Genomic DNA, 72,089 nt, shown 5'->3' on the forward strand with positions numbered 1-72,089 from the left:
TATCTGGTGTTTTCTTTGTGTGCAGTTCCTTTCCAAGAGGTGGAGGAAACTGATTTGCTTTTGATGAACCTGTGTTGCCTCCAAACTGATGTCCACAGATTTCCTACTTCATTAATTGTCCCAGCAATTTAGCAAGCAATGATTTATATGAAATATTCCCTCTTGTTGCAGGCTCTACAGTCAGCTAATTGATTGCTGTATGAATTATGCATCCTAAACCAAATGCAAGGGTGCATGAAAGATGCAGCCAAGGTCATTTCCACCAAAGGGAACTACAGTGACTAAATGCCTTTTTAAGACAGGCTTTATTACTTTAATTTTGCTGCTTTCTTCATGTATACATCAAGTCCAGAGTAGTGAGCAAACTCTAAAATCGTACCTTTAATTTATAAAAAGATGCATGCACCCACAGTTCAGTGCTCTGCCTGACAAAGGCGATCACTGAATTAATTTGGTAGCACTAAGGAAAGAACCAGAAATGGCACACAGGTGCTTTTTATCTAATTCCAAAATATGCCAAATCCCATCAAATTTGCCTATAGTTTATTAACATTCAAAAGTGCCTGCTCCCAAAATAAGCACTTTGATTAGATGAAGGCCACGTTGGGACTAAATACAGATGATTTGGCATTTCAGCAGACGATGGACAGTTTTGAAAAGATATTCATACTAAGAGAAGTGAATGATTTATACATTCTAGACGCTGTATAAAGGAGAAGAATGATGCTTTACTAAAGCTTTCAGGATTAAAGAAATCAAATTGGAATAATGAAAAGATCTTCATGTTTGCTGTCTCCGTGGCTTGGTTTGAATTATCACTTAGCCGTTTATTAGTTGAGTGACTTTAGGCGATTTAACCCTTCTGGACTTCAGTTGCCTTCTGCAAAAATGGTCATAATAATACTTTACTTACATAGTTATTATAAAGATAAACATGACTGTAAGAGTCATTAAAATCAATAACTTAACCTTAGACAGTACCTTGTTGCTTATACAACAGAGCATACTACCAGGTATAGTGTTCCTCGAATTACAAGTTGCGTGTGAGGTTTGTAAAGAAAACTTCCAATTTGCTCTTAAAATCACCCCCAGAATGGCCATGAGACCATATCAGTGTATGCCCCCTAAACCAAACAAGCATCTTCTGATGTGAATGTTTCCGTATGCTCAAAGAACTCTTCTCGGGCATTAATCCACATAAAAGTACATGTTTCGGGACAAACTACAGATACCTGAGGCATACCAAATGACACTCAGGCTGTGCTGGATAATGTATGTGCTATGATTTCACATTAGGGGAACAGACACCTCACAAGAGAGGAATCAATCACAAACCCTTCAGACCAGCACTTCACGCTTTAATGCACTTAGCAATCAGCTGCGGGTCTTGTTAAAATGCTGATTGTGGTTCAGCAAGCTTGGGTTGGGGCCTGAGATTCTGTAGTTCTAACAAACTTTCTGATGACGTGATGCATCTGGTCCATGAACCACAATTTGAGTTGCAAGGCTGAGTGCTTTTCAAACCCAGCTGCATGTGAGATTTGCCTGAAGATCTCCTTAAAAATAATGATGCCTGGGCTCTTCCTCAGATTAGCTGAATCTCTGGAATTCAATCCCTGGCTTAGGTACGTTTTTAAAGCTCCCTGAGTGATCTTTATTTGTAGAGCCATGGCTGAGAACCAGTGTTTTAGACGTAAAGGCAAGTACTTCCATCACCTCATATCATGTGATCTTTCTAAAATCATTTATTAGCAAAGCCCAGACTGTGTAACGTAGAGAGCCCAGGACTTGGGCTTCAGAACGCGACAGTAAGTGTAGCAGGGCTTCTGCTTCTCACAAGGGCCTCTAGGAGGGCTCCACCCGTGTTCCACTTCCCTAATCTGGAATAGAGCTGTCAGGATAGCTTTTCACCAGGCCCTGGGACAGGATCAACACCTCATCGCTTCCCAGTAGAAAGTATCACCCCTATCAGTGATTCTGGAGCTTTGACTTGAACCTGGAGTGGAAGGAAATGCCATATAGCATTGAAGGACCATAAGATTCACGGATTATACTTACAGAGTAGAAAATGCACATGATGGGGAAGTTTTGCTGCTATGGAAGATATGGGTTCTACTTCCAACTACCAGTGACCTCATGCCTTTAAAATTAGCACGCATAATATGCTGTCTGTAAGTTAACTCTACTTTCTCTAAGTTCCCACAGTAGGTTTTTCTTCTTGCTTGTTACATTCCCAACATTGTAATATTAATTCAGTACCTGGTTTCTCCGTTTCAGTGGCACCTGCATCTGATCAACTGGAGCCTTTTAAGACCATACTGATGTGCCCATCTACTATAGTTCCTGGTTCAGTAGGTCTGGGGTCAGGACCGAGAAATGGCATTTCTAACAAATTCCTATGAGGTGCTCTTGATATTGGGCCAGGAACTACCCCCTCCCCCATCCTTTGAGAACTACTACTTTATCATTTCATGAGCTTCATGGGAAGAGGTATTGTGCTTTTATATTCTCCATGTACCACCAGTGCCTAGTATGTAGATGGCATGAACAAATATCGTTTGAATAAAAAGTGATCACCAAGCCCCATCTCATTCATAGTGAAAACACTTATGGAACGTTGGACATTTCATCCAGCCTGTTAAGGATAATGCTTTCCAAAGAAACTCAAAAAATAACGTTGACTTAGGGATTTCTGCTACTGTGGAATCTAGAGCATCTGGAGTCACTTTCTATGAAAGCTTTCTTTTTTTTTTTCCTCAGCCACTAAGGTATGGTAATGAAGTCAGCATGACACACAGGTGTGTTGACTGTTCAGGCTTCCATTCAAGGTGCTTTGAAAGCAGAAGCAACAGAATCCCCTCCTGTAGGGCCATCTGCTTTCAATTTTTCAGCTGAACCTCCTGAAGACTCACCAGGTGCTAATTTTGTATATGATTCCACTGGAATTCTATCACTTTTCTTTAGATTTTAATTCCCAAAGGAAGGGAAAGATTCACTGAAGCAGAAAAGCTCCCTGACATAGAGAAGATCGGGAATGATCTCTAGCTGAACAAAGGCCAATTCTACAAATAGTTGACAAATTGTCTGAGTTTTAGTCAACTCAATTTTTAAAGTCACCTCCTGAATGTGTAGGCTTTTGCAATCACTGGATCAGCCATGCAGTCAATCCCATTCAGTCTCAGAAGGAGGAAATAGATTGTTTTTAAACCTATAGTTTTTACTTTCCTAACTCGGGCAGTCGATACTTTGGACAATTTTGAACACAGAAACCATAACTTTATGAAAATCTGCGTGATTTCCTTTTCACATTCAAGTACTTAGAAATCTCTTGCCCTTGTTACTAGAAAAACTAATGTTGGGCAAGTGATTAGAATCTCTTCTAATCCTCATGTTTCCTGAATTCATATTAACAGAAAGGAGAGAGACCGACAACCTGACCTGCAGTCATTCCAAATAAAGTCTGAGCTTCATCTTCACATCTGAGCACTAAATTTAAGAGCAAAACTCATGACAGAGCAGAGAAAAGGGGCACATTTTAGCAGTTAAGCTTTAGGCCGGCTTGATCCGAACTAAATGCTTTGTAATCTCTCTTTAAACAAAAGCTTTAGCTTCTGTAATCCTCCTTTTTATCTATCCCTATGAAGCCTCCTGAGGTTAAAGCTGCTGTTCATGTAATTTTTTATAAACAGCCTAGATCTTTGCCCACAAATTGCTTTCCAAGGGTGATGGCAGCAGTGTCAACTTAGCTCAAGTGTCATGAGTCATGTTCCCTTCCCTTTGGAGACACCTGCCCAAGCAAAGCCCGAGCATCCTTTGCTTGTATTCTCACTGCACAGATGTCCTGCCACTGAGCATCCATCCAGCCGAGGGCCCTGGCTCAATAAAGCATGGCTGAGAGACTATTGTGTCTATCTGCACCTTCTGTTCTTGAAATCCCAAGGAAAACTTCCATTTGTCACATTGAACCATGCCACGTTATACTCTGGCTCCACCCAAAGTCTGGTGTCTTTGATGGCGTTCTTCAGTGCCTGTGAACTTCCACTGCCTTTCCTGAGGGGAAACAGCAAGGAAGCTCAGGCTCCATGATAGACTGATGCCCTAATGAAGCAGCCTAGCCAGGACTGAAATGTCTCACGCTTGCCATTGTGTGGTCACTGTAACTTTCCAACAGGTGTCTTCAACGCTGCTTGTGAAAGCCTGCATGTAGAGACAATGAAAAGCTGAACTTCATAGAAATGCCAAAAAATAAAAATACCTCACTATGCAGAAACATCAGAGAGAGCATACAGCTTTTGCTGCACCTATTATAGTAGGACCATGTGTTCACATGTGAGTATAGACGCACATGCGTGCGCACACACACACACACACACACACACACACAGACTCCTCCACAAGGGAGCAGCTGTCCTATCTTCTCACAAGCCCAAGCTCTAGCTATGTGTGTAAGAGAAACAATCTCTAGATAAATCCTCATAAGATAAAGACCAATTTTGACTTTCCCTTTGACTTAGAAATCTAGGCTCAGACTGCTTGATAAGAAAGTTGCTATAACTGGGAATTTAAAAATAATCCTGGATTCTCAAGAAGTGGCCTAGTTTAATGGAAGGACTATGGGCTTTAGAATTAAACAGACCTGGCTTTAAATCCCTCATATTCCATTTATTAATGGTGCAGCTATGAGCAAGTACCTTAAACTCTCTGAGCTTTGGTTTCCTTAAATGCATAAAGCTTCTTGGAAGCATTAAAGATGATATGTGTGATGTGGCTAGAAGAGAGTAGGGAGCTTCTACCACTGGCCAACTCATTCTTATTGGACAAGATGCGTTACCTTTTGGGGCCCTGGTTTCTTCCTCAAAGAATCAATTCTAGTGCTCCAAGATTCAAAACTTAGTGCTTATACTTTACTTAGGGAGGGAGGATGGATGTAAAGAATCAGGATTTTCTCAACAAAAGCTGATGAATGTCCTTCTCCTTGGTGTTCCTGGGTGGGTGGTGGATGGGCAAAAGTTCGGTCTCCACATATGTACAGGTGTTAATAAAATGGGGCAAGATGATGATACATCCTTAGGGAAGAAAGTGTAAAGCCTCCACTTTCATCTTGTCATCTTGGCTTTCTCTCTCTTTCTCTCTCTCTCCTCCCCTGCTTCTCTCTCTCTATTTCTCTTTCTCTCCCTCTCTCCAAATGAAAATTATGTAATATCTTAGCCTTACCTTTCAAAGGTCATTAACACAAACACACTTATGAAACTATGTATAAGCATATCAGTTATTATTGCTATAGCTGTGCAATCACCACTGCAGATACTTGCATCACAACGTCTCCAGCTTTCCTTGGCTAGAAATTATGTTCAACTCTGGACTGTCCTAGCAAGTACTATCTGAAGAAAAGTTAATGTTCCTAAAGTTCTCTACATAGAGGCTACTAGGTAAGAGTATCACACCTTCTTGCATTTGGTGAGTTTTCTAAGAGTTCTCTTTTCTACACCCCGTATTTGATTTCTATTAAGCAATGTCATGTGTCATCCAGGACTGCTACTTACTCCCTACAAAGGGAACTCACGCAGCCAGACTCAGTGTCATCATTTCAAAGATGTGTGCACATACAAGGACTCTCTTGATCCTTTATTTAAAAGGTAGGCAACAAAATTGAGATGGGATTAATCAGTGTGCATAGATGATAGATACTATTTTGAGTTGACTAACTGGCATTTTCCACTTGCTTTTTTCAGGGGATCAATCTATTTTAAAATTGCCTTCAAAAGACATGAACTAGTCTGGCTCCAACACTTGAATTTTCATGCTGTCTCATATTGACTATAGTAACTACAATAACAAACCAACATCCACAGGGTGAAGCTACCCTCTCTCATGCTGGTGAACAGGTGATGAATTCCACTGACCCATTTTTCTTTAATGAAGTAAAGTATGTTTACTCTTTAAAGGTGCCCTCATATTGCCTGAATCCCACTTGTTTTTCAGCTTGGAGGGGCTCTTATAAGTTAGTGATAACTCCCACAGACCAAAGCTTTTATAAATGAATTGCTGAAAGCCATAAGCCCCGACCACAGAGCAAATGCTACAGATAAGATGGAGTGTTACAACTTACACCTAGTCCCAACTTGACTCATCTTTATCGTCATTCTGATTTGTGTTTCTGGATGATGTAATAGTTTTCTCTTGCTGTGTAACAAATGATCACAAATCTAGGAGCTTAAAACAACACGCATTTACTATCTCATAGTTTTAGTTTGGGCACCTCTTTACTGGGTCCTTTGCTTAGGGTCTCACAAGGCTTCAATCAAAATGTCAGCTAGGCTGAGTTCTCAGCTGAAGGCTTTATTGGGAAACCTTTCACTTCCAAACTCACTCTGATGGTTGGCAGAATTCATTTCTTTGTGGTTGTAGGGCTGAGAGCGCCGACTTCTTACTGGTTAGAGGCTGGAGGCTGCCCTCAGCTCCTACAAACTTCCTGCAGTTCCTCGCCATGTGGACTTCCCAACATGGCCGCTCATTTTAGCAAGGCAAGTCTCTAGAGTAGGTCTGCTACCAAGTCATAGTCTTATTACATGTGAATGTTATTGCATTAACAGTGTAATCATGGGGGTGACATCCTTTACTTTTGCCATATTCTATTGGTTAGAAGTAAGTCACAGGTCCCACCCACACACAAGAGAAGGGATTATACAAGAGCATAAATACCAGGAGACAGGAAGCATGGCAGGGTGAACCCACCTTAGAATCTGTCCAACACAACAGGTAAAGAAGGCAAAATATTGGGAATGGACTAAAGGAGCATTCAGGGGCAACCCACATGCTTCAAGAAGGTAAGATTCAAGGCAGAGATGGAAATGAAAGTGTGGCCAGCCCAGGAGGACTAACATTTGACACATTTCTAAGCTCATGTTTTAAAAACATTTACTCCGTGTTTATAGAGAGAAGAAATAAAGAGCTGTGAGGAGAGGAAAGAGGTAAAAGAATGTCGAAGACAGCAGTCTAGTTTGGAAACTCACTCATTAACATCAATTCTTGCGTTTAACTGCCAGAACCTTCTTTAGAAGGTGGTCTCCTGACCGTCTGTTGTCACTCGGTTATGCTCTCCATGCCTTCTCATCCCCCAACAGACATGACAATATTTCTTTAACTACAAGTAATAGTCACCTTAAGATGAATTTTGGTAAATTCAATTTCCTGTAACTCTCTTCAATTTCCTGTAATTCCCAATGATATTATGTCAGAGTCTAACAGATCAGCTCCTAAGTAAAAGACCGTACTCTTAACTGAGCTATGCTTTTATGCTTTAAACTTGGCAATGCAAAGAACCAGGGTGGGTAGTAGCCTCGACTGCTATTAGGTTTTTTGCAAATACTACCTGGAATGGCTTCTAACAATACAGGTGTCTCTTTCTAATTCCTTGATTTAGGATTCTGGAGACCACATTTTGGTAGAATTCAGGGTTGGGGAATTTACCAGCCTTTATGGAAATTAGGGTGGGACATTAACATTATGCAAGTGAAACTATAGAAGGACTTATAAATATTTTCATATTCTTTGAAACAAAACAATACAGATGAAACAACAAAGAGAATACCCATTATGGTATATTATGATCAAGCTACTTAAATTAGTTTAAAAAAAAAAAGTACAGAAAAAGAAACATACAATCTTTCACTTACTATCACTTTCTCACAGGGTACTTTTTGGAAGTCAGCACTTTGGGCAACAGAGCTTCTGAGGTAAGGGCCCTACATAAGGGGAGCCTCTGGGCCTTCCCATGCCCAATAAGTAGTTTTACCACCACTTGTGCTACCTACCTGGGCTCTGTATGCACTGAACGGTAACCTAGGTTTCGTACCTCATTTAATTACGTTAGTGCTTTCTCTCCTTTAGGAGAGACCCATGAGGAAAACAAACAAACAAATAAAAAACACCTCCTGGCCAAAACTTTGTCTTTTATTTTTAATTTCTGAATCCCCTGTTTCCCTTATTTCTAGATATCACCAAAAGAATTACTTCAAAACTCACTGAAATTAAAATATTCATTGTTCCCCAAAAGCTATCCAAAGAAACCTTCATGAACTAAAGCAGAGCTTAAAGTAAGGGTGTTTGTGGTGGAGGAATTCCTATACTCCCAAACCAGCCCCAGCCTCTACCTTCTCAACAAGGAGGCACTAGCTTAGGTCAGGCCCTCTCCTCACAGCCCAATCTGGGGCCACTCTCAAGTTCAGCTGTTTGTTCTCACACCAGTCTCAAGCCAGGTTGCCATATTTACTCCTCCCATGTATGGAGATCGGGGCAAGGCTTCAGGGTTCATCTTCAGTCCCTGGGACTCTCTTCCTCTGCTCCAGTAGTTCTCACCCCTGGCTGTGTAACAGAATCTCCTGGGAGATTTAAATGGAAAAACAAATTCCAATGTCCAGATCCCAAGCACGCTCATTTACTTGGTCCAGGTTGGAGCACGGTCACTGGAATGTTTAAAGAGGTCCCCAGGTGAGTCTCATGTGCAGCAGGATTACACTTAGTTCCACTCAACTTGAATCATCACATTCCATTTCATAATTTAATTACATTTCCCATATATTTATGTCTAAATGTCTCAGCTTTGAATGAAAAAAGTCTATTGTTCCTCCAGTTGCGGTTCTTTCTTTGCTCATCTAGTCAAGAAGTCCTTATCTTTAAAATATAAAACAGACTCTAGTTGTCTTGAGCTTATAAGAAAGGAGGAAGAGTGCCACTTTGGGGCATGGGGTTGAGAACATCCCTGTTTAACAGTTACCACGTGCAAAGAATATCAAAGTCTTGGTTTCTGGCAGAATAGGAGTTAACCATGTGCTGGGATTTGAGGGGTTCTTCGCATGGCTTTTGATTTAAATATCTGTTTTACTCTTGGTGCCACATTAACCGAACTTCTGCCATTAGAAATTCACTTACGTGGATTGAGCTTTCACCTTTTCAGGAGTTTTTCATTAGTTATGAATAATCCTAGGAGGATTCATTAAGACCTTTGTGTGAAATAGCTCATGGGGTCACTGTTGCTTGTGACAAAAGGAGGCACATAATTACCTTTTGTAGTAGCCTTTAGTCTGCTTCCTTCTCTAGGCTGTACTCTCCATAAAGGCAGGGCTGTGCCTCTATTATTTCCTAGCACCTAGCTCAGTATCTGGCACAAAGCAGATTCACGGTAAATATTTTTTTGAATGAATGAACGGTCGATGAATAAAAGAATGAATGAATAAACACACTTGAGCAAAGCAGTGGCCATAATTAGTCATGAATCCTGGAAGAAGGAAAAGAAACAAAAACAGAGAAAAAAATAGAATTCTTAGAGGAAAAACATTACCATGTCATAGTTTTCTTGGAGGTTTGAGGCTTTGCACACATCACAGAGAAAGTGAATTAAAGACAACTCACTAATAGTTCCATTTTGAGGCTGTTGACTTCTTTGCTGGAATTTCCCCCTCATCTTTCTTCTTCAATAACAATAATAAGAACAATGAGAGCTACCATTTATTAAGCTTTTACTGAGAACCAGACATCATACTAATTGTTTCAGTGTTTTTACTGATCCTCCCAATAACTCTTTGAAGTGGGTATTTTCATTACCAATTTACAGATGAGGAAACCTAAGCTTACAGAGGATGTAAATTGTAAATGTAATGTAAATGTAAATTGTGACAATCAGATGGCAGACATGGGATTTGAGCCACAATCTGTCTGATGCCATGTGGTTTCATTGGCTCCTGGTGTGCCTCCTTCCATCTGTTTGCCCTGCCCCAGCACACACTCTCTCTCCTCTGTTCTCTTTCATGTGGCCACATATAAACATTGGGGATGAGGATGCAGTTGACCTGGTCTGAATGTATGGTGGCATAGAGAGGTTTGAGTTAAGAGGATGAAAGCAATACTCCAACAATAAGGATCAGCGCAGCTTCTGGAATTAAACATAAAACCCACAAACTTTCTCAGGCGCCAATATGCAGAGGAAAATATGGTGAGATCTTAATATATTTTGTTCCTCAAGGAGACAAAGTTTTTCTTCCTATCAAACTTGGGAAGAGATTTCCTGCATTGAAAAGGGGACATATATGGTCTAAAAGTAAAAATTCTCAGCCCCTATGTCACATCAAATGCAGAAGAATCGTATGACAGTGCTTACAGAGACCTTTGATAACAAAGTGCAATTTAGTAACTCTGATTCAGATGGTAGGGTGTACATCAGGGTGGTCTCGTATGGTAGCACTTGCTGAGGAAAGAAAAAGCACAAGTAAGCCTCTGTGAACAAAGCTTGCTTGAAAGTCCGTGGAGAAAGTGGAGTATGAGGGTCCAAATACTTAGAATATAGAGTACACACTTTTAATATGATCATCTCTAAACATCACTTTGTACAATTAGATTTCGTAAAGAAGAGGTGTCTCTTAGATGAAGATTTTATTTTCTGTTCAGTGACTGGAGGGGTAGTATTCTGGGGCCCAGATTCTGGAGATTTTCTTTTTTTATATATATAAATTTATTTATTTTATTTATTTATTTTTGGCTGTGTTGGGTCTTCATTGCTGCGCATGGGCTTTCTCTAGTTGCAGTGAGCGGGGGCTACTCTTCGTTGCAGTGCACGGGCTTCTCATTGCAGTGGCTTCTTTTGTTGCAGAGCACGGGTTCTAGGCGTGTGGGCTTCAGTAGTCGTGGCACATGGGCTCAGTAGTCGTGGCACACGGGCTTAATTGCTCTGCGGCATGTGGGGATCTTCCCCGACCAGGGCTCGAACCCGCGTCCCCTGCATTGGCAGGTGGATTCTCAACCACTGCGCCACCAGGGAAGCCCTGGAGATTTTCTGAAGTTTTGCAAACCACATAAGTACTTGCTGAAGTAACGTTCTCTTGTGGCTTAAACAATTTTAACCAACATTTTTACACAGATGGGAAGATCAAGCCCCTTCTCAGGACGAGGCCCTGCCTGGATGGAGTACCTGCAAGACAGAGCAAGTATTTCATCTTAGAGAGTACTTAGGAGAAAGACCCCATTTCACTTTACTGAGGTGGGCAATATAAGTCTGGAAAGTTCTCAGAAGTAGTATTCTACCTGCTCTTTCTGTTGACCATGCTTATCCTCACACAAGGACCCAGGCTGATGGATTCACCACTGCCTGATCATACCAGTCCCTGTGGCAGTGGGAAGAGTATACTCAGGAGGGTCTCGTAACAGCAATTACGTGCTCCAACTCGATGCAGCTGTAATTTTTGCTTACACCCTACTGGCCACAACAAGCCGTGGGAGCCACGCACCCACCAAAAGGCATACCTTCGAGGTCAGAGGGCGCTGCGAGCTCAGCGCTGAGTCCTTCACCAGCTGTCCCGCATCGCGCTCACGCACCACGTGCAGAAGCGCTGGAGGCCCCACCGAGTGTTCAGCCCGCAGTACTTCTGCCGCCAGGCCACCGCCTCCCGCATCCCTGCGCACCGCCTCGACCAGCTCCCGCGGCCCGCCGCCGTCAAAAGCCTCGCCGACTCCTTCTCCGTGGCCAGCGGCGTTCATGACGCACGGGCGCGCCTACTCGCGGGCCAGTGGGAACGGGGACGGCGGCAGCAAGGGCGGCAGCCTCCAAAACGTCCGAGCCGACCCGCCCCCGCCCCGAGCACGCCTTATCCCCGCCCCCCATCCAGTCCACACTCCCTTCCAGAGGGCTCGCGCTGGGGGACTGCTCCCGGCCCGGCGCTGAGGCCGGCTCTGGTTGCGGGGAAGACTTTGGCCACAGAGGCCCTCCTGCGAAGCGTGGGGACGCACCTCGGTGGCCGCAGCCAGAGTGATGTCCACGGAAGGACAGTGGGCCGCGTGGGGTGCTGCGGCGGTCTTGGCAGGACAAGGGCGGACCCCGTGGTGCGTGAAAAGCCGTCCGGGGGTGCTCTGCCTGTTCCGAGCCCCCGGCCTCTCGGGAGCCGTCCCTGGGTAGCTGAGAGGCCTGGCTCCCTTTTAATTTGTAACAGAAGACTTTTCACCCCGTTGGTGCACTTCTCTGGGGCCGTCCGGGTAAGCCTCCAGACGGCCAAGCGGTGAGCCGACATCAACTGTGGGGACGAACTTGATACCTTTGGAGAGGGAGGGAGTTTAAGGCAAAGATGGGAGAGAATTCGCCTTCAGAGTTGACTCTTTCACCGTGTTTGTTTTGTTTTGTTTTAATTGTATCTCATTTTAAGCTTAAGCACACACAATGTCGGTGATGGATTGGGAACGAGAAGTTTCAAGGCTGAGTGCTAAGTTTTGGCCTGCGCACCTGAGTGAATTAAGCTGTTTATTGCTAAGTAGAATATTAGTGGTAACAGCTGGGTTAGAGACGGTGCTGAGAATCGAGAGGTTTCCTTTTTTTTTGACATGTTAATTGTCAATGCCTAGGTTTACCAGACTGAAGCCCAGGGGAAAGATTTAGGAGTCATCACCTTAGAGATGATGTGTATCTCCGTGAAATCACCACGAGACCTTCTAAGAAGTGGGTTTCGTAGAGAACTTGAGACGTCAAAGGACTGAACCCTTGAGTAATGTGAGTAAACGGTGTGTTTTATTATTTTTTAATCTTGGAGACTAACAATGCATTGGTATTATGATGGGAAATTGGTGAAGCAGGGAAGATGTGGAGTGACTGCAGGAGCAAATTCCCCAAGAGGGAGAGAGGAATTAGGACACAGTGAACGCAGACTCACTTTAAAAAGCGTAAAGTACTAATTCAGGGAAGTTCTATTAGTAAACTGTGTCCTCTAGAAAGAAAAACTCAGTTCTGACTTTAAATTGTCAATGATAAACGCTGAGGGGAAAAAAACCCATAGAAGTGCATTAAAAACTCTGAGCGACGACTTAAGCTTTCTACAGCTTGAGAGGCATAGCACCAACACAATATAATTTGGATTAGGAGGTCCAGCTGATTTAGTGAACCTAAAATCACACCAAAAGAGTGCAGACTTCATTGGTAATGTTCTTGTAAGGTTCTCCTGCCTGCTTCAAATTAAAAACTCTCCCAAGACTTCCTTCAGTTACAAAACAAAAAAATATGCTCTCATCAATATGCATAATTTTACATATTATATTCTGTACTGTATTATAGTATGAAGATGATCAGCTTGTCTCTTGGAAAGTTGTGGTAACCACATTTTAGTAGTGCTGTCCTGGGGTTTCGACAGACCCCCTCTGGTTCCTGGGCTATTTCTCTCCTCCCACATAGCTACAATTCTATACAAATGGGACTGTACTCACCCTCCAGACCCCATTTCACTCTCGACCCTACTGCTCTATGGTATCAGCCTTTACTACTTCTGAAAATGTTGTTATTCCAGTGTCAGTAATGACCACTGCATTCATCTGGTAAGGCTGTCATAGCAAAATGCCACAGGCTGGGTGGCTCAAACAACAGAAATTTATTTCTAACAGTTCTGGAGGCTGGAAGTCCAAGATCAAAGTGTCAGCAGGGTTGGTTTCTCCTGAGGCCTCTCTCCTTGGCTTGAGGATGGCTGCCTTCTCTCTGTGTCCTTACGTGGCTTTTCCTCTGTAAGGTTGCAACCTTGGTGTCTCTCTCTCTTTTTACGGGGACACCAGTCCTATTGAATTAGCTCCCCCCCCCCACGAGCTTATTTAACCTAGGTTACCTCTGTAAAGGTCCTTTCTCCAAATACAGTCACGTTAGGGGTTAGGCCTTTGATGCATGAATCTTAGGGCCACAGCATTTCGTAGCAACTATCTTTCTAGTAAACTTGATGGCAATTCTGGCTTTACTTGAATAATGTGGTTTACTTCATGCTTTTGACAGTTCCCTCCTTAAAAAGATTTTTGCTTAATCTCCCTTATTTCCCATGACACTACTCTTTCTTGTTTCTGCCTACTGCATTTATTTTATTGGCCACTCCTACCTTACTTTCCATCCAAATTCTTCTTCCCACATCTTCCCCTAATTGTTCTTAATCTCTAGGCTTTGTCCTGAGCCCTCTTCTTACCTCACTTAAAATGATTTCACTAAGGGGTATTAATCATGCCATAGCTCAAACATGATATGCTTACTACTGACACATCCTTTTACAACTCTAGTCCAGACCCTCTCTTGAGGTTTGGAATCATCTGTGTTCACTTTCTATTGAACATCCTGGAATTTATTGAACATCTCTGACTAAGATAGATGCATGAGCTCAAAAAGCAATTGGCACTCAATACATATTTGTTGAGCTCATTCAGAACACTCGTTCATTCAGAAATATTTGTTGATCACCTACTAAACAGCAGACACTGTTGTAGGTGGTTGCAATACATCAGCGAACAGAAGAGACCAAGGTCCTTGTCTGCAAGGAGATTCCATCATAGCAGATTGCTGGCAATGACAAATGAATGCTAAATAAATTTTACAGTATGATGGATGATGTTAAGTACTTAGATTAAAGAAAAAGTAGACCAGGGTAGGAGGGATCAGGGATGGGTCAAGGGGCGGGTTGAAGGATTAAATTAGGTGGTCAGGTGAACCTCATTGAAAAAGAGCGATTTAAACAGAGGTTTGAAGAAGGTGAGTGAATAAATACAGTTTACGAAAGGCATCTCAAATATAATACATCCAAAACTCCACTGAACAAGTCTCTTCCCTAGAATTCTCAGTGTGGTTGCCATTCATCCTTCTACTAGAGTGATCATATAAATCTGTCTGCCAAACTAGGACACAATGGAGAATAAAGGATGGTTCTACAGGCATTAACCAGCACATCCCCAGACAAACTTGGGTGTATGGATGTATGGATGCCTAGCTGTCACCCCAGGCAGAAACATATGTCATTCTTGCCTTCTCTCACTCCCTCGTCCCTCCCTTCCCCTTTATCTTCTCCGAGTAGATGACCAAGTTCTTTTGATATTACCCAGAATATATCTCTTCTATTTCTAATACTGCTGTCTTAATTCCAGATAGCTCAGGATCTCTGACTAGCATAGAGACAGGAGCTCAAAAATGTTCTAACTCTGAGTCTGTTCCTCCTCAAATCCCTTCCCTAGATCTCAGACGGACTCTTCCTGAACACTCTAATCCCGACACTCTCATTTAAAAAATGAGGAGTGAGGGAGTTCCATGCCAGCCCACCCAGTGGTTAGGACTCCACACTTTCACTGCCGAGGGCGTGGCTTTAATCCCTGGTCGGAGAACTAGGATCCCTGCAAACCGCATGGCGTGGCCAAAAACAAAGTGAAAGGTTTGGGTAGAAAGCACGTAAAGCACATACAGAGGCTGACAAGGCCCTTGCTGGTCCCAGGCCCCCTCCTCTGTTGTGTGTCTCCTACTCATGACTTGTATGTAGGCCAGCCCTGCCTGAGTGCCTGTTACAATCTAGCCCTGCCAAATGCCTTCCCTGAAAGGTAAGAACATGGGGGTATCAAGCAGTTTACCTTCAAAACCCACAGTTTCTGTAATTTTAAGTCTAAAACTCGGTGTCTCACAAAGATTAAATGCCCATTATTGCCCTTAAGATGTGGGGGATTAAAAATATATCAGATCTCTCTCTAGTTCCTATTTCAGCTCAGATGAATCCAATTAGGTTTCACTGCAAACTATGAAATACGCTAGGCCTATTTCCTCTTTAAATTGATTATAAATGTTGATGCTCTTCAGTATAAGTGCAAATTAATCTAGGGAATTCCATGAAATTTTATTTCTTAATTAAGCAGTTTAGACTAAATTACTTAACTGCAGTGACTACTCTGGCTCCTAAGGTTGTTCAAGGTCAGACACATGTCATCAAATGTAACACAATGATTTTCCACTTGGCACAGGCTTTTTCGTCAAACTCGTTTCATTGCTTTGGGCTGGAGAGGAGAGGTTGCAGTCTTGAGCCGGGTGATCTGTAGAGACTGGGACCAGGATTATATGAGGCAACACCAGGTGATGACACTCAGGCCAATTGAAGGAGTTTCTGGAAAATAGAAACGTGGCTTCCATTAAACTAAGAAAAGAACTGGGGCCTTAGACGGTCCAGAAATGAAACTTTCTACTGATATACATCTGGCAATGCTTCAGTGAGCGCAATCCATTTGGTCAGCCAGATGGACCAGTCCTGGCAGCTTTTCAGTCTCATGCACAAAGCACTTCAGCCTGGGGAAGAAAAAAAAATCCCCAAACAAAAATATAAATAGAGAAGACCCTAGCATTGTGGCTAAACAATAGGGAAGACTCTTATAAATGAGGTTTCCACAGCACTGTGCATTTCAGACATGACAGCTGTTACCTTTTTTCTTTCTTGATTTTTAATAGCTTATTTATCATGGGTGAAGGATGCGATTACTTATCGGAGGCTCCATGCTTTTGGCAGAAAACCTTTACAATGCTCAGTTACTCTCTCCTGGAGGAAAGAAGGCAATTTCCAGCCTCTTTCTGAGAAAATATACTAAATAATGCCAACAAAGAACAGTGATAAGACTCTAAATTGAAAAAGATCTTTTGAAAATGCAAACTTCAATATCATGGACTATCAAAGGAACTCCGGCTAAAAGGATGGGCTCACCAAAGAGATTCTCTTTTTCTCATTTAGGAAGCCTTACTCTTTTCTCACTTTCTAACACCATGAATCTAATTCAAGTTCGCCATTAGCTTGAATGAGAAATATCTTCTGTCACTCAAACTATGTGTCTGCGCTGAAGTTCATTGATCATCCTTCAGCTGAACTGCCATGGCTACTCAATAACCATGGCCCATTTCCTACTCCTGAAGTCAAATGCTTAGATGTGACGGCATGCCGTGCACTGAGGAGTCTATGTATGTTTCCTCCTTCCTCACCCAGAGTTTGCTGAGAGAATAGAGACATAGAAATCCATTCTAAGCAGCCATCCCAATTTATGCCATTTGTAATTATGGACTTCTGAAGTTACTCTTAAGAATTATTTTAACTCACTAATCAATAGGTTACTTGGGAGGAGTTAGAGAGTGTAAAGTAAATGAAGAATGTTAATGTCTTTTACTTAACTTTTTATCAAATACGTTTCTTTTTGTCTTTAGATAAATACATCCTGCTAAAACTTAAAATACAGTCCTCCCTTCCCTCTCTCTTTCCCCCTCTTCTTTCTAGCAAAGATTTACTTAGCTCTCACTCTGTGCCAGGTAACACACTGAGGGATCTCTGTGGATTATCAAGAAAATAAAGCATTTTTGGTGAATTCCAGATTTATACACGAGCTGCCTACATTAGCTAATCTTCAAGTTTCCTCCGTTATTTGCATGTTGATGAGATGTCAAGTTCCAGATCAAATATCACGAATAAAAGTTCCCAGGTGGAGTATCCCATTTTACATTTTGGTTTTAGTGGGGGTTTTTTTTGTGGTGTTTGGGTGTTTTTTGTGGTGTTCTGGCTTGTTTAGAGGACTAGATTCCTTAACCCAATCTCAACTCTTCGTTCAAAAATATTGGGAATTTTCTTTCTTTATTTCAAGTGAAGAGTAATATGATTTTCTGTCCATTTATACCAGCTACTTTTCAGAATCAGTCCATTCTTTCATGTTTTTCTATCACTTCTGCATCCAGTCCTTTGCCACGACTGGCCTAAGTTCATGATAAAATCCTTAGAATTATGGCATGCTAAAGTCTTTTTGGAGGGTCACTTTCAATGTTTTCCACCATGATGTGAGATTTTTATGTTTCTTATGTTGCTTTCTTGTACTGTGTTAGAGAAACAAATCCAGAATGCTGTGATTGGAATTCTTCAGGTTTGGGTCTTGTCAACTATCCCATAGCCGATATGTTCAGGGAAAACGAGGAATCTTGCAACCGTCAAGCCCTCAGCACATTTTTCAAAGTGGACCTAACTTGACTTTATCCCTTTATCCAGTACTTTGCTTTCTCAAAGGCTTCGTGCTGTTATTCATCCTTTTGTTGGCCAAAGCAAAAGCCAATTTAAAAAATCAAGTATATGATCTAAAGCATTTTGACAAATATATACATTTGTATAACATTCACCACTACAATCAAGATGTAGAACATTTTCATCACCCCCAAAATCTCCCCGTGTCTTTTAAGGTCGGTTCCCCAGCTACTCCACATCCTGCCCTCAGGCAACTGTTGATCTGCTCTCTGTCTCTATAGATTAGTTTGGCTATAAAATTACAGTTCTAGACTATTATACAAATTGAATCACACAGTATGTGTTCTTTTGTGTCAGGCTTCTTTCACTCATATTGTTTTAAAGATACCTCCATGTTCTTGCATGTATTGGTAGTTCATTTCATTTTAGTGCTACTAATTTCCATCTTATGGATATACCACAATGTTTTTACACGTTCACTTGTTAAGGGACATATGGGTTGTTTCTCTTTTTTCTGTTTTGTTTTTCTACTCAAGTAAAGCTGCTATAAACTTACCTGTACAGCCTTTGTGTGGATATATCAGAGCTCTTCTGCAAGGAGAGATATTAAAGATATATTCAAGGGCCAAAGTTTAAATGCCAAAGGGAGGAAATACGTAATATAAATGAAAGAAGCAGAATAATGTAAGAGAAAAGGGGGTGAGAACTGTAGCGATTTGCCACAGATCCAATGTTTAATTCTGTTTCATAATGAAACAATGTTAAGAAAACTGCAGTGATAATGTACCACAGCATCAAAAGAAAAGCACTATAGGTCAGCTCCTTCCTTGGATCAGGTAACAAACAGCCCTTTTAAGACTTTTTCCTTGCCACAGGCTAAAGTATCATTAAGAATGCATTGTTAAGAACAATTTAGTTTTAGACAGTCTTGGGTTTGAATTCATAATCTGTACATGCTAACTGCATGACCTTAATCAAGCTTCTCCAAATCTCTGAACCTTTGTTTTTTATTAGCAAAATGGGGATAATAGTGTTACCCATTTTATAGAATGGAGGTAAAGCATAAACAAAATTAAAGCGTATCTGGAATTAGCCTAAATATTCTTTCTCTCACTTTGGCATAAGCTACAACTTGATTGTCTTCCACATGTCAGGCCCTGTGTGATGTACAGTACTCTCATCATCTCTTATTTTTAAAAATTATTTATTTTTGGCTGTGTTGGGTCTGTTGCTGTGCGTGGGCTTTCTTTAGTTGCGGCGAGCAGGGGCTACTCTTCGTCGCCGTGGGCGGGCTTCTCATTGCAGTGGCTTCTCTTGTTGCAGAGCACGGACTCTAGAGCACAGGCTCAGTAGTTGTGGCACACGGGCTTAGTTGCTCTGCAGCATGTGGGATCTTCCCAGACTAGGACTCGAACCCGTGTCCCCTGCATTGGCAAGTGGATTCTTAACCTCTGCACCACTCGGGAAGTCCCTCATCCTCTCATTTTATTAAATCTTCACCTCATTAGCTAGACAAGAAACTGAGGTTGAGCGAGGTTGAAGCCGTGTGATGAAAGCAGAAAACGAGAACCACTAGCTGTGACTGGAATTTGCTTCCTCGAAGCATGAGTCAATAGCTGAAAAGTTTCATTGACTGAGGTCCACCTCTACATTTGCAAAAGGCTGGAGCTCACTTCTTTGCAACCATGTCACTTATGCTACTCGTCCATAACCTGCAGGTCTGATGTCCTCATAACAAGTTGGAGGCCAGGCTTTTCTGAGAGCTTGTCTTTGGCCAACTGTAACCATATTGTCAAAAATATGTGTCTGCCACTGGACTGGGAGCTCCATTCTGAGGACCTGGCAGAGGGCCTCGCACATCGGAGTCAAATCATTTTATGGAGGACAACTTGAACATAGTTTTCCTTACATTGAATTCAGGAACCAGAATCTTTAGATAAAGAACAAGTGTTTACCTCTTAACACCATCGTGCATGTTACTTTGATCTTTGTGTCATCTTTAATAGCTGAGACAGCCACTTAGGTGGTCTCAGTTGGCCTTATGACCAATTATGTATCTCTCTGGGTATAACATCGAGTCATCTATTTTTAAAATGATGTCACTCCACCTCACTGGATCCCTGTTGTTTCTTTGTTTATAAAATGAAGGTATGGACTAGATGCTCTATAAGATCCTTCACATCGTTAAATTCTCTATGATTCAAATAACACCCCCTGGTTCCTGTCCCAGTTCTAATAATTTTGGGGTAACCTGGCATTTTTCTGGGATCAGGTTCCTATAGTGCAGTGGCTCTTCAGACCAGAAGCATCAGCAACAACTGGTCCACTGAGTCTAAGAACCACCCCTGCTGAAAGGGGGACCAGCACCCCTCTCCATCTAGTCTGAGTCCTTCCTCAAACATCCAGCGCTGGCTCCAACTCCACAGCATCTGCCCGCTGACACCTCCCTGCGTTCTGCAGAGGGGAGACAGCCTGGAGAGTGGCTGGAGGAGGTTATGGAGGGGACGTGACCTCCAGTTGACCCGCGAGCCGGACCCGGGCAATCAGAGGTTCCTCATCCCCTCTCCTGTCCTTAGAAGGCACGTTCTGCCCACCATCCCCACATTTGGAAGGAGCCTTGAGCGAGCAATGGATGTTGAGACCATGGATGGCATACATGACTGAACCCACTTAAGGCCTCTATATCAGCTTTTAAAATTCTGGCAGGCAGGTATGGAGATCTCCTGGTCTCACAGCTGCCCGAGACATGCCTCATATGTAAGTTCCCTGGCATATTAATCCTGCCACCTACCTATCTGGAGTGGTCTGCCTCTTTCTTCTGTCTCTTCTTACCCCTGTATGGGGGGCGGGGAGGCCAGTTCCAGATTTCACCTGGGCAACCCCTGAGGTTGCAAACCAGCTAGGGTTCTTCAAATTCCACTCCCCCTGCCCTGATGACCCAACATAACATCTTTGTTGGCTTCGTTAATGAGTTATGAGGATAATTTCACTTCCTTAGAAACACATGGCATCCTTCCAAAACTGAGTTTCAGTTTATAAGCAAAGGCTATAAAATGGCTTCTTCCTGGCTGAGGGAGGAAAGGAAAGTGTTAGTTGTATGTGTATGTGTGTGGTTGAGGATCAGATCAAGGACTGGCAGTCAAGAAGAGCTTCTGCCTGCGCATCATACCCACGAAAGGGCTTGAACTTAGACTCTTGTTGTAATTTCTAAATTGAATTACGTGTAACCTCACAGCGGCGCACTTGAAAAATAGTCATCATTTCACTTGTGGTCCATATCTGGATTATATCAATACTTTCTGTAGTGTATTGTGAATTATTTTATAAAGAAATGCTGTACTTAACCTTACAGACAACATAATTGTGCTGCATTAGGTTTTCATAAAAGTAATTTGTCACTATATTAAATTCTTGCTCCCTAGTCTTGCAATTATTCAGGATAATGGCCTAAGAGCCTCAATATATCAACTTGCCCTGACCTCTCTCTCCCTTATGAGAAACTCTGGGAAGATACTCAGTATCTAGATGAGGTGTTAGGAGGGTCTAACATTAGGCCCCAAATGGATACAATGCAACCTATGCTAATAACTTCCCCTTAACATTGAACTCCGTGAAGCATTCAAAGTACTTCCTAATTTCATGTCTTACCTAATTTATATCAAAAGTCAACAAACATTTATCAAGTGTTTACTATGTGCCAGATACTGTATTAATACTGAGGACGCAAAGATGAAAAGAACAGCCAGTATTCTCAGAATGCTTGCAGCCTACTGAGGGAAAAATCTTGAATCATGGGTACAATTCATCATACAAAACACTGTGAGGGAAGTATGTACATGATACAAAAATTCATTTTAACTGGGGAGAAAAGAAAGTGTTCTGGGGAAGACACCCCCAGTAATGGTTATGAATGTGCTATACTACTTCCCAGCACAGGAACGACTGGGGCAGAGGCTAGAGTGTCTGAAATAAGAGCGTGACTATAAAGAGCTAAAGCAACTCTCTGGATTTTGCTGTGGGCTAAAGGCAGTTTAAGGGGAGTGTGGGCAGGTGGGCCCCATCTCCTGCCCTCAGGTGTTCTTTAAATCTCTAAATCATTTGGTGTAGGTCTGTTGAGAGCTTTTTGCCTAAAAAATTCAGGATTCAGAAGACAGGGACTGGTGAGCTGCTCCCTCCAGGTCTGTTCGGGCACCCAGAAGCTGGCAAAACCACTAAACAGCTAGGTTGCAGCAGGCCACCACCAGGCTCCAAGTACTCCTCCCTGGAAAGTGTAGAAGACTGAAAGGATTTGAAGGAAAAAGAAAAGTTCTGTGTTAGTGCAGAGAGATCCGTTTATCAGCAGAGAGTTATCAAGGTTAATGAGAAAAATTATCTCATCAGAACAATCCCCGGGTGGAGGCACGTGCAGGAGCCGTCTCCCTCTCTAATCTGCAAGCCTGGGGCCTCCCTGAGCAATACAATCCATCAAAGTCACTTCCTCTGCCTTCCCAGGGGAGTGAGCCCCCCCCACCACTGAGGAGGAAACCGGTGGAGGGTCCCGCAGATGGCCAGTGGGCACAAGGGCGATGCCAGGTGTGCCTGGAAGTAGAAAAAGGAGCAGGGCACTGCACCCCAAACCTCCTTCTGGCTCTTAGGGAGCCAGGAACTGAGGATGACTAAGCAGGTGCCAAGGGAGGGAAGGAAACGTGTGCCCTACACACACACACACACACGCACGCACCAGTATACACACCACACCCTGTACTCACGTACACACGTAGTACACACAATACGGACATATGCCGTACACATGCACACTCAAGTCACATCCACCACACACATCATGCAAGAACACTTTACACACACACACACGGTGCACACACACACACCCACACACACACACAGGCATGCTGTGCGTCCTGCTGTCATTTGTTTTCCATCTTTCATCCTTTATGGGAAATAACAACCGTTTAGTCAGATGCATTTTCGTAAATGCCTGTCCTTATGGTTCCTTTGGCAGGAGCCTGCAGTTTCCACCTGCTGCCAGCCCTGGGGGTAGAGAGTTTTTTGTTTCGTTTGTTGCAGTTATTGTGGTGGTGTTGGTTTAGTTTTGCGTTGTTCCAGGGAAGGCAGGAAGCAGCAGAGAAGTAGCTAGAAAGCCACAACTTTTGCAGGTAGGCCGTTCAATATACAGTGCAGTTAGCCAGACTGTGGCCGGCTGGCTCAGGGTCCCGGGACTGCAGTAACTGCGCACTTCCAGTGCCTCCTTCCCGTCATTGCCGTACTCCCTTTATGCAAAGGGCAAGCCTTCAACCGGCAGGGGGTGCTACTCTTCGATCAGACCCCCTTCTCTTGGCCACAGCTCCCTTGTTCCCGACACTTCAGACACTTCAAATCTTTCCTCAAGCCACGTCCCCTTTGGGAAGCTTTTAGCCTTCACAGATCTTCTCTCTCCTCGGGCATTCCGTAATAAAGTTACGATAACTTTAGTAGTACTCCTCTGTAAAGCACAGTTTAGTCCATGATTTATATCAACTTGTATTCTCACTAGATTTCAAGGATGTCAGTCTCAACTTCTCCAGCCAGCTTGTAAGCGACTGCAGGGCATGATCAGTGTTTTAACACATTCTGGCATGCTCCCTCGTCTCTGAGCAAATGTGGGGAGCTGGGTTGCGATTCTTTTTTTTTTTTTAAACCCCACTTTTGTTTATTTATTTATTTTTGGCTGTGTTGGGTCTTCGTTTCTGTGCGAGGGCTTTCTCTAGTTGTGGCGAGCGGGGACCACTCTTCATCGTGGTGCACGGGCCTTTCACTGTCGTGGCCTCTCTTATTGCGGAGCACAGGCTCCAGACGTGCAGACTCGGTAGTTGTGGCTCACGGGCCTAGTTGCTCCACGGCATGTGGGATCTTCCCAGACCAGGGCTCGAACCCGTGTCCCCTGCATTAGCGGGCAGATTCTCAACCACTGCGCCACCAGGGAAGCCCCTGGGTTGCGATTTTTATCTTAAGGCATGGCCAGTAGATTTTATATTCATTACATTTCTTTCTTTGACAGAGGCTTCATTTGAGAAACAACCTATTTTTCTGGATATTCTCTGTGTCTGTCCATTGCTAAGAACGTTTGAAGGCTTACAAATTGTTCTGTAAGCGCAGAACCGCCTTTGGCATAACTGCCAGCATTCTTCAGTGGTGAAGCCTTTGCCAGTGGGGAGACAGAGGGGATGATGTCTCAGAAACCATGACCCCTAGCACCTGGAGCCGACCCCATTTGATGACAAGCATGATCTCCTCACATTAGGTAGGCAGAGACACAGTTTCTAGGCATCTCACTGACGTTAACTCCCCAAAGATCCTATACACATTGGTTGGCCAGTATGATCAGAATATAGTGTGACTTATCCATTCATCGGATGTTTATTGATTACTTATTAGTTATGCTCTACACTCTGGGCAAGGCACTGGAGGTATACCTCTGAACAAGCCAATTATAAGACTTGTACTCTAGGGTTACAAATGGTGGTCAGTACCATGAAGGAACTGGAGAATTATGATGACAGGGGAGCTGGACAGGGAGAGTGGGGCAGGTGTAGCGAGAACTCATCTAGATGGAGTAAGCGGAGAAGGTGAGGACGTTTAGACTAAGACCCTAAGGGGGAGAAGCAGCAGATTTCAGAGCGCAGGGAAAGAGGTCGTTTGTCACGTGGAATGGTTGGTTTGGTTCAGCTCTAACCACGCCTTATTCAGGGCAGCTGCCTCAACGATGAGAGTCCCAGGTCCCAATGATAATAGCTAACTGGTATTTATTGTTCAGTTACAAAATGCCATCCTTACAGTATTGCTCCAGGTAAGCTTATTGCAAGTGAGGAAATGGTGACTCAAAGAGGTAAAGAGAGGGGGTGCATATCCAGCCTGGTCTGACGGCCTCCAGAGCGTGTGCCCCTCCCCTCCTTTCCACCATGGTAATGGTAGGTAGGAGAGAGCATGACCCAGAGCCACCTAACTCTAGGATCTGAAAAGCTGTTCAAAGAGTGTGTTCTATTGATGGCCTGTCTGCAAATCAAATCTGAAATAAATTACAGCTGTTTTACTTGTAAAATTTTTCTTGTAAATACCATAAAATACATTTAGGAGTAGCGAAGAGTCAAAGAATTAAGCAAATAATCCAAAAAGGATAACAATGGCTGCCTTGAAGCTTCCTGATACATATTATATGTTAACATTCACTGGCCCCTGCCTGTATAGACAATAGACAACCATTATTGACTCTAATTTTTCCTTCTTTCATTCCACAGACACTTTTTGAGCACCTGTTATGTGCCAGACACTGTGGTAGTAGCTCAGGATACAGATAAATATCATGCTCTGTCCTAGATTTACATACAATACTTTGAGAACAAAGAGAAGAAACAATTATAATACAGTGTGGGAAGTGCTGTGATTGAGGCACACAGGGGCATAGAGCACAGCCTGGGAGGAGGCACTGTTAGGATTTCAGCAAATGCTCCTTGAAGGAGGTGATTTCTGAACTGAGTCCCTAAAACCTTAGTAGGAGGTAATCAGCTTAAGGCTATAATCCAGAAGTGCTAGCAGGGGAACATTATGGGAACAACCAGGTATCTGTTGTGGCTGGCCCTAGCACGTGGCCCATGAGAGTAAACACAACAGATGAGGTTGAAATCTAAGCGGAGGCCAGACTATGAAGAGCTTCTGCACTGTGGTAAAAAGCTAAGACCTTACTCTGGGTTCTGTGGGATGCCACGGTGTGAAAATGTAAGCAGAGGAATGACATTGTTTTTAGAGTAATCTCTCCGACAGCTGAGTGGAGGATGAATGGGAGGGAGGAGGGGCTAGAGGGCTGGCAGAGTGGGGTGGGATCCCTGCTGCGTGCCAGGCGCTGTCCTAGTCACCGGGGCTCCAATTGTGAACAAGGCAAACGTGGAACAATAGGCTAGTGAGAGAGACACCAAGTTTCACCCATAGATCTCATTTTACATTCATGACCAGCAACCTCCTCTGGGTCCTTTGTGCTGCCCAGCAATCATGCTTTAAGTCCATTCACTCCTCCACTTCTCTAGACACTATTTCATCACCTCTCTTCCCTCAAACTGCTACTTCCTCCCAGAAACTCATACTTCATTGTGGACCTTGCTTCCCCCTCACTGAGAAGATGCAAGCCGCCAGAAGAGACCATCCAGTAGACGCTCAACACCACATCTACCCGCCTTTGGCGTGTGTGCATCCTGACACCTCCTGCCTGGCACCACACAGAGTCCCTGTATCCCATCTAAAACCAGTCCCTCCCATTCCCAGATCCCATTCCCTCTGGCCTACTCAAAGCAATTCTTTTGCTCTCCAAGACATTTTTTTCCCCCACCCATGGATCATTCCGTCAGCATACAATATGCTGTTATTCTTCCCATCTTAAAATTCTTTTGCCCACTTTCCCCACCAACTACTGCCATGTTTCTCTGCTTCTGTTCATAGCACATCTCAGAAGAGTCGTCTCTACTCACTGACCCAATTCCTCTCCTTCCAGTTTCTTTCTGTAAACCTACTATGATTGGGCTTTAAGCCCCACCACTCCACAGAAATTATTTTGCTAAATCCAGTTCTCAGTCCTCATCCCAAGTGGCACTGGTACTGATACAGGGGCATAAATCCTCTTCTTAGATCTCCTCTGTTAACCTTTCCTCCAGGGCACACATTTTCTTGGTTTCTCTTTCACCGGCACTACTTTTTGGTATCTTTTGCTGATTCCACCTCTGGTGCCCTGGAACACCACTCCTGATCCTCTTTTCTTTTTCAATAAATTTATTTATTTTATTTTTGGCAGCGTTGGGTCTTCGTTGCTGTGCGCGGGCTTTCTCTAGTTGCGGTGAGCGGGAGCTACTCTTCGTCGCAGTGCGCAGGCTTCTCATTGCGGTGGCTTCTCTTGTTGCGGAGCACGGGCTCTAGGCGCGCGGGCTCCAGTAGTTGTGACACGTGGGCTCAGTTGTTGTGGCTTACAGGCTCTAGAGCGCAGGCTCAGTAGTTGTGGCGCACGGGCTTAGTTGCTCCACGGCATGTGGTATCTTCCCGGACCGGGGCTCAAACCTGTGTCCCCTGCATTGGCAGACGGATTCTTAACCACTGCGCCACCAGGGAAGTCCCGATCCTCTTTTCTATTTACTTTATACTCATACCACCTGTATGCTGACATCTCACTAATATGTATAAATCTCAGCTCATTCCTCCACACTTTAGGCTCACATATGCATCTGCCTTCTCAAGACCTCCACTAGGACGACTGATAGACACTCAAACTCAGCATGTCCAAAATGGAACTACTGATTTTCCCCTACAAAGCCTGCTCCTTTTCAGGGGAAAGCATCTCCATTTTTCTAGCTGTTCAGGCCAAAAATCTTGAGGACCACCTGGCTTCTGTGTCTTTCACACCCTGCATCCAATACATAAGTAAATCCTGTAGCTCTACGGTCATGATGTGGCTAGAATCTTATTGCTTCTGGCCACCTTCACTGCTACCACTTGATCAGAGTCATCATCTCCTGTTTCAGAAGCCTCCTAATGGGTCTCTCTGCTTTTACTCTTACCCTTTAAAAAGTCTGCATTCAGCACTAGAACAGTTCTCTTTAAACTTATCACTCTTTGCTCAAAACCCTGAGTAACAGCCAGGGAACCTAAAGTCCCTAAAATGTGCTACATAACTTGTCCTCCCCATCACCTCTCTAACCTCACATACTTTCTCTCCTTTGCTCACTCTCTTCCAGTCATTTTGACCTCTTTCCTGATCAGTCCTTAAATTCTCCAGACGTTCTTCCTCTTAAAGAATTCTGTTTCTCTTTCTGAGAATGTTTTTCCTCTAGATATTCCCATGGTTTGCTCTAGATACACCCTCACCTCGTTTAAATCTTTGTCCAAATGGAACCCTTTTACAAGGCCCACCGTGAGCACCCTATTTTATTTATTTATTTAATTTTTTACAAGATTTTTTTGATGTGGACCATTTTTAAAGTCTTTATTGAATTTGTCACAATATTGCTTCTGTTTTATGTTTTGGTTTTTTGGCCGCGAGGTATGTGGGATCTTAGCTCCCCGACCAGGGATCGAACCCGTACCCCCTGCATTGGAAGACAAAGTCTTAACCAACTGGGCCACCAGGGAAGTCCTGAGCACCCTATTTTAAATAGCAACCCCCTACCCCTCCAGCATTCTTGATCTTCCTTACCCTGTTTTATTCTGTAGCAATCACTACCTTTTAATTTACCATCTAATAATATGCTTACTTATTATCTTTTATGTTTGTATCATACTCTGCTTGCCAGAATGTAGGCTTCTCCAGACCAGATCTTTGTACGTCTTGTTCCGTTATGCATCACATGTACCTAGAACAGAGTCTGTCCTATAATAGGCACTTGATGAATACTTGCTGAGTGAATGAATAGCAATGTGTTAAGAAAGAACTGAAAAATGTGCACCCCAAGTGAGACAATGTCTATGGAGCAAAGAGAAGAGATATAAGAGATTAAGAAGGTAAAAGAGAGCTCTTTGAATTCAGGGGTAGAAGAAACGAGTAAAAGATGATTCCCAGATTTTAGGCTCAGGTGTCTCTGTGGAGGGTGGTACCATTCAGTGAGATAAGAAATGGGAATTCAGTTCGGTACCTGGATGTGGGACACCACGGTAGAAAGTTCTATTTGTCAAGGTTTTTTCTTTTTAATTTATTAAGATATAATGCCCATTTAATAAATTTGATCCTTTTAAAGTGTACGATTCAGTAGTTTTTAGTATATTCACAAAGCTGTGTAACCACTGCTACTACCCAATTCCAGAAGATTTTCATTGTTCCACAGAGAAATCTCAGACATGTTAGCAGTCACTCCCCATTCCTCCCTACCTGGAGCCCCTGGAAAACAACTAATAGACTCCCAGTCTCTATGAATTCGGTTACTGTGGATATTTAAAATAAATAGAATCATATATTACGTAGCCTTTGTGTCTGGCTTCTTTCACTTGGTATAATGTTTTCAAGGTTCATCCATATTGCAGCATATATCAGTACTTCATTACTTTTTATGGCTGAATAATATCCCGTTGTTTGAATATACCACATTTTTTTCAGACATTGCTTTTTATTTTATATTGGAGTATAGTTGATTTACAATGTTGGGTTAGTTTCAGGTATACAGCAAAGTGATTCAGTTAAACATATACACGTATCCATTCTTATTCAGATTTTTTTCCCATGTAGGTTATTACAAAATATTGAGTAGAGTTCCCTGTGCTATACAGTGGGTTCTTGTTGATTATCTGTTTTATATATAGTAGTGTGTATATGTTAATCCCAAACTCCTAATTTATCCCTTCCCCCACAAAGTCTATGAGTCTGTCTCTGTTTTGTAAATAAGTTCATTTGTCTCATTTTTTTAGATTCCTCATATAACTGATATCATACGGTATTTATCTTTCTCTTCCTGACTTACTTTGCTTAGTATGATAATCTCTAGGTCCATCCATGTTGCTGCAAATGGCATTATTTCATTCTTTTTTATGGCTGAGTAATATTCCATTGAATATATATACCACATCGTCTTTATCCATTCCTCTGTTGATGGATATGTAGGTTGCTTCCATGCTACGATGAACATTGGTGTGCAAGTAACTTTTTGAATTATGGTTTTCTTCAGGTATATGTTCAGGAGTGGGATTGCTAGATCATATGGTAGCTCTATTTTTAGTTTCTTAAGGAACCTCCATACTGTTCTCCATAGTGGCTGTACCAATTTACATTCCTACCAAGAGTTTAGGAGGGTTCCCTTTTCTCCACACCCTCTGCAGCATTTATTGTTTGTGGACTTTCTGATGATGGCCATTCTGACTGGTGTGAGGTGATATCTCATTGTAGTTTTGATTTGCATTTCTTTAATAATGAGCAATGTTGAGCATCTTTTCATGTGCCTATTGGTCATCTGTATGTCTTCTTTGGAGAAATGTCTGTTTAGGTCTTCTGCCCATTTTTTGACTGGGTTTTTTTGTTTCTGATATTTAGCTGCATGAACTGTTTGTATATTTTGGAGATTAATCCCTTGTTGGTAGCATTGTTTGCAAATATTTTCTCCCATGTCTGTGAGTTGTGTTTTCATTTTGTTTATGGTTTCCTTTACTACGCAAAAGTTTTTCAGTTTAATTAGGTCCCATTTGTTGGGTTTTGTTTTTATTTCCATTACTTAGGAGACAGATTAAAAAAGATATTGCTGCAATTTATGTCAAAGAGCATTCTGCCTATGTTTTCCTCTAAGAGGTTTATAGTATCTGGTCTTACATATAGGTCTTTAATCCATTTTGAGTTTATTTTTGTGTATGGTGTTAGGGGGTGTTCTAATTTCATTCTTTTACATGTAGGTGTCCAGTTTTCCCAGCACCACTTATTGAAGAGGCTGTCTTTTCTCCATTGTATATTCTTGCCTTCTTTGTCATAGACTAATTGACCATAGGTGTGTGGATTTATTTCTGGGCTTTCTGTCCTATTCCATTGGTCTATATTTCTGTTTTTTTGCCAATACCGTACTGTTTTGATGACTGTAGCTTTGTAGTACAGTCTGAAGTCGGGGAGCCTGATTCCTCCAGCTCTGTTTTTCTTTCTCAGGATTGCTTTGGCTATTTGGGGTCTTTTGTGTCTCCATACAAATTTAAAAATTTTTTGTTCTAGTTCTGTGAAAAATGCCACTGGTAATTTGATAGGGATTATGTTGAATCTGTAGATTACCTTGGGTAGTATAGTTATTTTGATGATATTGATTCCTCCAATCCAAGAGCATGGTATATCTTTCCACTTGTTTTTGTCATCTTTGATTTTTTTCATCAGTGTCTTACAGTTTTCAGGGTATAGGTCTTTTGTCTCTGTAGGTAGGTTTATTCCTAGGTATTTTACTCTTTTTGATGCGATGGTAAATGGGAGTGCTTCCTTAATTTCTCTTCTGATCTTTGGTTGTTAGTGTACAGAAATGCAAGAGATTTTTGTGTATGAATTTTGTATCCTACAACTTTATGATAAAGTTGCAGGATACCACATTTTGTTTATTCATTCATCAGTTGATGCACATCAAAGTGGGTTGTTTCCACTCCTTGACTATTATGAAAAATGCTGCTGTACATTTTTATGTGAAGGTATGTTTTTAATTCTCTTGGGTATATACCTGGGCGTGGCATTGTTGGGTCCTATGATATATCTCTGTGTAATTTTTTAAGAATGTCAGTCGATTTTTAGTAGCATGACCATGTACTTTGGTCTGCCAAGGTGAATCCCAGTCTCCGCCTGCTATCATGGTGAAGTTTTAGTTAGTGCTCCTTTTCACTCTCAAAATAGCCCAGATCAGGGCATGAAATCCTATGATCACCTGAGTTGTAAGGGTCTAGACCTGAAGAGGGCAGCAGGACTGTGAATAATAATTGGAAGGAACAGGCCAAGTGCTACATGAAAGCAGAGAGTCACCCAGAGAGTTTGTAAAATGTAAAGAGAAGGGGGCTAAAGGCAGACATCTGAGATGTATGGACATTTAAAGAGTTAAGAAGGAATATGAGCCTATAAAGGTGTAGAGAAGGATCTCCCAGGGTAGGAGGCAAGCCATGGAACAGTATTACATAAAACTCAAGGGGGAAAATGTGTCAGCAAAGAGAACACGAGCAATAGGATCCATGGCTGCAAAATGTTTTTTTTTTATTTTATTTAAAAATGAATTGGGACCTGTTCAATGAGATGGCATTGATGACCCTGGCAGGAGCAATTTTCATGAAATTTTGAGGAAAATTCCAGACAACAGTACGTAGGACAAGCCTGAAGTCTGCAAAGGGAGGCAATGGAGATAATCAACATGGGTTTCTCTTCTAAGAACTGTGGCTGTGAAGAAGAGAGATTTAGTTGGTTAATGTTGAGGGAAGGTATATATTTGGGTTTTTGTTGGTGGTGTCTAGTTTTTCTTAAGTAAAAGAGATTTAAATGTGTTCAGGGAAGTGGTTGAAGAAAAAGAGAAAAAGGAGATAACCAGGAAATCACGTCTGCTTAGACCTAGCTAGGCAGGCAGGTAACAGGTGCAAGGGCCGAGGTGGGGAGAGCAGTTCACATGAGACCAGGAACCCCTTCTACACTGGGGTTTGGGGTGTGGCAGGAATGGGAGGCTGTGGGGATAATTCAGTGACAAGACCAGACTAGGTAAGGGGAAATTTTTAGAATATTAAGGAAACCGTTAGGAAGACACCTGTTTTCTGTGACAGACAGAGTAGCGTTGAAAGGTGTTTACTCAGTGTGAGGCAGAATGTTGAGCAGGTGTCTTGAGGGAAATAGTGAAGGCATGGGAAAGGCAAGAGGCCGACGAGGGAAATTCAGGTTTATGTACAGCACTGGAAGCGTATCAGAGGTTGAAGATGCTGAATTTGTGTTACTTGGGGCATCTTTAAATAGCAGACTGGGAGAGATGCAGAGAAAGCAACTACTGAGCTGGTCCAGCACTGGATTTCTGCAAGGGAGTCAATCCAGATGTTAAGGGGAAAAGAGGTAGAAAGAGCTGTGATGGTTGAATGTGGGACATATGTGAGTTGAATAGGAAATAACTGATCCCAAACTTCCCAAAGTTTTTTCTCCCTCCAGCCTTATATAAAGAGACATTAAGAGAAAGCAAAACCCAAGAAAGGCACAACAGAGAGCCTGTCTTTTATCTTCTGCAGGTTATTCAGCTTTACCTACCTCAAAATAAATAAAAAGCATTTTCAGTTGTTTTCTTTACACTGAACTATGAATAGTTATAAAATGTCATAAATATCTGTTTATGTTCCAGTCGGCTCACGGGGAAGAGATGAGTTTAGCTGCAATAAAATTAAATTGACCAAGTATTGAAATCTAACAGAATTTTTTGTTCATTTATGTTGCAGTGCTGAGGTTTAAGATGTGCGTTTACTCTTTCGCAATAAATATTTTATTTTTCTTACATTTATGGTCAGTTGCATTCATCATAGCCTCACATGACTGATAAGATTGGACAGTATTGCCCATTTGCCTTTTATTGTTAAACTTTTGATTGTTAATTTTAATAACCTATACAAAGTGTGAACAATTTTTGACACTTTTTATTTAGATGGTGTGTCAATTATCTGGAACTGTTCCTGAGTTCTTCATACCATAAAACATAAGGTAGTATAATAAAGGAAAAACATGGATTCTAAAAATGAGCTTAACACTGATTATATCTAAACTTTCTTAAAATGTTAATTAAAATACAAGCACTATTGGCAAAAGTTAGTTCAGCGCCACTTCCTCTCCAGTGAATGGAATAACTGAAGGAATGACAGGCCCTTCATATCAGACAATCATAATATAAATCTGCTTTACACCATGATCTTATTGTTCTAGTTGATACTATGCCCTTCCCCACCTTGCTAATAAATCCTACTTATTCTAAGCAGTCAGTCAGTTTTAGTTCTGCTTCCTCTGAATGCCTTCCAGTGGAGGGACACGGGTTCCATGTTATTTATGGTCTATTCTATGCTGTTCCTATACAGCCCAGAATGATCTGACCCAAGCATTCTTTTTCAAACTTATCTCACACCATCTTCCCCTTGCTCATCATACTGCAGCCTCACTGGGTCTGATGGTTAATTTCATGCATCATCAACTTGACTGGGCCACAGGGTGCCCAGGCATTTGGTCAAACATTATTCTGAGTGTATCTGTGAGGGTGTTCCTGGATGAGATTAATATCTGACTCTCCTGGGTTTCCAGCTTGCCAACTGCACATCTTGGGACTTCTCAGCTCCCATAAGTACATGAGCCAGTTCCTTATAAAGTATAATATATATACAGATATATGTGTGTGTGTGTGTGTATCCACGTGTGTATGTATGTATGTGTGTGTATCCATCCTATTGGTTTGTTTCTCTGGAGAACCCATATCAATACACTGGGTTTCTCATTAAGCTCTTTCCTGCCTCAGGGCCCTCCTATATGCTGTTCCCTTTGCCAGAAACTTCCTTTCCGCCGATCTTTCCATGGCTAATTTTCGTCATTCAGGTCTCTGCTTAAGTCGTTACCTCCTCCTGGAAGTCTTCCCTGAACACTCGAATAAAACCTCTGCTCCCATCACTCCACAAACCCTGATTTTCCATCAAGACACTCTGTTTATTTTCTTTTTATGACTTTGAGGTCTGGAATGATACTTATATGTGTATTTGGTTTTTGGTCTTCCTATTCCTTTACTTGGTTTTTACATTACAAGAGAAGCAAACCTCTCATTATTGTTCACCAGTGTATCTCTGTGCCCAGGGAAAAGCCTGGCTCACATTAGCTACTCAAAAAATATACTACCTCTTATTTAATGGTATGAGGAACTCAAGCACAGTTTCAGAAAATTGAAATATCCTATAATTACTTTAAGTATTGTAAGAACACAGGCTATGATGATAAAACCTCAGCTTTGAATCTATATCTTCATCAACCCAAGAAAGCAAGTAATGCTTCCCCTTCTTTCCCGCCAAATAAGAACCAAATGGGTGATGTACGTGGAAGTGCCCTGAGTACACAAACTATGGTTTATACTATTATATAATAGCTATATATTTTAATAGTTTCATAATATAATAGTTTAACATATTAAACTATTCTATAACTATTATGATACCTTGTTATCCCACTTCGTATCGTGTTTGATTTCCCTTTGACACTTTATGAGCACTTTTGCATGTTATCAAATATTCTTTGCAAACATGATTTAGTGACACTATATAATGCTTCGTGTGGATGTATAATAACTGTAAATCTCCTGATTGCTGGACTTTGAGAGTTTTTTATTTATATTAAACTTACACTGTGATATGCCATAGTGAATATATATCTGATTATAGTTTCAGGATGGGACTTCAGACATAGAATTAATACAGCCAAAGAAAGGAATTTTTGTGGCACTGTGAGCATAATGGCAGTTTGTTTTCCATTAGAGATTGTACCAGTTTTCACACTTAACATCTTCCAAGTATTGAATGAGAATTTTTTTTACTTCCAGCACTCATGGGTTTTCTACTGTTTAATGCATATTTATTGTGTTATTGGTGAAGCTGAGCATTTTTGTATATATACTGGACATTTGTATTTATTTTCTCAGAATTGCTTGCTGGTATTTGACCATTTTTCTATTGAATTTAAGGATTTTTTTCATTTAATCAATTTGTATCAGCATATTATAGATTGATGGCTCCTGTCATTTATCATGAATGTTTAAAATATTTTTCCCAATGTGTCCTTTGTCTTAAATTTATATATGACACAGAACTTTTCATTTTCAGGTAGTCAGATTTATTGACAGTTCTTCTGGCTATGATTTCTTTCAGCACTTTTTTAAAAAAAAATTATTTATTTAATTTTGGCTGCGTTGGGTCTTCGTTGCTGTGCGTGGGCTTTCTCTAGTTGCGGCGAGCGGGGGCTACTCTACGTTGTGGCATGCGGTTGCGGTGACTTCTCTTATTGCAGAGCACAGGCTCTAGGTGCGTCAGTTTCAGTAGTTCTGCCACGTGGGCTCAGTAGTTGTGGCTTGCAGGCTCTAGAGCACAGGCTCAGTAGTTGTGGTGCACGGGCTTAGTTGCTCCCCGGCCTGTGGGATCTTCCGACACCAGGGATCAAACCATGTCCCCTGCAGTGGCAGGCGGATTCTTAACCACTGCACCACCCAGGAAGCCATTTCATCACTTTTATGCTTAGAAAGTTTTTCATTAATTTTAGATCAGATAATTATTGATATTCTTTCTTTTTTCCTGGTTCTGATAGAATTTCATTACTTACTTTAACTCCTGATCTACCTGGAATTTGGGGGTACATAAATGGGGATTTTACTTGTTCCCCATGCCCATGTGTAACCAAGCATTGTTCATTCATGTTATCAGTCCCTATAATATATGTCAGTCAGTGTTCACTTTGTTCTGTTCTGATCTATTGGTTGAATTTTGCACTGACACCGTTCTGTGTAAAATTTAGACTCTTTAAATTATGAAAACTCCAACTTATATATTTTGTTGAAATTATACCAAGCCTACAAATTAATTTAGTAGAATTTTATTTTATATTTTCACAATTTCAGGGTCATGTCCCAGCATTAAGACTCTGTTCTTTTCCATTTATTTCAAGAATTGTTTCAGGCTCTACAGTGAAGATTTCTAGTTTTCTTATAGGTCTCTTAAGGTTTTCATTAAGATTATAACTAAATATTGTATATTTGATTTCAGTTCTTATTTAGCTTTAATGTTATTATACTATTTCCAAGGAAGTAAATGTTGCTCACGTGTGTCCTCAGTTTGTCTCATACATTGAGAGAAGAGCTGAGGGGAAACAAGTCCAGGAAATAAGTATTGGAAAGAGAGGACAGAGGATTCAGGTGAGAAGCCATTTCCACACAGAGACAGTTTATAAACCCTCGTGTAGTTTGTAGTTTTGACTTGGTTCCCATCGTGCCTGATTTTTCACTTTTAGACAGTCATTCCTTTGATTTAAAGTATATATACAGGAGTTTATTGTAAAAATGCACACCATTATTATCCTCCAGTACCAGGCCATTAAATATTTTAGTAGATAAAGGAGCAAAAATAAGAGTTGATAATGACTGAGCAATATCAGAGCAGAAATAATGTAGATATGGTAGAGGAAGAGGATCAAGCTGGTGCTGATGAATATAATCCCTGTGCTGATCATGCTTTACAAGTAGTGTGTGTCCAAAACCAACATGCCAGCAAAATAGTTGTCAGAAATAGAAGCTAGGGCCCCAGAGGTAGAAATGTAGTCATTAGTTTCTGGGTGAAAGGGCTAAACAGAGGAATTCAAGCATGGAAGGCTTGATTCAAGGTATTAAGGCAATTTCAAAGAATCTAAGACAGAGAAAGGGGGTGATAAGGTAGCATAAAGGTTAGGCTTCAGTCAGAAAATAAGAAAGTACTATACTAGAAATAACAGAGTAGTCCCAGAAAAATAATAGTATTTGTTTTTAAAATTTTTTTAATTTTATACTGGAGTACAGTTGATTTACAGTGCTGTGTTAGTTTCAGGTGTACAGCAAAGTGATTCAGTTGTACATTTTTCTATTCTTTTTCAAATTCTTTTCCCATTTAGGTTATTACAGAATACTGAGCAGAGTTCCCTGTGCTATGCAGTAGGTCCTTGTTGGTTATCTATTTTAAGTATAGTAGTGTGTATATGTCAATCTCAGTCTCCCAGTTTATCCCTCCCTCCCCCTACCTTTCCCCTTTAGTAACCATAAGTTTGTTGACTAAGTCTGCAAGTCTGTTTCTGTCTTGTAAGTAAGTTGATTTGTACCCTTCCTTTAGATTCTTCATATAAGCGATATCATATGATGTTTGTCTTTCTCTGTCTGACTTAATTAGTATGATAATCTCTAGGTCCATCCATGTTGCTGCAAATGGCATTATTTCATTCTTTTTAATGGCTGAGTAATATTCCATTGTATATATGTACCACACTTCTCTATGCATTCATCTGTTGATGGACATTTAGGTTGCTTCCATGTCTTGGCTACTGTAAACAGCGCTTCAGTGAACATTGGGCTGCACCTATCCGTTCAAACCATGTTTTTCTCCAGATATAGGCCCAGGAGTGGGATTGCTGAATTATACGGTAGCTCTATTTTTAGTTTTTTAAAGAATCTCCATACTGTTCTCCATAGCAGCTGTACCAATTTACATTCCCATCAACAGTGCAAGAGGGTTCCCTTTTCTCCACACCCTCTCCAGCATTTATTATTTGTAGACTTTTTGATGATGGCCATTCTGACTGGTGTGAGTTTTGATTTGTGTTTCTCTAATAATTAGCAACGTTGAGCAACTGTTCATTTGCCTCTTGGCCATGTCTTCTTTGGAGAAATGTCTATTTAGGTTTTCTGCCCATTTTTTGATTGTTTATATATATATATATATATATTGAGCTGCATGAGCTATTTATAAATTTTGGAGATTAATCCCTTGTCACTTGAATCATTTGCAAGTATTTTCTCCCATTCTGTGAGTTGTCTTTTGTTTTTGTTTATAGTTTCCTTTGCTGTGCAAAAGCTTTTGAGTTTCAGTAGGTCCCATTTGTTTATTTTTGTTTTTACTTCCATTACTCTGGGAGATGGATTGAAAAAGATAGTGCTGCAATTTATGTCAGAGAGTGTTCTGCCTGTGTTTTCCTCTAAGAGTTTTAAAGTATCCAGTCTAACAGTTAGGTCTTTAATCTATTTTGAGTTTATTTTTGTGTATGACATTAGGGAGTGTTCTAATTTCATTCATTTATGTGTAGCTGTCCCGTTTTCCCAGCACCAGTTATTAAAGAGACTGTCTTTTCTCCATTTGTATTCTTGCCTCCTTTGTCATAGAATAGGTAACCAGAGGTGTGTGGGTTTATCTCTGAGCTTTCTATCCTGTTCCATTGATCTATCTTTCTGTTTTTGTGCCAGTACCATACTGTTTTGATTATTGTGCTTTGTAGTATAGTCTGACGTTAGGGAGCCTGGTTCCTCCAGCTCCATTCTTCTTTCTCAAGATTGCTTTGGCTATTCGGGGTCTTTTGTGTCTCCATACAAATTAAAAAAAAATTTTGTTCTAGTTCTGTGAAAAATGCCATTTGTAATTTGATAGGGGTTGCATTCAATCTGTAGATTGCCTTGGATGGTGTAGTCATTTTTGACAATATTGATTCTTCCAATCCAAGAACATGGTTTATCTTTCCATCTGTGTCATCTTCTATTTCTTTCATGAGCTTCTTATAGTTTTTGGAGTACAGGTCTTTTGTCTCCTTAGGTAGGTTTATTCCTAGGCATTTTATTCTTTTTGATGTAGTTGTAAATGGGATTGTTTCTTTAATTTCTCTTTCTGCTCTTTCATTGTTAGTGTATACTAGGCGACAGATTTCTGTGTATTAATTTTGTATCCTGCAACTTTACCAAATTCATTGATGAACTCTAGTAGTTTTCTGGTAGCACCTTTAGGACTTTCTATGTATAGTATCATGTCATCTGCAGACAGTGACAGTTTTACTTCTTTTCCAATTTGTATTCTTTGTATTTCCTTTTCTTCTCTGATTGTGTGGCTAGGACTTACAAAACTGTGTTGAATAAAAGTGGTGAGAGTGGACATCCTTGTCTTGTTCCTGATCTTAGAAGAAATGGTTTCAGCTTTTCACCGTTGAGTATGATGTTAGCTGTAGGTTTGTCATATATGGCCTTTATCATTTTGAGGTATGTTCCCTTTTTGCCCACTTTCTGGAGTTTTTTTTAATCATAAATGGGTGTTGAATTTTTTCAAAGCTTTTTCTACATCTATTGAGATGATCATATGGTTTTTATTCTTCAATTTGTTAATGTGGTATATCACACTGATTTGCAAATATTGAAAAATCCTTGCATCTGTGGGGTAACTCCCACTTAATCATGGTGTATAATTCCTGCATTTGGTTTGCTGGTATTTTGTTGAGGATTTTTGCATGTATATTCATCAGTGATATTGACCTGTACTTTTCTTCCTTCCTTCCTTCCTTCCTTTCTCTTTCTTTCTTTCTTTCTTTTCTTTCTTTTCTTTCTTTCTTTCATTCTTTCATCTTTGTCTGGTTTTGGTATCAGGGTGATGGTGGCCTCATAGAATGAGTTTGGGAGTGTTCCTTCCTCTGCAATTTTTTGGAAGAGTTTCAGAAGGATAGGTGTTAACTCTTCTCTAAATGTTTGATGGAATTCTCCTTTGAACCCATCTGGTCCTGGACTTTTGTTTGTTGGGAGTTTTTTAATCACAGTTTCAATTTCATTACTTGTGATTGGTCTGTTCATATTTTCTATTTCTTCCTGGTTTAGTCCTGGGAGATTTTACCTTTCTAAGAATTTGTCCATTTCTACCTGGTTGTCCATTTCATTGGCAGATAGTTGCTTGTAGTAGTCTTTTATGATCCTTTGTTTTTCTGTGGTGTCCTTTGTAACTTCTCCTTTTTTATTTTTAATTTCACTGATTTGAGCCCTCTCCCTTTTTTCTTGATGAGTCTGGCTAAAGGTTTATCAATCTTGTTTATCTTTTCAGAGAACCAGATTTTAGTTTCATTGATGTTTTCTATTGTTTTCTTCGTCCCTATTTCATTTATTTCTGAGCTGATCTTTATGATTTCTTTCTGTCTACTAACTTTGTGTTTTGTTCATTCTTCTTTCTCTAGTTGCTTGAGGTGTGAGGTTAGGTTGTTTATTTGGGATTTTTCTTGTTTCTTGAGGTAGGAGTGTATTGCTATAATCTTCCCTCTTAGAACTGCTTTTGCTGCATCCCATAGATTTTGGATTGTCATGCTTTTGTTTTCATTTATTTCTAGGTATCTTTTGATTTCTTCAGTGATCCATTGGTTGTTTAGTAACATGCTGTTTAACCTCCACATTTTTGTGTTTTTTATCATTTTGTTTCCTTATAGTTGATTTCTAATCTCATAGCGTTGTGGTCAGAAAAGATGCTTGATATGATTCCAATTTTCTTAAATTTAACTGAGGCTTGCTTTGTGGCCCAGCATGTGATCAGTCCTGGAGAATGTTCCATGTGCACTTGAGAAGAATGTGTATTCTGCTACTTTTGGATGGAATGCTCTATAAATGTCAATTAAGTGCCTGTGGCCCAATGTGTCATTTAAGGCCTGTGTTTCCCTTTTGATTTTTGGTCTGGATCATCTGTCCATTGACGAAAGTGGGGTGTTCAAGTCCCCCACTATTGTGTTACTGTCTATTTCTCCTTTTATGGTTACTATTTGCCTTATATATTGAGGTGCTCCTATGTTGGGTGCATATATATTTACAATTGTTATATCTTCTTGGATTGACCCTTGATATTATGTAGTGTCTTTCTTTGTCTCTTGTAACAGTCTTAATTTTAATGTCTATTTTGTCTGATATGAGTATTGCTACCCCAGCTTTGTTTTGATTTCCATTTGCATGGAATACCTTTTTCCACCCCCTCACTTTCAGTTTGTATGTATCACTAGATCTGAAGTGGGTCTCTTGTAGACAGCATATATGTGGGTCTTTTCTTTGTATCCATTCAGCTAGTTTGTGTCTTTTGGTTGGAGCATTTAATTCGTTTACATTTAAGGTAATTATGGAGAAGTATGTTCTTATTTCCATCTTGTTAATTGTTTTGGATTTGTTTTTGTAAGTCTTTTTTTCTTCCCTTCCTCTTTTGTTCTCTTCTCTTGTGATTTGATGACTAACTTCAGTGTTGTGTTTGGATTGCTTTTTCTTTTTTGCCTGTGTATCTATTGTAGATGTTTGGTTTGTAGTTACCATGAGGTTTTGATATAGCAGTCTATATATAAACAAGATTGTTTTAAGTTTCTGGGCTTTTAATTTCAAATGCATTCCCAGTATCCTGCATTTGTACTCTCCTGTTCACATGATTGCTGGTTTTGATATTATATTTGTGTGTGGATGATCTCCTACCTTCACTGTATGTTTGCCTTTACTGGTGAGCTTTTCCTTTTGTAGTTTTCTTGAATCTAGTTTTGGCCTTTTCTTTTCCACCTAGAGAATTTCCTTTAGCATTTGTCTCAAAGCTGGTTTGGTGGTGCTGAATTCTCTTAGCTTTGGCTAATCTGTAAAGCCTTTGATTTCTCTGTTAAATCTGAGTGAGAGCATTGCTGGGTAGAGTATTCTTGGTTGTAGCTTCTTCGCTTTCATCACTTTAACTGTATCGTGCCACTCCCTTCTGGCCTGCAGAGTTTCTGCTAAAGAATTAGCTGATAACCTTATGGGAATTCCCTTGTATGTTATTGGTTTCTTTTTTTCTTGTTGCTTTTAATATTTTTTCTGTCTTTAATTTTGTCATTTTTATTACTATGTGTCTCGGCATGTTCCTCCTTGAGTTTATCCTGCCTGGGACTCTCTGCACTTCCTGGACTTGGATGACTGTTTCCTTTCCCATGTGAGGGAAGTTTTCAGCTATAATCTCTTCAAATATTTTCTCAGGTCCTTTCTCTCTCTCTTCTCTTTCTGGGACGCCTATAATGTGAATGTTGGTGTGTTTAATGTTGTCCCAGTGGCCTCTTAGACTCTTCATTTCTTTTCATTCTTTTTTCTTCTGTTCCGCAGAAGTGATTTCCACCATTCTGTCTTCTAGCTAACTTATGTGTTCTTCTGCCTCAGTTATTCTGCTATTGATTCCTTCTAGTGTATTTTTCATTTCAGTTATTGTATTGTTCATCTCTGTTTGTTTGTTCTTTAGATCCTCTGGCTCTTTGTTAAACATTTCCTGTATCTTCTTGATCTGTGCCTCCATTTTTTTCCTGAGATCTTGGATCATCCTTACTATCATACTATGAATTCTTTTTCAGGTAGATTGCCTATCTCCACCTCACTTAGTTGTTCTTCTGGGGTTTTATCTTGTTCCTTCGTCTGGGACATAGTCCTCTGCCATCTCTCTTTATCTAACTTTCTGTGGTTGTGGTTTCCATTTCGCAGGCTGCAGGATTGTAGTTCTTCTTTCTTTTGCTGTCTGCCCCCTGGTGGATGAGGCTGGTCTAAGAGGCTTGTGCAGCCTTCCTGGTGGGAGGGACTGGTTTCTGCCCACTGGTGGGTGGTGCTGGGTCTTGTCTCTCAGGTGGGCAGGGCCGTGTCAAGGGGTGTGTTTAGCAGGCAGCTGTGAGCTTACAAAGACTTCAGACAACCTGTCTGCTGATGGGTGGGGCTGTGTTCCCACCCTTTTGGTTGTTTGGCCTGAGGTATCCCAACACTGGAGACTACAAGCTGTTGGGTGAAGCCAGGTCTTGGTGAGAAAATGGTGGCCTTGAGGAGGGCTCATGCCAGTGAGCCCAGAACTACCACCACCAGTGTTTTTGTCCCTGCAATGAGCTACAGTTGCCCCCTCCCACCACCGGAGACCCTCCAATGCCAGCCGGTAGGTCTGGACCTGGCTCTTATGAGGTCACTGCTTTTTCCCTTGGGTCCTGGTATGCACAAGACCCTGTGTGCGCCCTCCAAGTGAGGATTTTCTGTTTCCCCCAGTCCTGTGGAAGTCCTGTGATCAAACCCTGCTGGCCTTCAAAGCCAGATGCTCTGGGGGCTCCTTCTCCCATTGCCAGAATCCCAGGATGGGGAGCCTGACATGGGACTCAGAAGTTTCACTCTTGTGGGAGAACCTCTGCGATATAACTATTTTCCAGTTTGTGGCTTGCCCACATAGTGGGTATGGGATTTGATTTTACTGCAGTTGTGCCCCTCCTACCATCTTGTTATGGCTTCTTCTTTGTCTTTGGATGTAGGATATCTTTTTTGGTAGGTTCTTGTGTTTTGTAGTTGATAGTTTTTCAGCAGTTCGTTGTGATTTTGGTGTTTCCTTGTGAAAGGAAACTTCTTATCTCCCCAAAATAACCGTATTTGGTTCCTTGAAATCCTAGTTAATCATGGTATACTTTTCTGTTCAGCAAATCCTGGCTCAAAGCTTAGCCCTTGGATGCCCAAGTCACCTTTTTCCTTTCACCAACTGAAAATGCTGAAAGCAGAGCAAGATGGCTGCTATGGCTGCAGTCCTGGACAGTTGGTGAACATCTTGAAGACAGTAAAAATCAATTCATAAATACTGAGAGAGGAGAGAGTGGCCAAAAATGTAGTTGGGGAGAGTGTGCTAGTCACCGTATTCATGTAGCTTACAAGTTTGCCAGTGGTGGTTGAATGAGATGAGAGATTAGAGATTCTGAAAATCTGCCCTATCATCATATGATGTTCTATTAATAACACTTCACAGGCTTCCCTGGTGGCGCAGTGGTTGAGAGTCCACCTGCCGATGCAGGGGACACGGGTTCGTGCCCTGGTCCGGGAAGATCCCACATGCTGCGGAGTGGCTGGGCCCTTGAGCCATGGCCGCTGAGCCTGCGCGTCCGGAGCCTGTGCTCTGCAACGGGAGAGGCCACAACAGTGAGAGGACCACGTACCGCAAAACAAAAACAAAAAAAAGCACTTCACATTCAAATTGTATGTTATAGTCTACAAAATGCACCCAAAACCACCAATCCATGGTCTCCTAAATTTTCCTCAGAATCCTGAGGGCTAGTCTGGGAAGTTATAATTAACTCCAATTTATAATTAATAAAAACGAGGTTGTGAGAGATGTAGTGACAAAGCTAGTAAGGTGCAGAGATCCTGAATGCAGTCCCTCTGACAGGCCACCTAATTCCCTTTCCATAACCTGCTTTGTTTCTGCTGCTTCTTTAACTCAGCCACTGGTCCTCAAACTTGGTTGCATCTTGAAATCATCTGGGAAGCTTGAAAAATACTGATGCTTGAGTCTTACTCCTTGAAATTTGGATTTAATTGGTGTGACAGGCAACCTGGACTTTGGGATTTTTGAAAGCTCCAAGATGATTCTAATGGAGCAAGGTTTGAGAACCCACTAATTAATTCTCTGATGATAAATGCTTCATTCAGAAAGGCAGCTGGGGATTTAGTGATCCCAGTATCAGCCAAAGTATCCCATTTCAAATCAGCTGGCTGAGTTGCTAGGGGTGGGTGGGTGGTCTGACTCGGGTAACTTTCTTAATTGTAGAGCTAATAGAAGTTAACTGGAGTTGATAAATAGCTCCCTTTTCTCATCTTCATATTATGCATTTGAGTATTTTCTCTTCACTTTTGTTACCAAGGAGTGCATATGGGCGTCAAGGAGGGTAGTTGGTGGATAATTACTGTCAGGCAGGACATATCAAAGAAAATGCCTCAGCCAGGGTAAACTAAGGTGAGTAAAAGCAGGTTCATAGCAACTGGGTGTTCTGAGTAAGAGTCAGCCAGAGAGGAAGAGCTGAGACAGCAAGGGGAGGTGAGCAAGGGAGTCAAGTGTAGAAACCAGGCTGGGCTAGAGGGAGTGGGCGTGGTCCCACATGGAAAATGACATCTATGTAAAATTCCATGTGCTCTCAAAACTGGTCAGGGTGGGTGAACCAGTAGGGCGTGGACAGAACAAAGAAACTGTCTATAGCAGTAGTGGTGAGATGTCATCAGACAGAGTCCGAGCTGGCATTGTCAGGTGCTCATGCAAGGAGTGAGGGGTCACTTTTAACATCTCTGCAGGCAGGGAGCCTTCTGCCCTCTAACTCTAACTCTCCCTGGCTCTTCTCCCTTTTCAGATGACTTAGCACCAGGGAAGTCAGGTATTTGAATGGATTCTTTCAGAAAAGTATTTCTTATATCCTAGATTGATGCTCAAAATATTTTTCCCACCATAGGAAAAAAAAAAAAAACTGCTAGTGAAAGAAGAGTTGAAATAGCCCTATTGGAATAATATGCCAAGAACAAAGCAATTGGGAACTGAAAACCAACTGCTATATTGAACATAATCTCTATGGAGAAGGCATTATAAATTTCAAACCAACTTCCAAATAAACTTTGGTTTCCACTGCAGCAAGTTTCTTGAGAGCAGGGTCTGTGTCTTCATCATTGCATCCCTGGGGCTTAGCACAGAGCACACTAATGTTGAATTGTTCAAACATGGGCCCGTTGTAAGTTGCAAACTGCCCCTGCTTAATACAGGAATAAGTAATGCCTCAAACATTTTCATGCACCCTTTTCCCCTCTCTCTTATTTTGATGTGAGGTAAATTGAAGACTGAGTGTTTTATTTATCAAATATAAATCCTAGTACTGGAAGGCAAGTCTAAAGACTTCTTGCCTTCCTGACATTCTAATTTGTGGATGGGAAGAGGTCTTCATCCACCTCCAGTCCAAGGCACCCATGAACATTAACCTGAGAATCTCCCTCCTATTTAGCTTGCTGCTCCATTGGTCCTTGTACTGGTTTTGTCTGAGACAGATTGCCCATCACCTGATTTCCCTCTCTCCTTTATCCTCACCATGGTTTACCAAGATGCAGCCCTTTTTATCTGCTCACAGACGTGAACTTCTAAGTGCTGGTTTGTGATCAAGAAGCCACAAAGCTGTCATCTCCCTAAACATATTTTTATATTTTGCTTGGCGTTGTCACTATAAGTAAGAGAAAGTATTGCTGGTGGCGTTTTTCATGTGTTGTGCTCTCTTTCTTTCTTCGTCTTTGTCCACGTCGTCATCGCCAGGCCCCCAGAGCTGTGTCACCACCCTGAAACGAATGGGGAAAAGCAACCAATTACATTAAAACGTGATATAAATAGAGGGAATAAGCAATTTTTAGCTTGGGTTTACTAAAAAACTGTTGACATTCTGGTGGCTAGTCAAGGGGAGGGAACAAACAAAGAGGTTATTTGGCTGTCATTTCATTTGAACTATTACAGGGATCTAAGTGGCCCGGGGGAATAGTCCCACCGAGACCTCTCTCTCTTACAGACAGTTTAGTTTTTGTCTATGTCACTCATCTGCGATAGAAGGCATTTCTGTCAGTCTTAGAGAAATTATTCTGGGAACAGGACCTGTGAAGAGGATTGTGAGAATATGAACATGGAGACTCGAATTCCTCATGTCTTCTAGAAATGGAAAGACAGGAAAAGATAGAAACACTCCGCCAGGTATTGTCATACACATGCCACTCTCTCTTACAGCAGGCAATGCCACCAAGCATCAAGGTGACCTTAGATCCTGAGAATGCGGAAGGAAGAGCTAGTCACACATTTAGCAGGCTACTTGGAAGCATGTGGAGCAGGGGTGGTCAGCGTGTCACACACGTGTTGCAGTCTCCCTTGTCATGCCCATGACCGACAGTGTAAATGAATGAAGACCTTCTCCCCCTACAACCCAAATTTAGCCTCGAAATCTATTTCAACTCAGAATGTCGGCTACATTAACCGTCTCCTGGTGACAGCATACCAGGAGAATCTACTTGCTATCGGTGATCTGGAGTGACCTGAAACACCTGCCTGTGAAGTCCGGTTGGAGGAAATGTGATCTGGGCTTTTGATTTAAGTTAGCAAGCACCTGCCCCCTCAGCCTGAGCTTCCTGCTCGTACTCCAGATACGGTCACACCCCTCACCATGACTGCCCCACGATGAGCTTCTACAACTACATTTCTCTCACCATCATATCCACTTAACTTTGCTTTCTCTTCTACCCTGTGACCTCCCGCCTCCTTACTATCCAGGCAAGATCCCAAGGGGCTGCTTTGTGGAGGATGTGACTGCAATGGAGTTGAAGATGATGCTGAGGGAGATGGTACAGGTTTTCTCTCCATCTCTAGCTACCCTCAGGTGTACAGTGTATCTCGAGATGTTCCATTCTGTTCATTGAGATCTGCAACAGAGTCTCCAGATGCCTCCACTGGCCTTCTGTTCAGCTGCTGTGATGCCCCTTTCTCATTTGTAGGCTATCTGGGAAATCCCTGGGCTAATGAAGACCATTATAATGATATCTATAAGTAATTTTCCCACAAATAAATTGCTAAGGCACTACAGAGATGATGCTTGAGCTTCATCATTTTTAGACAAAGCTCCCACACCTGCTTTCATGTCAAATGTAGCTGTAATACTGACTTTGGCATACTTTTTATGAAGCTTTCTGGTGCATTCTACCTCATTCAGTTCAAACAATATCACTGAAGTTTGGTAACAGTCTCTGAAAACTCATTTCTGAGGGCCATCGAATCATACTTGTCTACGGTCATGTAGATAAATTTCAACATTTATGATTTATGGTTAAAAATAATTTTAATTATAAAACCTTTCAGTCATACTTATCTTCATAATGAGTGTTGTGTTTCTGGAGCTTGAGAGGTGTTTTCTGAGATTCTCATTCTTCAGAGGCTTCTTTCTTCCAAACGTGATTTTTATTTTATTTTTAACATCTTTATTGGAGTAGAATTGCTTTACAATGGTGTGTTAGCTTCTGCTTTATAACAAAGTGAATCAGCTATACATATACATATATCCCCATATCTCCTCCCTCTTGCGTCTCCCTCCCACCCTCCCTATCCCGCCCTTCTAGGTGGTCACAGAGCACCAAGCTGACCTCCCTGTGCTATGCAGCTGCTTCCCACTAGCTATCTATTTACATTTGATAGTGTATATATGTCCATGCCACTCTCTCACTTTGTACCAGCTTACCCTTCCCAAATTGAGGAAAATGGTTCAACCTTCAGATCAGGCAGTTGCCTCAGAGTGAGTGGGGTTAGTGGCTGTTCTCAGCTGTGAGGAATTCTGAAATTCTTGCCCACCTCAAATCTGCCTCTTAAATTTCCAACTTGAAGTGTACCCCACTGAGTTAAGACAAGTCTCTTCTTGCTGAGAGAAGTCACTCATGAAACAGTCATTGTTTTATTATCTTTTGATGTAAAGCAGGATGGGAGGGAATGGTCATGCCTTGGAGATCTTGAATAAGACAGAAGCATTAGGCCTTTGGGTCACATCCTCCCCTCTAGCTGGAGTGGCTTTATAGACACTCTGGGGACATCTTGAAGTCATGGGAGTCACCTTTTTCTTTGACCAGTTTTATGCTACCAGAACATTTGCACAAACTAGACTTCTAACATAGCTATGGCCTTTGTGGCAGCTCAGCTCCTTAGCTCATCACCCCCCTAACATCCTTCATTTGCCACCACGTGCTAAGCTAGACCCCACCCCTGGACTCCGCCAGTGTCCAGTTTTCCTTGGAAGCTACTTTTATGCCATATATTTTTTCCCCATGGCCTTTATAGGCAGCAGTTCTCTTCCTATTTCATAGCTCATGGTCCCTGTTGGGATGCTCACTACATTTCCATTTTCTAGAAAAAGGACATCCTCTCAGCTTTCTCACAGCAGTGCTGACAAATGCAACTTGATGACCTCAACATATTAAACCCCTCTCACTTTAAGTAGCCTGAGGGAAAGCATACAGAATATTGGCTCTGGCTTGAGCTACACAGAGCAGGGCAAGAGGCTCCCAGTGGACTAACTGATTCACATACATTTGTGAAAAACACTTTGATGGTTTCAGAAACACTGGTGGAGTGGGAGAAGTGCAGGACCAGAAGAAGGTATGCTGAGGTGCTGAAGTAGGCAAGAGGGGCTAAATGAACCTGGTAGTGCCTTAAAGTTCATTTGTCCTCCCTAGGACTAGGTTGCTGATACCTGGGAATATTTGATTTAACACAGCTACATGATTTCTGTGGGTGTAGAATCAATTGTTCTTAGAAAATACAAGAGTCCCATGAGCCGGTGAAGTCACTTTAATTTCTGTAATTGTCCATAAGAAGATAATTTGGACAAAAGGTCTTCCAGGTTTATTTTAATAAACCAATCAACTCAATAGTATCTGAAGACCTATCTCTGTGAGTATAAATCTTGTTGATGTTTGGCTTCATAGAGGATGGCTGGATTCCCATATCTGCTTCTGCATTCAATCTGTTTTATGTTGTTTTTGCAGAAATATATGAAGAAATTCTGTGCTCAGACAGACATGTAGTTGGAAAAGTAAGGAGAATTCTGCCTTTCTAGATTATTGTAAAAAATAAATACTCTTTTTTTTGATGGTACACCAAAACTCAACGAGTAGTAGTTTCTTAAAGACTAGCTGTGTGTGGAAGCTGAATCCATATCAATGGACTTTTCTTATTCTCTTCTATTACAATCCATTAACTCATCTTGCACTTTGATGACTGTAGCTTTGTAGTATAGTCTGAAGTCAGGGAGCCTGGTTCCTACAGCTCCATTTTCCTTTCTCATCATCTTGTACTTTGAATGGATCTTTTCATTATGCATCATTCTGTAACATCAGGTATTGATAACTTGGAAAATATTGGTTCACTGAGTTACACAGATCTTTCAAATGTTCACGAATTTCATCATACAATATCAAAAAATGACGTTTATTTGTAATACCACCAAACTCATTAGAAAAATATTGGGAAGCTGGCAAGCTCATGGAGATGGATACAGGTTTTCCAAAATTCAGGTTTTCACTTGAAAACCTGAATTTTATCACTGGCAAAAAATATCCTTGCAGTGATAGATTTAATTCATTTTCATGATGTTTCCCAGATACCCAGATCTGAATAACCGTCGTTGGTCTTTCTTTGATACTTTCAAGTAAAAATGGCATTCATGAATGAAATGAGTAGTTCAGCTTGCAACTCAAACAGTTGCACAAGTGCTTTGTTTCAGGATAACCACCGTCCTTCAGGACATGGCAGAAATGCAGTTTTTTATGCATACTTCCCATGTTATTTGTGATGGTTAATTCTGTGTGTCAACTTGGAGGGTGTTTTTGGATGACTTCACTCTTCTTCATCTCTCCTGAAAAGTAAGAAAAGCAAAGAGGTTTCTATAAACTGACAACCAAATGAACGATGTTAAAATCATTCCATAAGGCAATCCCTCCCTGCAACCCTTAGAGTAGCTGCGTGGGTACAGGTGCCTCTCCAGGTTTGATCTCTGTTGGTGCCACGGCCGGTAAGGGGTCAGCACCATCCCTCACCCTACTCAGTTTGCTTCAACCCAGTGAGCCCTCTTTAAATAAGAGTACGCATGTCTGCAGTTCCAGACCTCATTTCATGCATCATTGATAGTTCATAAGAAACTATCGTATTCCAAAATATTTTTTAAAAAAATTGATGAGGTTGAGGTCGTTTATGGTTGTTGTGTATTCACATCAGGAAGAGGAACCCTTTAAGGAGAAGAATATGGTATTTTAATTTGCATAAAGGCAATAAAACTCTTTCAGCAGCAATTTCCCCATATATAAAAAGTGAGAACATAGCACCTCAGTGACACAGACATCTGTTACTTAAACAGATGCCACCTTCTAAACTCACTCAAGCAACCCTCTGCTCCAACCAGAGACCCCTAAACCAAAATTCAATGTGCGGATAGAGCTTAAAAGGAGGACTTGGAATAGTGATTGATTTTACTTCCCAGCTTTTTTATGAATTTGCTTTGACTTTTGTTTTCCATTTAGCAAAATCTCCATCATCTCTCTCAGTAATTCCTTGCTTCTGACTTAATCTCCACAGTCTGCAAAATCCAGTGCTTCTGTCTTAGGTTCATTGTGATTAACATTAGCCCTTCCGAGGACCGGATAAATCATGGTTTTTGTTTGTTTGTTTGTTTCTTCTTGCAAATGTACTTTAAAGACTTCACAGGGCAGGGCTGCTAGCATCATCTAAAAGAGAAATGAAACTTGGTTTCTTTTTTCTAAATAGCACAAAGAGTCCCAGACTGATTTTTACCAGTTAAGCTATACTTCCCCAGCCTGAGACTGATAAGCGCCTTCAGAAGTTAGACTTACACTTCTAAATCAGCAGTTCATGAAAGGCATTACGAAAAACTATTATACTGCTATAATGGATGACAGCACAGTTGTATATGTTACACCTTGAAGTAAGCAGTAGGATTTTCAGTCACCTGATAACCTTGAAACTGCTAAGGTATCAAATTGCTATCATGAATATTGTGCAGGAGCAGAAATAACTCAGGAAGGTGCCTTTGTGACTAATAGAAAACTGCAGCATTTTTACCGAGAAAATGGATTTGAGGCACTGGTGTATTGACAAACTCTCCAATGGAAAACTAAGGTAGACATTACAAGTACATTTGCATTGGGCTGTGCATCAATCCATCATAAATTCCAACAGCATTGGGTTTGTAAGATCTAGTCAGTAAAAAAATTATTAGCAAAGCGTCATGTTGTTTGTTAAAATTTCAAGGATGAAGGACAAGGAGAGGCCAGTTATTTTAGAACCGGACACAATAAACAAAAATATTTGTTTAGTATTTAAGCTTTTCAATGTACTCTTAAATCTAATTCATTTCAGTAGAGCATAGGCAAGAAGAGACTTGCAAAGTGAGGATTTGCTTAATAGGCATTTAAAACAATTACTACCTGAAGGCATGGTAAAAATTAGACAGTAAATATTTATTACCTATCTTTTTTCTCTAAAATGCGTCGGTTTAATTTTTGCCAAGTCCCGGCTTTGTTCCTGAGCAGAGCACCCAGTGCTGGTCTGTGGCATTTCCAGGCACCGGAGTCTCCTGAGACGCTTCAAGAGCCATATGAAAACTCAGTGTCTGGAGTGATTCATCATTGTGTCAAACTGGCCAGCACTTTGTCACAGTGACTGACAATGGGAGAAACTTGGAAATAATACAGAGATTCTCTGCTCACTGATAGTGTCTGCACTGTGGTTAGAGAAGAAAGCTTTGAGACTGTGAGGAGAATCTTAATTTTCCTCCAAAATTAATTTTGATGTTTTAACCCTTTGTAGGTCAAACCCCACCTAACATTTCCCATTGTGTCTTACTCAGAAGGAGCCATTTTCATTTAAAGTAGTTCCTGGAACTTGAAATCACCACACACTCTACAGCTTATTGGGTAGGGTGAACAATTTTTCACTACTGTTAAGCTAACTGTACCTGCTTTATACAAGGCCACTGTATCCACTTGAAAAAGCTAAGTGAAGACAATCTTCAGTAAAAGATTGTCTGGACTGACTGGATGCTACTGATGGTGGTACCAATGCAACCCAAATTTACTCATGCTTAACCCTTTTCTTGGAGTCTGGAATCATTCTATCTATTCAATTTGGCAAAATCCTAAAAGGTTAATTATATTAATTGCTGATGTCAGGTAAACTGTTGCTGGATCAAGTATTGGAGAGCATGGGCACTATTTGTAGAGGTCCTGAGACGCAAATGTAAATGACTTGATGCAAATCCATCCCTTCTCCCTTCTTTAGGAAATAAATGAAATAGAATCTTCCACTGATAACAGATCAATAATGTCACCTTCTTATTAAGAAGAAGAAAAAGCTAAAAATGTATCCTATCCAAATAGTGTGATTCCAAGAGGAGTAAATTATCACGGGGTAAACGATCGATCGATACTAGCATTTATTGAATTAAAAGCCAGAGGTTATATCTCATTTATTCATAGGAACTCTATGAGAAACGAATTATCATCATCATTTTATAGATTAGAAAATGGAGACTTAGAGAAGGGTAAATACCTTCTGCAAGATTATGCAATTTGGAAATGGGGGAATTTGAATTTAAGTTTAAATATGCCAAATATTTTCAGTTCCAAGGATATTAATCATCCCACCAGAGTATACAGAAGGATTTGAGGTGAGATCCATGAAAGATAAAATCAAGAAATAAAAATTAAAAAAAGAAGAAATGCAGTCAAATATCTATAAGAGGGATGGTCTCAGCCGCATGCAAATCAATGAAGTTAGAACACGCTCTCTCACCATACACAAACATAAACTCAAAATGGCTTAAAGACTTAAATATAAGACATGATACCATAAAACTCCTAGAAGAGATCATAGGCAAAACGTTCTCTGACGTAAATCGTACCAATGTTTTCTTAGGTCAGTCTCCTAAGGCATCAGAAATAAAAGCAAAACTAAACAGATGGGACCTAATCAAACTTATAAGCTTTTGCCCAACAAAGGAAACCACAAACAAAATGAAAAGACAACCTACAGACTATGAGAAAATATTTGTGAATGATGTGACCGACAAGGGGCTTAATTTCCAAAATATACAAATAGCTCATACAACTCAATAACAAAAAAACAACCCAATCGAAAAATGGGCAGAAGACCTAAATAGACATTTCTCCAAAGAAGACATCCAGATGGCCAATAGGCACATGAAAAGATGCTCATCATCACTAATTATTAGAGAAATGCAAATCAGAACTACAATGAGGTACTGCTTCACACTGGTCAGAATGGCCATCATTAAAAAGTCTACAAATAACATGCTGGAGAGGGTGTGGAGAAAAGGGAACAGTTCTACACTGTTGGTGAGAATGTAAGTTGGTGCAGCCACTATGGAAACAGTATGGAGGTTCCTTAGAAAACTAAAAATAGCGTAGCCATATGGTCCAGTGATCCCACTCCTGGGCATATATCCAGACAAAACTATAATTCAAAAAGATACATGCGCCCCATTGTTCATAGCAGCACTATTTACAATAGCCAAGACACGGAAGCAGCCTAAATGTCCACTGACAGATGAATGGATAAGGAAGATGTGGTATATATACACAATGGAATACTACTCAACCATAAAAACGAATGAAATAATACCATTTGCAGCAACATGGATGGAACTAGAGATTATCATACTAAGTGAAGTAAGTCAGAAAGAGAATGACAAATACCATATGATATCACTTATATGTGGAATCTAAAATATGACAAAAATGAACATATCTATGACTCACAGATATAGAGAATAGACTTGTGGTTGCCAAGGGGAGGTCAGTGTGGGAGGGAAGGATTGGGAGCTTGGGATTAGCACAGGTAAACTATTATATATAGAATGGATAAACAACAAGGTCCTTCTGTATAGCACAGGGAACTATACCCAATATCTTGTGGTAAACCATAATGGAAGAGAATATGAAAAAGAATGTATATGTGTATAACTGAATCACTTTGCTGTAGAACAGAAGTTAACACAACATTGTAAATCAACTATACTTCAATAAAATTTTTTAAAAAGAGGGAAGTTCTCAAAATGCAAATCTGATCATACATCATTCCTCCCTCCCTCTCTCATCTCACCTAAAACTTCACTGCTCTTAAGATTAAAGCCAAACTCCTTATCATGATCAACAAAGCAACGTGTGATCTGGTGCATCCCTGCCTTCCAAGCCTCATCTTCCACTACCTCGTCCTTCTCTCCATTGCAGCCATGCTGGCTTGTTGGTGGTCCTTTATATCTGTCGTGCTCTCTCCTGAGTTAAGCTGTTTTTGGTCACTGAGATTCTCTTGCTTATCCTCTTTACCTGGTTAAATTCTTTTCATTCCATGTAGTTCAGTTAAGTGACACCATAAGGAGGTTAGATCCCCCATATCATATAAACCATGTATGTCTTTATTGCCTTTGTCAGAATTGTAACTTATATTTGTCAGAATGATTATTTCTGGGTTAATAGTTCTTATCTGTACTTTTTGTAGTTTGTATTTAGAGCTTCATTTGGTTTTTTATTGCAACTCAAGGACTAAATAAGCTAGGTATCAGTTTCCGTTTTACGGAAGAAGAAATTGAAGCCCAGGGAAGTTTAACGCTCATCTAAATTTACACTGATAATGGCAGAGCCTGCTTAAACCCAAGGCTTCTGAATCCCAGTTTACTGTCGATTACACCAAAGCCTTATTGTGTCATCAGTGGAAATGCAAATTCCTGCTGTCTATCCATAACAGAAGCCAGAAAAAGGGGAAAAAACACACAGAATGTGGTCCTCAGGAACCAAAGAGAAAGCGTGAATTTGGGAGGGAATCCTGCAGATACCAGCACTGCTTTCCCAGGTGGGGCTGCCAGAGCCAGCTCAGGGTGCTGGGCAAGCTCACAGACTCTCATAGAGACCCTGGAGGACGAATCCAAAAACTCGAGGGAGGAGTGATCTCTCTAGTCAAGGAGCTGATTGTGAACTCTGAGTGAGTGGGGGAAAGTGGCCAAAGTTCAACAGCATAGGAGGACACACCTCTGGCCAAGCCTCTGTTTACAGGGAGGCAGCAGGTTCCATTGAGTATTGTGGACATGCCTCCAGCTTTGGACCGGAGCAGAGCAGCTCTTTGTAGGGGAAGGTTGGGGTGGGAGCCCTTGGGACCAAACAGATCCAAGGCCCATTGACGCATTTATTCCCCAAAGACACACAGGCCAGCCCCAACCAACTAAAAAACAAACTAACCAAAACTCCCAAACAAACCAACCAACCACTAAACAAAAACATGCTTTAACTTGCAGACTCCATCCCAACCAATTTTTGAGCCAGTTTTGACCAGCATAAACAGACGAGTCTGGGCTGAGCTGTGCAATCAGAACAGCTGACTGCTATTCCCGGGACAAGCATGCCACAAAGTGTAGAAGCTCCTCTCACCTCAGCTGCATTGCTCAGCCTGAATAACTGTTCTTCAGTTTAATTTTCCCGACTAGTATGACTTCTCCGAAAAAGAGAACCTTGCTAGTGACTGTAATCCAATTGGCTGGTTTCCTGCCCAGGACTTCCTGTGTCCTTTGCCCCAGAAGTTGTCCTTTTCCAGCCCTCCCAGATATTGGTTAGGATCTACTTAAATAGAATAGACCTCTTCACCACATAAAACCATGAAAACCAGTACTTTGATTCTCCTGATACCTTGACCTAAGTGAAGACCTGGGTCAGTTCTGGCTCCTGAGCTCCATTGGATAATATCTAGTGGTCTTCTCCTCCTCTCAGGAGCTGAATCTAACCCCTAGCTCTAGCTTGGTCTTTCACAAAAGGTCGACCTAGGAAAACTTAGAATGTTATGGCGTACTCTTTAGTTTTAACAAATTTCGTCTCAGATTTCTGCATTGCAGATATTCCCTGGTGAATATAGGAATTGCTCAATGCCACTGTTCAAACCAGCACTAGGGTTCTGTTTCCATGTGGCAGGCAACAGCCTTGGACAAGTCTAAGACTTCATGAGAAGCACCTTCCCAGAAGTGTCCACTATACTCATTGCGAAGTTAATCTTTGCTCACCCACTGACCCTGGACTTCTGCACCAAGTCCAGCTTCTCTCCTCAAATTTAATTGACCTTCTTGTGGTTTTCCTTCTGTTGTTTGGACATCTGACTCCCATATGAAATCTTCTCAGGCCTCTGGATACTTCGTTACCAGTTGCCTCTTACCTGCCTGAGCCAATTTCTTAACTCCAGAGGTCTCCCACAGCCTTTCTAAATGTCACCAGAGATTTTTAAAAAATGAGTAGTACTGCTCAGGGAATTATTGCCTTGTAAACTAGCGTGGTGGGAATAATCAAATGGGTGGTTTCAGTGTACAGTCAAGGTAAAGAGCTACTGCTATATTTTCTTAGATTTCAGTGGAAATAGTATTGGAGAGAGAAGGGCAGATGTGAGGGAGAATAGGTTCAAGGCACAGGAAATAAGTGGGGAAAGTGAGAGCTTAATAGGGGAAGTGTCAGTTGAGAGGTGGGGAGAGATTGAATAAAAGAGAATCTGTGCCCTAGGGCCACATAGAAAATGTGCTCAGGAGGCAAACAGGAGTGAATCTAACCTAGACTCCTGGTTGTAAACTATTGAGAGGAGCAGCACTTACTGGACCTGGTGAAGTCACACTTAGTTCATACAGCTGGAACACCTAGGCTTGTAAATATCCTTAGAGTCCACACAATCTACATTCCCGCCTTCTCATGGCTTCTCTGAGCATCAAGAATTGCTGCATAGGATGGGAATGGGGACACGGCCGTGGAGGGTGGACTTGGGGACACGGGGAGGGGGAAGGGTAAGCTGGGACGAAGTGAGAGAGTGGCATGTTCATATATACACTACCAAATGTAGGGTGGATAGGATAGCTGGTGGGAAGCAGCCGCATAGCACAGGGAGATCAGCTCGGTGCTTTGTCAGCAACTAGAGGGGTGGGATACAGAGGGTGGGAGGGAGACGCAAGAGGGAGGGGATATGGGGACATATGTATATGTATAGCTGATTCACTTTGTTATAAAGCAGAGACTAACACACCATTGTAAAGCAGTTATACTCCAATAAAGATGTGAAAAAAAAAGAATTACTGCATAGTTCTAACAGCCAACTAGAGGACAAAATCAAATCACATGTTGATTTTGATTTTCTTGGCAATCCTGTGAGGTAGGCAAGACAGTTAGTATTTTTACCTCAGTTTTATTAGTGAGACTCAGAATGGAGGAGTGATTTGCCCAGGGTCACATAGGTACTGAATTCAAGGCAGAAACAAGATTGAAGCTTGGATCGTTTCACTCCAAATTTATATCTTCCTTCACTTCACCACTCTGTCACAAAGGACTGAGAATTCTCTCAAAATACGGAGGTCAGTTTAGGTTGTAATGCCCTGCTTTGCTGCTCTGGGTGAATTGCTGTCATTAAATTAGTGGGAAGGCTGTTTGTTTCCTCATCAGCTGGATCAGTGGTCCTTAAGGGAAATGGTGCCACTTCTTTGGATGCATTCGGAAATCTATAGGGAGTGGGTTTTGGTTGTCACAATGATGAGGAGCACCTACTGGCATTTACTGGGTGGGGTCTAAAGATTCTGTAAAAGTCTCATATTACATTCTCACACAGCAAAGAATTCTAGCATCACAAGTGATGCTGAGAGCCCAGTGGATATCATGTGGGTAAAAAACTTTTGTATAATTACCCAAGTTAAGAAAACTCAATTTTGCATGTAAACACAAAGTAAGTTACATGGTTTTGTTACTGAATTTTCAGAAATGTGACTCCCAAATAAGTCCAGGGAAAAAATTGTTTATGTTTTTGTCAGAACTTTACAAAGAATTGCTCACCATATTTAGAAAATCACAATGCATGTGATTTTACCTTAACTTTACTTACTGACTTTATAGTCTTGCCCCAGAGTAGGGGTGGAGGTGGGGAACTTTGACTGTATAGTTGCCAGAAACGGACTTGCACTTTTCTTTAACATGCTAATTGTTGACGCTCGACAAACCAAGGCCATAAATTGTAACATATTGAAATTCATTCTGGGAAAAGCAACTGATCTAATAACCTCATGCTCCACTAATAAAAAGCCTGGGTTTTGGCTGAAACAGTGGGTGAACCAGCTCTTGTCACTGGATCATCCAGAAGCTTACATGACAAATTTGAATTTGAAATGGAAATGCCTGAATTTGAAAACATTCCACAGAACAGTTTGTTCTATCTTTTCTAGGAGAAGGGAAGTTGAGTCTGGATAAGGTATTCTGTCACAGATTCATTTCAGCCTCATGTCATAGCTTGTGTATTATTTAGAGGTAATTTAAGATTCCTGTATATGGTAACAAATACTGAAACTTTCATTTCACCTACTGCACTCTCTCCCTGAACTTTCTAATTCCAGTCTTTGTTTTGGAATGAAACTATTAAGCTGCAATATGAAGTTAAACACACTCAACAGGGAAAGGTGTGTGAGTCAGCAGTTTGTAGATGCCAAGAAAGGAATGAGAGGGCTTTCAAACTCATGTTATTAATGTGAATTATTTTGAAGGCTGTATGGTTGGCTGTTTCACCGAACTTCGGCAGGGATCAGCAATTTGCTAATGATGAAAATAAACTAACAAACAACATTACGTTCTCCAAGAAGGTTGCAAAGCTGATCATTTGGTAATCACAAGTTAAAGAGAGAAAGCTGTAGGTGATTGTTTCAGAGTGACCCGTGGAAAAGTCCCCTGACCTCAGCTCATTATCTTGAATGGTCACATCTCAGGCTCACCGTGAATGACAAATCTGCCCCAAATCACATCTGGGCTGTAACTTCTTAGAGCCTTCAGCTCTTTTGTGACAAGTGCTTTGGAATCACTTCTAAATATTATGTTCACAGTAATTGTGGGAAGACCCAAAGCCCCATTCTGGAAAATCTGATCCAGGTCAACTCCATCAAAATCTTCTGGGGAAAGTAAACAAAACAAAACAAAATAAAAACACAATTCCCAAACACAACCCCCAGCCACCTGATTTGGTAGTGCTGGTGTGACACCTGGGAATCTGTGTATCAAGGCAATCTACAGATTCAATGCAATCCCTATCAAACTACCAGTGGCATTTTTCACAGAACTAGAACAAAAAATTTCACAATTTGTATGGAAACACAAAAGACCCCCAGTGGCCAAAGGAATCTTGAGAACGAAAAATGGAGCTGGAGGAATCAGGCTCCCTGACGTCATACTATACTACAAAGCTACAGTAATCAAGACAGTATGGTACTGGCACAAGACTAGAAATATAGATCAATGGAACAGGATAGAAAGCCCAGAGATAAACCCCCGCACATACGGTCACCTTATCTTTGATAAAGGTGGCAGGAATGTACAGTGGAGAAAGGACAGCCTCTTCAATAAGTGGTGCTGGAAAAACTGGACAGGTACATGTAAAAGTATGAGATTAGAACACTCCCTAGCACCATACACAAAAATAAGCTCAAAATGGATTAAAGACCTAAATGTAAGGCCAGAAACTATCAAACTCTTAGAGGAAAACATAGGCAGAACCCTCTATGACATAAATCACAGCAAGATTCTTTTTGACCCACCTCCTAGAGAAATGGAAATAAAAACAAAAATAAACCAATGGGACCTAATGAAACTTCAAAGCTTTTGCACAGCAAAGGAAACCATAAACAAGACCAAAAGACAACCCTCAGAATGGGAGAAAATATTTGCAAATGAAGGAACTGACAAAGGATTAATCTCCAAAATTTATAAGCAGCTCATGCAGCTCAATAACAAAAAAACAAACAACCCAATCCAAAAATGGGCAGAAGACCTAAATAGACATTTCTCCAAAGAAGATATACAGATTGCCAACAAACACATGAACGAATGCTCAACATCATTAATCATTAGAGAAATGCAAATCAAAACTACAATGAGATATCATCTCACACCAGTCAGAATGGCCATCATCAAAAAATCTAGAAACAATAAATGCTGGAGAGGGTGTGGAGAAAAGGGAACACTCTTGCACTGCTGGTGGGAATGTGAATTGGTACAGCCACTATGGAGAACAGTATGGAGGTTCCTTAAAAAACTACAAATAGAACTACCATATGACCCAGCAATCCCACTACTGGGCATATACCCTGAGAAAACCAAAATTCAAAAAGAGTCACGTACCAAAATGTTCATTGCAGCTCTATTTACAATAGCCTGGAGATGGAAACAACCTAAGTGCCCATCATCAGATGACTGGATAAAGAAGATGTGGCACATTTATACAATGGAATTTTACTCAGCCATAAAAAGAAACGAAATTGAGCTATTTGTAATGAGGTGGATAGACCTAGAGTCTGTCATACAGAGTGAAGTAAGTCAGAAAGAAAAAGACAAATACCGTATGCGAAAACATATATATGGAATCTAAGAAAAAAAAATGTCATGAAGAACCTAGGGGTAAGACAGGAATAAAGACACAGACCTACTGGAGAACGGACTTGAGGATATGGGGAGGGGGAAGGGTGATCTGTGACAGGGCGAGAGAGAGTCATGGACATATAGACACTAACAAACGTAAGGTAGATAGCTAGTGGGAAGCAGCCGCATGGCACAGGGATATCGGCTCGGTGCTTTGTGACCAACTGGAGGGGTGGGATAGGGAGGGTGGGAGGGAGGGAGACGCGAGAGGGAAGAGATATGGGAACATATGTATATGTATAACTGATTCACTTTGTTATAAAGCAGAAACTAACACACCATTGTAAAGCAATTATACTCCAATAAAGATGTAAAAAAAAAAAAAATTTCCTGGTAGTTTCCAATGTGCCAACAGTTGTGTTACCTACTGCTTTTGACCACTTATCTATTTAAAAACAGAGTAAATAAGGACAATGTAGAATATCTGTGGGTTCATTTGAATAGTTTAGAGTAAATTCTAATTCTCTTCAGCAATTTTACATATTTGATCTGAATATAAAACATTTAATGGTGAAAATGTTAAAAATAAAAGAAGCCCACTTACTGTGGATAAGGCCAGAAAGAAATAGATAGAAAGAATGTTATAGCCTATCTCTTCTTCTGGCCCAGTGTGGAATAATGATGTATATGAGCTGCTGGGAACATTTTCTCTATGCATAGCTGTAGCTGGTGGCTTGATGCTAATGGTTACTCCTGGACTGTGGCTCAGCTTTTTGGGGGCACAGTATTTCAGAGGAAAGCTGGTGAAGGAAGATTTGGTTTTAGAGCATCTAAGGACATGGACACAACACTTCTCCTCAGACAGTTTCCAGACTCCAGTGGCAGACAGAATCCCCATTCCTTTTGCCTGTAACACTAGAAAGAACCATTTTCCCGCCAGTGGTTCTTCATTCCTTCTTAAAAAGCAAAGGCTTATCGTTTAATGAGTTTTGACTAAAATATTATCCCAAGGAAGGCAAGGCTAATAGCTTAGCATTGCTTCTGACTTTGTCTGATGCCTAGTACAATAATATTTGTTGATCATACATTTTGAGCCAATGCACGTTCCCACAACACTGGCCTTGGCCTCTGCTTTTCCAAAGGGAGAAAAACTCTACAGCAGTAAATTCTGAAACCCAGGGTGCAAACTGCTTTACCTATTTTATCCCAAACACCAAGTTTTGAGGATCACGAACAATTAGGATGCATCCTCTATAATCAGAGAATCATAAAAGATTATGTTGAGGAGAGATCTTAGATATGATCTGGTCCACCCCCAACTTGGAGTCATCCTTGACCCCTCTCTTTTTATTACACATTCCATATCCACTAGACAATCCATGGCCAAACATTTTAGCCTCTATTTTAAATATATCCAGAATAAGACCACTTTTCACCATGTCCTCTGGAGTGACCTTGGGCAGATCCACCATTAGGTCTCACTTGGATTACCAAAATCCCTTCCTACCTGCTATCTCCACTTCCTTCCTGGCCCCCTATGGACTTCCCATCACAGCAGAGAGATACTTTCTTTTTTGTTGTTGTTTTTAATTTGTATTGGAGTGTAGTTGGTTTACAATGTTGTGTTAGTTTCAGGTGTACAGCAAAGTGAATCAGTTATACATGTACATATATCCATTCTTTTTTAGATTCTTTTCCCATATAGGTCATTATAGAGTACTGAGTAGAGTTTGCTGTGCTATACAGTAGGTCCTTATTAGTTATCTATTTTATATATAGTAGTGTGTATATGTCAATCCCAATCTCCCAATTTATCCCTCCCACCTCCTTTCTTCCCTGGTAACCATAGTTTGTTTTCTACATCTGTGACTCTATTTCTGTTTTGTAAATAAGTTCATTTGTATCATTTTTTTAGATTCCACATATAAGCGCTATCATATGGTATTTGTCTTTCTGGGTCCGACTTACTTCACTTAGTATGATAATCTCCAGGTCCATCCAGGCTGCTGCAAATGACATTATTTCATTCTTTTTTATGGCTGAGTAATATTCCATATATATATATGTACCACATCTTCTTTATTCGTTCCTCTGCCGATGGACATTTAGGTTGCTTCCATGTCTTGGCTATTGTAAATAGTGCTACTGTGAACATTGGGGTGCATGTATCTTTTCTAATTAGAGTTTTCTCCAGATATATGCCCAGGAGTGGGATTGCTGGATCATATATGGTAACTCTATTTTTAGTTTTTTAAGGAACCTCCGTACTGTTCTCCATAATGGTTGTCAGAGATACTTTCAAAATGGAGATCACATCATGTCATGCCTCTGGGAGAAAAGCCAGTCTTAACAATGACTTGCAAGATTGCTTTCTTTCCCAGTACTTCTCTAATCTCATCTCCTATAATTTCCTACTCTTTCATTCTGCTGCAGACACCCTGGCCTCCTGCCTACTCACTGAACATTTCAAGTATGTATTCCCTTTGTGTCTAATGTGCTGATGGTTCTTCCGTCCAGAATTCTCTTTCCACATGTATCCCCATGGACAATTTCTTTAACTCCTTTACATCTTTGCTCAAAGGCCACTTTCTTGATGAGGCCTACCCTAATGAGCCAAATTGAAATTCCCACTTATCCCCCTCCCTGCACTCTATCCTAGAACTCCATGACTACATTTCCTATCGTTTGTTGAGCCATCTCACACATACCATCACAAGTGGAATTCATTTTTATTCCCTAAACTTGCTGCTTTACTCAGTGGCATCTGCTCTGTAAAGAAATTCCCAAGCTAAACTTTATTAGGCAAGCTCCATGCCAGAAGCTTTATATGCATTATATCATTTAATATTTTCTCTTGTCCTGTGAAATCAATATACTTACCCTAGTTCAAGGCAAGAACATCAAGGGCACATAGTGAATGGCAGAGCTGGAATTCAACTTCAGGTCCCAATGATAGCAGAAACAATATCTGTATTCTCTAGCAGGGGTCAGCAAATATGGCTCATAGACCACATCTAGCCTACCACTTGTTTTTGCATATAAAGTTTTGCTGCAACACAGCTATGCCCATTTGCTTATATATCAATATTGTCTATGGTTGCTTTCATGCTGCAACAGCAGAGTTGAGGAGTTACCAACAGAAAATGTATGACCTACAAATTCTAAAATATTTACTTTTTGGCCCTTTCGAGAAAATTTGCCAACTCCTGATCTATACTGTGCTGGCCTTCATACAAAGTAGAGGTTAATTTGTCCAGAAATCCCCTGATATATAAATGTACAAGGAAAATTATATAAAGATAAGAGAGTTTAAGAAGAAAATAAATTGTTTTAAGAATAATTTTAAATTTGTTGAAGTTGTAAATCTCCAAATCAGCTTTTCTTTAGCTTTTAAGTTCAATTTACTAAACTTAATATTCCTTCTGCAGACATAGCAATTATTTATCATCACTGTTGAGGGTGCCTTTGATTATTTTTTGGTCCCAATTATAATATAGTTTAACTTCTTCAAACATTTTAAACCACATTTATAAGTTTAATATTTTTAGTTTCTCCTTTGAGTACTTCAACTCTCTGACATATGCTTGTGTAATTTTTAATATAGCAAGTCAATAAAACACGTAGTTATACTTAGATTCCCTAATATATCTCAATATTGTTTATAGATTGAGGAATATTTAAACTTAAAATTCTAAGTCTAAATCTGTTATTCAGATATATATTTTATATTGAAATTACGAATTTCACTTGTTATTCAGTAGGCCAAGTTCTCTTGAACATTATACATATATAAAATTCCAAATGTGCTCTGATTATTTAGCTTAAAAATGCCATAAGTTTGATTCTTTGAATAGCCCTTGCTTGATTCTAAATGTTTTTGTAAGAAAATATGTGTATCATGCCAATCAGTTTTGGGGAATAGTTTCTCAACCAATTGAGACTGGAAAATAACAGGGCTTTTGTTCATAAATTTAACACAGTATGTGTTAATTACATATATATAGGTAGAACATATAATTAGTATATTCTTACTGTAGACCTTATCGAGATATCCTGAGCATTATTTGTAGTTTATAATGGCAGATTCAGTACTTAAAGAAAGTTAGGCTTTTAGTATGTGTCTCTGTCTACTTAATGTTTGCAACTCTACTAAACAAGTTTACTTTAGTGGATTTTTGCATTTCTTTGCATTCTTTGGCTTTAAAATGTGTTCTTCAATTTAAAGTCAAAGACTTTGAATAAATAATTTTGGTATTTTTTTCATATATAGTCTTACTTAGAACTTAGAAGTTATGGGAAGACTTAAAATAAGAATAATTTAGTAGCAGGTAAATGAATAATCCATGTTTCATCATGCTACCAAAGTTTTGATTTTGGGAGTATCTCTCACCTGTCTGATGCTGGATGAGGTAAAGGAGGTTTTCCAGTTAGGCTTCTTCAATGCAGTAGATCACTTCCTAATTTCACGACAACTCCCCAGGGTGGCTCTGCTCCCCATTCTTCGATACCCATGCTGTCCAACATGGTACGTCTAGTCACACGTAACTACTGAACTTTGAAATGCAGCCAGTGTGACCGAGTGACTGAACTTTTAAGTATACTCAATTTTAGTTATTGAAATAAAACTATAAAGACTCAGTTATGGGAAAATTTTTAAGAATATTTGGAACAAGTTAGGAATGTGAAACTACTTTTTCTGCTGTAAATTTTATGAAATCTAAATAAAGATCAAAATGTAGATTTAAAGGATGAAAAACTGTAATTGAGATGTGTGGTAAGTGTAAAGGACACACTGACTTTTGAGGCTTAGCATGAAAAAGAATGCAAAATATTTCACTAATCACTTTTTAAGTTGTTTGCATGTTAAAATCGTATTTTGGATATGTGGGATTACATAAAATATAGTCTTGAAGTCAATTTCACCTTAATTTTACTATTTTTCAGTGTAGCTACTAGAAAGTTTTGAATTACATCTGTGGCTTGCATTTATGTCTGTTAGACCATGAGTTTCCCAGCTGTACCTGCATCCATCCAGCATACTTTTAGCCCTCATCTCCCCGCATATTTCTGAACATTAACTGTTTTACAAAGGGGAGAGGGAATTATTTTCTTTCCCTGGAGGCCCCTGAGATTCCCACTCTTTCCTTACTAGGTATTTCCAATTTTACAACATTCTTCATCAAACAAATGTCTGTATCCATTCTTTATGGCATCTTCTTCAACTATGAGCTTTCCATTTACAATTTAGTATTGTGTTACAGCTTTATCAAATCATTTTCTGAAAACAGATCATGAAGGGAAAACTGAGAGGATCCAGGCACCTCTATTGGGGAGATTTTATGAGAGTGACAAGATATTGTCTAACCTTGGCATTCTCAGAACATCTCTGAGCGTCAGATTTATATTCTACACCCTGGAAATAATGATACCTGCTTCATAGATTAGATATGAGAATGAAAAGGTATACAAACTGGGAAAGCACCCAGCACAGTACGTATTTTGGGATTGTTTTTGTTTATTCTGTTTCTAAATTGGTACTTTTATTCAAGTAAAACAATCATCCAGAAAGATACATGCATCATAAAGGCACAGTTGATGAGCTAGCATAAAGTGAGGGTACCTGTTACCACTACTCAGGTGAAGACATAGATAACCAGCACCCCAGAAGCTCTCTTCAGGCTCCCTTCAGCGACAACCCACCAGATTTGTTTGGTGTGTTTTCAAACATTATATCCACATAGTCATGTCATATGCATTCTTTTGTGTTTTGCTTTTCATTTCACATTATATTTCTGAGATATGTCAGTGTTATTGGCATGGAACAATACTTTGTGTTTTGGTGTTACTGCTGTGTAGTTCCCACTTTATACCATGATCAATCTGTTCTTCTCTTGATTGATATATGAATTGTTTTCACCATGAGGATAGTAAGAATCATGTTGCTATAAACATTTTTGTACATGGTTTCTGGTACTCATAAGTATTTATTTTTGTTAGGTCTGTGACCTGCAGTATTAATAGCTGAGTCACAGGGTACGTATATGTTAACTTTAGCTGTTACTGCCAATTCCTTTTCAAAGGTGGTTATACCAAATTGATCTTCATACCAGCTATTTATGGAAACTCTAGTTACTCCATATCTTTGATAGCACTTGGTATCTCATTGTGATTTTAATTTCCTGTCTCTAATCACTAAAGAAATTAATCATTTTTTTAACATCTTTATTGGCGTATAATTGCTTTACAATGGTGTGTTAGTTTCTGCTTTGTAACAAAGTGAATCAGCTATACATATACATATATCCCCATATCTCTTCCCTCTTGTGTCTCCCTCCCTGCCACCCTCCCTATCCCAACCCTCTAGGTGGTCACAAAGCACCGAGCTGATCTCCCTGTGCTATGCAGCTGCTTCCCACTAGCTAGCTATTTTATATTAGATAGTGTATATATATCCATGCCACTCTCTCACTTTGTCGCAGTTTACCCTTCCTCCTCCCTGTGTCCTCAAGTCCATTCTGTAGTAGGTCTGCGTCTTTATTCCTGTCCTGCCCCTAGGTTCTTCCTGACCTTTTCTTTTTTTTGATTCCATATATATGTGTTGGCATACAGTATTTGTTTTCCTCTTTCTGACTGACTTCACTCTGTATGACAGACTCTAGGTCCATCCACCTCACTACAAATAACTCAATTTCATTTCTTTTTATGGCTGAGTAATATTCCATTGTATATATGTGCCACATCTTCTTTTTCCATTCATCTGTCAATGGGCACTAGGTTGCTTCCATGCCCTGGCTATTGTAAGTAGAGCTGCAGTGAACATTGTGGTACATGACTCTTTCCGAATTATGGTTTTCTCAGGGTATATGCCCAGTAGTGGGGTTGCTGGGTCATATGGTAGTTCTATTTTTAGTTCTTTAAGGAACCTCCATACTGTTCTCCATAGTGGCTGTATCAATTTACATTCCCACCAACAGTGCAAGAGTGTTCCCTTTTCTCCACACCCTCTCCAGCATTTATTGTTTCTAGATTTTTTGATGATGGCCATTCTGACTGGTGTCAGGTGATATCTCAGTGTAGTTTTGATTTGCATTTCTCTAATGATTAATGATGTTGAGCATCCTTTCATGTGTTTGCTGGCAATCTGTATATCTTCTTTGGAGAAATGTCTATTTAGGTCTTCTGCCCATTTTTGGATTGGGTTGTTTGTTTTTTTGTTACTGAGCTGCATGAGCTGCTTGTAAATTTTGGAGATTAATCCTTTGACAGTTGCTTCATTTGCAAATATTTTCTCCCATTCTGAGGGTTGTCTTTTTGTCTTCTTTATAGTTGCATTTGCTATGCAAAAGCTTTGAAGTTTCATTAGGTCCCATTTGTTTGTTTTTGTTTTTATTTCCATTTCTCCAGGAGGTGGGTCAAAAAGGATCTTGCTGTGATTTATGTCACAGAGTGTTCTGCCTATGTTTTCCTCTAAGAGTTTGATAGTGTCTGGCCTTACATTTAGGTCTTTAATCCATTTTGAGTTTATTTTTGTGTATGGTGTTAGGGGGTGTTCTAATTTCATTCTTTTACATGTACCTGTCCAGTTTCCCCAGCACCACTTACTGAAGAGGCTGTCTTTTCTCCACTGTATATTCTTGCTTCCTTTATCAAATAAGGTGACCATATGTGTGTGGGTTTATCTCTGGGCTTTCTATCCTGTTCCATTGATCTATATTTCTGTTTTTGTGCCAGTACCATACTGTCTTGGTTACTGTAGCTTTGTAGTATAATATGAAGTCAGGGAGCCTCATTCCTCTAGCTCTGGTTTTCTTTCTAAAGATTGCTTTGGCTATTCAGGGTCTTTTGTGTTTCCGTACAAATTGTGAAATTTTTGGTTTTAGTTCTGTGAAGAATGCCATTGGCAGTTTGATAAGGATTGCATTTAATCTGTAGATTGCTTTGGGTAGTAGAGTCATTTTCACAATGTTGGTTCTTCCAATCCAAGAACATGGTATATCGTTCCATCTCTTTGTGTCATCTTTAATTTCTTTCATCAGTTTCTTATAATTTTCTGCATACAGGTCTTTTGTCTCCTTAGGTAGGTTTATTCCTAGATATTTTACTCTTTTTGTTGCAATGGTAAATGGGAGTGTTTTCTTAATTTCACTTTCAAATTTTTCATCATTAGTGTATAGGAATACAAGAGATTTCTGTGCATTAATTTTGTATCCTGCTACTTTACCAGATTCATTGATTATCTCTAGTAGTTTTCTGGTGACATCATTAGGATTCTCTATGTATAGTATCATGTCATCTGCAAATAGTGACAGCTTTACTTCTTCTTTTCCGAGTTGGATTCCTTTTATTTCTTCTCTGATTGCTATGGCTAAAACTTCCAAAACTATGTTGAATAATAGTGGTGAGAGTGGACAACCTTTCTTGTTCCTGATCTTAGTGGAAATGGTTTCAGTTTTCACCATTGAGGGCGATGCTGTTGTGGGTTTGTCATATATGGCCTTTATTACGTTGAGCTAAGTTCCCTCTATGCCTATTTTCTCGAGGGTTTTTTATCATAAATGGGTGTTGAATTTTGTCGAAAGCTTCCTCTGCATCTATTGAAATGATCATATGGTTTTTCTCCTTCAGTTTGTTGATATGGTGTATCACGTTGATTGATTTGCGTATGTTGAACAGACCTTGCCTTCCTAGGATAGACCCCACTTGAACATGGTGTATGATCCTTTTATTGTGCTGTTGGATTCTGTTTGCTATGGTTTTGTTGAGGATTTTTGCATCTATGTTCATCAGTGATATTGTCCCCTAGCTTTCTTTCTTTGTGACATCTTTGCTAGTTTTGGTATCAGGGTGATGGTGGCCTCGTAGAATGAGTTTGGGAGTGTTCTGCCATCTGCTATATTTTGGAAGAGTTTGAGAAGGATAAGTTAGCTCTTCTCTAAATGTTTGATAGAATTCGCCTGTGAAGCCGTCTGGTCCTGGGCTTTTGTTTATTGGAAGATTTTTAGTCGCAGTTTCAATTTCAGTGCTTGTGATTGGCCTGTTCATATTTTCGATTTCTTCCTGGTTCAGTCTCAGAAGGTTGTACTTTTCTAAGAATTTGTCCGTTTCTTCCAGCTTGTCCATTTTATTGGCATAGAGTTGCTTGTAGTAATCTCTCATGATCCTCTTTATTTCTGCAGTGTCAGTTGTTACTTCTCCTTTTTCATTTCTAATTCTATTGATTTGAGTCTTCTCCCTTTTTCTCTTGATGAGTCTGACTAATGGTTTATCAATTTTGTTTATCTTCTCAAAGAACCAGCTTTTAGTTTTATTGATCTTTGCTATTGCTTCCTTCATTTCTTTTTTATTTATTTCTGATCTGATCTTTATGATTTCTTTCCTTCTGCTAACTTTAGGGATTTTTGTTCTTCTTTCACTAATTGTTTTAGGTGTAAGGTTAGGTTGTTTATTTGAGATGTTTCTTGTTTCTTAAGGTAGGATTTTACTGCTATAAACTTCCTCTTAGAACTGCTTTTGCTGCATCCCATAGGTTGGGTCACCGTGTTTTCATTGTCATTTGTTTGTAGGTAGTTTTTGATTTCCTCTTTTATTTCTTTAGTGATCTCTTGGTTATGAAGTAGTGTATTGTTTAGCGTCCATGTGTTTGTATTTTTTACGTATCTTTTCCTGTAATTGATATCTAGTGTCATAGCATTGTGGTCAGAAAAGATACTTGATATGATTTCAGTTTTCTTAAATTTACCAAGGCTTGACTTGTGAACCAAGATATGAGCTATCCTGGAGAATGTTCCATGAGCACTTGAGAAGAAAGTTTATTCTGTTGTTTTTGGATGGAATGTCCTGTAAATATCAATTAAGTCCATCTTGTTTAATGTATCGTTTAAAGCTTGTGTTTCCTTATTTATATTCATTTTGGATGATCTGTTCATTGGTGAATGTGGGGTGTTAAACTCCCCTACTGTGATTGTGTTACTGTCGATTTCCCCTTTTATGGCTGTTAGTATTTGCCTTATGTATTGAGGTGCTCCTATGTTGTGTGCATAAATATTTACAATTGTTATATCTTCTTCTTGGATCGATCCCTTGATCACTATGTAGTGTCCTTCTTTGTCTCTTGTAATAGTCTTTATTTTAAAGTCCATTTTTTGTGATATGAGAATTGCTACTCCAGCTTTCTTTTGTTTTCCATTTGCATGGAATATCTTTTTCCATCCCTTCACTTTCAGTCTGTGTGTGTCCTTAGGTCTGAAGTGGGTCTCTTGTAGACAGCATATATTTGGGTCTTATTTTTGTATCCATTCAGCCAGTCTATGTGTTTTGATTGGAGAATTTAATCCATTTACATTTAAGTTAATTATTGATATGTATGTTCCTATTACCGTGTTCTTAATTGTTTTGGGTTTGTTATTGTAGGTCTTTTCTTTCTCTTTGTGTTTCCTGCCTAGAGAAGTTCCTTTAGCATTTGTTGTAAAGCTGGTTTCATGGTGCTGAATTCTCTTAGCTTTTGCTTGTCTGTAAAGGTTTTAATTTCTCCATCAAATCTGAATGTGATCCTTGCTGGGTAGAGTAATCTTGGTTGTAGGTTTTTCCCTTTCATCACTTTAAATATGTCCTGCCACTCCCTTCTGGCTTGCAGAGGTTCTGCTGAAAGATCAGCTGTTAATCTTATGGGGATTCCTTGTATGTTATTTTTCCCTTGCTCCTTTTAATATTTTTTCTTTGTATTTAATTTTTGATACTTTGCTTAATATGTGTCTTGGCATGTTTTTCCTTGGATTTTTCCTGTATGGGACTCTGTGTGCTTCCTGGACTTGATTAACTATTTCCTTTCCTATATTAGGGAAGTTTTCAACTATAATCTCTTCAAATATTTTCTCAGTCCCTTTCTTTTTCTCTTCTTCTTCTGGGACCCCTGTAATTTGAATGTTGGTGCGTTTCATGTTGTCTCAGAGGTCTCTGAGACTGTCCTCAATTCTTTTCATTCTTTTTTCTTTATTCTGCTCTGCGGTAGTTATTTCCACTGTTTTATCTTCCAGGTCACTTATCCGTTCTTCTGCCTCAGTCATTCTGCTATTGATCCCATCTAGAGAATTTTTAATTTCATTTATTGTGTTGTTAGTCAGTGTTTGTTTGCTCTTTAGTTCTTGTAGGTCCTTGTTAAAGTTTCTTGTATTTTCTCTATTCTATTTCCAAGATTTTGGATCATCTTTACTATCATTACTCTGAATCCTTTTTCAGGTAGACTGCCTATTTCCTCTTCATTTGTTAAGTCTGGTGGGTTTTTACCTTGCTCCTTCATCTGCTGTGTGCTTCTCTGTCTTCTCATTTTGCTTTACTTACTGTGATTGGGGTCTCCTTTTCGCAGGCTGCAGGTTCACAGTTCCCGTTGTTTTCGGTGTCTGCCCCGAGTCGCTAAGGTGGGTTGTGTAGGCTTCCTGGTGGAGGGGATTAGTGCCTGTGTTCTGTTGGATCAGGCTGGATCTTGTCTTTTTGTTGGGCAGGTCTGTGTCTGGTGGTGTGTTTTGTGGTGACCTTATGA

This window comes from Delphinapterus leucas, chromosome 8 (genome assembly GCF_059928025.1).
Source record: "Delphinapterus leucas isolate spDelLeu-1000000601 "Yukka" chromosome 8, BTC_Dleu_Yukka2, whole genome shotgun sequence".
NCBI classification, from domain to species: Eukaryota; Metazoa; Chordata; class Mammalia; order Artiodactyla; family Monodontidae; genus Delphinapterus; species Delphinapterus leucas.